A 72089-nucleotide genomic window follows, 5' to 3' on the forward strand; every position below is an offset into this window, starting at 1 on the left:
TGCTCTGAGCAGCGTCAAGCTTGGGCGCGGGGCGGGCTGGGAGCCTGTGCCTGCAGCAGCGACGGGAGAGGAGCGGCAGGGGAGCAAAGCAGGTAAGTGTTTAAAAAAAAAAAAAATGTTAATTAATTTTCTCCTGTGCCCCTTGGCAGCCCCCCTCTCCTGCACCCACCACTCCCCCCGCCCCGGTAAAGCCATGTGAGCTACTCCTGAGTTTGAGGCGCCTGTGGCCTATCCAAACCTACGACAGCACTCATAGTCTAATTAGGTCTTCTCTCCTGGCATCGCATAACAAATTTAATACCTCCCTCACTGCTAAAGCTTTATCCGCCATAACTCACTTTTTATTTTGAAACCTGACTACGCTGAATAAGTCAGCCTATTTAGGGCCAAAAAACTTTAGCACCTACTTCCCAGACCACGTTGGCTGACAGGGACAAGCTAGAGGGAAAGGGACACCAATGGCCAATAAGGCCCGAGCCTAACTAGCCAATGGGTTCTGGACTGCACCACCTGCCTGAAGAACCCCAGGGGTGGACCTCCTTTGGATGTCACACCCAGAACCCCCATTGAACAAACTTTTCTTTATTTGGCTTGTTAAAGCGCAAGCTGTACAGTTTGAGCCTGCTCTGCAGAAGCCAATTCAAGGACCTGTCTTCTGCTGGGGATGGGGAGGAAGAGGGTAATGGGGATGATGGACGAATGTTTCTTGGAGAGGCCCAGCTCATCTAAGTCCCCAACTGGCAGTGGTCCTGATCAGTGGGCCAGAACTGATAAACAGTGACCAGTACAGACTGTGTGCTTCCTGGTGGGTGTGCTCCAGTTGCCTGTCGAGCGTGAACTGCTGGGCACTTTGTTTACTTAACTTAGTTTCACTTTAAATTTAAGTCTCAAGAAGTCCATGTGATCATGTTATATTTTATTTGAAAGTGAAACCTAGGTAAAATATGAAAACCCGGTCCCAGCTTACCATCAAGTGATTATAGAAAAAGCTCTGCTGTTTGTACTTGCTAGTCGTGAACCTTTTGGCCACGATCTAGGCCAAAGAACGAATTCTGTCCTAGGCGTGTGCTGGGCCAAAAAGAACAGGACAGACAGGTACAGTGCAGTGGAAATTTATCTTTCTTTTGCCGAGACAGCGGCCGATGGGAAACTTGAAAAAAGCGCCGATGAGCAGAAATAAGTTCTGGTGTAGTCCACCGGCAACCACAGAAGCATCACTTTACCTGGGAGAACCGGCACATGGGGCCCATTGAAACAATATATATTTGTTGCAATGTGTGTTAGCTGTGCTTGTGCTCACTGCAATTACTAGAAAAGCAAGTCTGAGTCTGTCGGCGGCATATCATTTTATGAGAGGCGTCTTTATAGCTGCTTGTTGTTACATCAGCAGGGCTTGCTCCAACACACCTGATACCTCATTATACAAGCTCAACCCGAATGTCTATACAGACCTTGTAGTTTCCTGCCGAGGCCTACTCTTTCAGGCAAAACATGCTGACCTTCTTTCAGAGACAGAGGAGGTACGTTCATGTTGTGTCTATCGCAATTTTGAACTACTTCAAGGTGTACAATGGACAATTTAATTATGTGACGACAGCCCGTGCAAATTGGTAGAACTGTGTATTTGCTTTTACACATGACAAACAAACATCTAATTATGCAGGAATGAACAGATGTCTTTTTTATGTGATGTATTAAATAAATTGTTCATGATTGAGTCAGACAGATGTTACTTTTTTCTTTGGCTCCAGTTTATAAATGACTAGTGCTAATGTAGCTTTATAGAGTCTTTTTCAATATTCTATATTATTTGTTGTAAATTATTTTTATTTCAATTTCCAATCATGATGAATCCATAAAGTAGACACACATTATGGTAGGGTTTAAATATTTCCCTTTAGAGAACCCTGTTTTGCCGATAGCCCCTTGCAACTACTGGCACAAATCAACCACTGCTTGTAAGTATTTTTAAAGATACACATTTTATGTTTAATTTGTAAAGTTCATAGTCCACAACAAACAAATGACAGCATCCTCATACAAAGATAAAAGAACAGTCTGCTAGCCAGGACTACTAACCGCGATGTGCTTACTGTTGCAAGGCCTGTTTCTGCATCATCCTTCTCCTGTAAATCACTGTTCCGGGAGTACTGCATCATCAGTGCTTAATCCGAGCTGGTGGTTTCCAGTGGGCGGCACAGTCACTTATTTCTTAGGGGCAGCACTTATTTTTCTGCATCAGGCAGATACTGCGAGCAAAAGACACATATGGGAAAGACGGAGGAAGAGAGAAACGAGAACGCGCCACAAAGGGAGAAAGCAGAAAGCTGCAAGAGTGAGCTAAAGGGGCAGGGAGTGTTTGTAAATGTGATTATATAAACCCACACATTTATTTGCAGCAGCTGTGGGTTTTAAAGGGGTTGGGCACTGGCACGTTTTTATTTACAAATTAGGTACTGTACATCGTAGACCAGAACAAAATCATTGTAGCCTTTTGCTTGCTTTGTCATAGGCATTTCAGTAGACGCAAGTTAGGTTTCCACTTAGGGTCATTAGATCAAATTGCCCACATGAAGATGCACCATAAGACCTTTTAGGGTCATCAGGTCAAATTGCCCACAAGGGCTATTTAAATGGAGCAACAGGTACATGTTAACACCATCCCCTCCACCATCGCCAAGCAATGGCAGCTGGAGCCAAACAACCAAGCCTGAGCTCTTGGAGTGCCATATTCTTAATGACCGTAAGCACCATCTAGTATATCAGCTCAATGCCTTTAATGTGAGAATGATGCTTGAAGAGCTGTTGACATTTACATTTGCAGAGATTGGGGTAACGGGGGGGGAGAGAGGGGGAGTAAACATGTATTATTGCTTTCTGGGTGCTGCACTAGACCATGGCACATTACTCCTACTTTTCCATGACAGCAATGCCAGAAATTTACCAGCTAGTGATGAGTGAAGTTCATTCAGGACTGACCACAGTAGACCAAGATTTGGTACACTTGACCATCAACATGTGGAGAAGCCTGCAAAGCATTGACTGTATAGCTGTCACAGTGTACTGAGTGTCCTTTACTGTTAGTGTGTCCTCCTGCCACTGCATCGACCCAAGCTCTAACCAATACTTTGGTTTCAGAGATTTGATGGACTCATGTACAAGGCTACAGATGTAAAGGTTAAGTTGGAAGGTATGGTCTATGAGTGGCTGCAGCCATATTTCTTGGAGGTTGCCTTTGTGACAGCAGACAAGAGGAGTAAATGCATCACTGCTTTAAGCCAAGCAAAGATTCCCCACATTCCAAGTTTTGCTCATGTGCTTAATCTCATTATCACTCACTTCCTGAAAGAAGCAGCAACGTCAGAAATAGTCATTTGTGCTCGCTCAGTGTACCCACACTTCATCTGTTTGAGCAAATTGGGGGAATCCCTAAAACCTTACTGATAGAGGCACAATCAACCAGACCACTAATTGAAGATTGAGGTGTCCACCTTCTAGAGCCAACACTCCATATTCTAGAAGACTTCACAGAGTACCCCAAGTCACTATTACTTTTTGGGACAGTGTGCCAGAAACTCAATAGATGGTGATGTGTGATTTACATTCAGCACTAACTGATGTGGAGCAAGATTTGGTACACTTCACAAGCATGCAAACCATTGCTGTCACAGTGTATTGGGTGTCATTTGCTGGTGGGACATCTTCCTCCTACTGCATCGCCATCAAGAAACACTATGCACACAAGACTCCAGATATGAAAGTTGTACTAGAAGGTGTGATCTTTGAATGGCTGTAGACACATCGCTTTGGAGGTTGGTTTCATGGCAGCTTACAGCGAGAACAATGTTTCCAATCTTACCAAATATTTGCAACATGCTATGTTTTGCTCATGTGTAGAATATCATTGTCAAACACTTCCTGAAGTCAATTTCAGAAATATTGGCTTGTCCTTGGAAGGTATGCTAACACTTCAACCATGGCGATGCAAGTCCTCACACCCAACCAACAGGTTCACAATCTCCAATACCACTGAGGTGATCCCTCGCTGGAACTCAGCACTCTACAAGCTGAAAAACTCCTGGAGCAATGACTAACTCTCCTAAATTTATCAATAGCAGCACAGTGCTTAAGATCTCTGATAGTAGGCTTGACATTGGTGTCAGCATGATTCTGCCATTGCTTGTTGGAGGCAGACTTGGCAAGCTTGAACCTGGGAGAAACCGGACACACATCCAATTAGAGCAAGATCCTGGTGCAGAAAATGACTTTCTGTTTGCTGGCCAGTGCAGAGACTCACAACATCAGGGGTAGTGAGCACTACTTGCCGGCCACTTTTTGGACCCATCCTTCACGCACTGCATTGCTGCCCTGATCACTGGAGAGCAATGCACTGTTCAGGCTGTAGCACAGTGCAAGCAGATTTTATATGCATTTCATAGGAATCCGCACCTTGACTGTGATGCTGCTATGGCAAGTGCAGTTGAGCAAAAAATATTCTCATGGAGATGATGCTGTTTGTGTCAGAGGTATGTGGCCTCTGGTATTTTTGCAGGCTATCCAGTGCAGGACTTCTTTTACAGCAAGGGTCAAGCGGTGCCAAGCCTCACAAAGGGTTTACTGCCTCAGACATGGCAAAACCCTGCCTGAGTGACCGATGTGAAATGGATGCCATGAGGAGCCACTGCCATACTGGAAGAATACAAACGAGGCATTGAGCACATTAGTACAGTTGGCAGCCACCCACATTTCAGTCAGGTAGATTGTTCAGTGCTGTAGTGGTCATAGTGACCAAAGGATGAGTTTGCAGTAGACAGTGCTGAGTGACTGGCCTTCCTAAAGCTGAACTAGTATCTGGTACCAAACAATGTTGCACTTATTTCTCTTTCAGAGGATGACAAGTGATGCATTCACATTTCTGTGAGACGATTGACAGACTTAAGAATAATAAAAAAAATCCCCACTAGCATTCAGGAATGATTATTGTCACCACCTCATGTATGTTTTCCTGAGGCGGCGGAGGTGAACTGTTTCCACCCTCCTCTCCCAAATACCCCTGTCACTCCTGGAGGGGACTGCCCAACCGCACTTCCTCCAGTTAGCCCTAATGTAAGAAAGTACCATCTTTCTTGGCATGTTGCCCCCAATTTTACATGTATGTCAGTTGTTTTTGCCTGTCTCACTGGGATCCTGCTAGCCAGGATCCCAGTGCTCATAGTTTGTGGCCTAAATGTGTATGCCTGTGTAGTGCCTAACTGTGTCACTGAGGCTCTGCTAATTAGAACCTCAGTGCTCATGCGCTCTCTGACTTTAAATTTGTCACTATAGGCTAGTGACTACATTTGCCAATTCTAATTGGCATACTGAACCCCCCTTATAAGTCCCTAGTATATGGTACCTAGGTACCCAGGGCATTGAGGTTCCAGGAGATCCATATAGGCTGCAGCATTTCTTTTGCCACCCATAGGGAGCTCAGACAAACCCTTACACAGGACTGCCATTGCAGCCTGCATGAAATAACGCACGTTATTTCACAGCCATTTTCACTGCATTTAAGTAACTTATAAGTCACCTATATGTCTAACCTTCACTTGCTGAAGGTTAGGTGCAAAGTTATCAGGGCCATTTGCCCGGACTTTGTGAGTGCTGGGACACCATTACACACATGCACTACATATAGGTCAATACCTATATGTAGCTTCACAATGGAAACTCCGAATATGGCCATGTAACATGTCTAAGATCATGGAATTGTCCCCCATTCCAAATCTGGTATTGAGAAGCCAATTCCATGCATCCTGGGGGCTCCACTATGGACCCCCAGTACTGCCAAGCCAGCTCTCTGAGACTTGCACTGCAGCTACAGCTGCTGCCACCTCACAGCCAGGGTTCTGCCCTCTTGGGGTCTGGGCAGCCCAGTCCCAGTAAGGCACAACAAAGCATTTCCTCTGAGAGCAGGGTGTTACACCCTCTCCCTTTGGAAATAGGTGTTACAGGCTGGGGAGGAGTAGCCTCCTCCAGCCTCTGGAAATGCTTTGACGGGCACATATGGAGCCCTCCTTGCATAAGCCAGTCTACACCGGTTTAGGGAACCCCAGTCCCTGCTCTGGCGCGAAACTGGACAAAGGAAAGGGGAGTGCCCAGAGCTCCTCCAGTGTGTCTCAGACCTCTGCCATCTTGTTTTCAGAGGTGTGAGGACACTCTGGAGGCCTCTGAATGGTCAGTGCCAACAGGTGACGTCAGAGACCCCTCCAGATAGGTGCATACCTGGGTAGGTAGCCAATCCTCCTCTCAGACCTATTTAGGATCTCTCCTGTGGGCTTCTCTTCAGATTACGACTTGCAAGAATCCACCAGGACTCTTCTGCACTTCTCTCTTTGACTTCTGCCAAGGATCGACCGCTGACTGCTCCAGGACGCCTGCAAAACTGCACAAAGTAGCCAGAAGACTACTAGCAACATTGTAGCGCCTAATCCTGCCAGCTTTCTCAACTGTTTCCTGGTAGTGCATGCTCTGGGGGTTGCCTGTCTTCACCCTGCACTGGAAGCCATGAAGAAATCTCCCATGGGTTGACGGATTCTCCCCCCTACTCCAGCAGGCACTGAACTACAGCCTCACCGGTACTCTGGGTCCCCTCTCACCCTGACGAGCATGGCCCCTGGAACACAGGTGGTAGACCCAAGTGACCCCGATTGTCCAGTGGTCCAACTGTCTGAATTTGGAGGAGTTAAGTCCTAGCATCCCCTCCCCAGACAGTAATCCTGTGCACCGTGTGATCTGCAGCTACGAGGGCTTCTGTGAAGATTTCCAAGAAATACTGCATGCACAGCTGAGCCTAGGTCCCCAGCACTCCATCCTGTGATGCTCAGCTCCCTGAGTTGACCTACGGTGTCGTGGGACCTCTCTTTGCTGTGTTGAGATAACCACCATGTTCAGTCTTCTTGAACCCGTGTTCAAGGACTCCTGCGGGTGCATCCCTCCTTTCAGTGGGCTCTCTACATTGCTGAGGGCCCCTCTTTCTCCTCTCCTGAGTGGGGACATCCTGGTCTTTCCTGGGCCCGGGCAGCACCCTTTTTCTTTAACTGCGACTCTTGCAGGTAGCAAGGCTTGTTTGTGGTATTTTGCTGAGGAAACCACTCTGCATCCACCAGCATGCCGTGGGACATCTTCTGCACAAAGCAGAACCTCCTACCACCTTTCATTGGTGCAAAACCAGCATCTTCTTCCAACCAGAGGCAGCCATTTTGCACCCTCATCAGAGGTTTAGTGGGCTCCTGCCCCCCGGACACTTTAGAGACTCTTGGACTTGGTCCCCTTCCTTTACAGATCTTCAGGTCTAGGAATCTGTCTTCAGTGCTTTGCAGTGTGGTGTGGTCCTTGCAAAATCCTTTATCACAACTTTAGTGTGTTTTGGGGGAAATAGTAGTACTTTACTCTTACTTTCCTGGGGTGGGGTCTCCTTTACACCCTTGGTGTTTTCTTACACTCTCAATGACCCACAACACCCTACACTTGCCTTGGGGTGCATTTGTGGTTCGCATTCCACTTACTTAGTATATGGTTTGTGTTGCCGCCAGGTCTATTGCATTCTATTGTGTTTTACAGTGTTTGCACTACTTTCTGACTGTTTTACTTACCTGATTTGGTTATTTGAGTATATTTTGTGTATGTTACTTACCTCCTAAGGGAGTATATCTTCTGAGATATTGTTGGCACATTGCCACTAATATAAAGTAGCTTTATTTTTAGTAACTATGAGTATTGTCTTTCTTATGATATAGTACCTATATGATAGTAGTGGTATTGCATGAGCTTTGCATGTCTCCTAGTTCAGCCTTGGCTGCTCTGGTATAGCTACCTCTATCAGCCTAAGCTGCTAGAATACTACTACACTCTACTAATAAGGGATAACTGGACCTGGTATCCACTACAAACCAGGCCAGCCTCTTACGCCTAGTACCACAGGAGAAGGACACCCAACCATAGGTCACTAAATACCTCCAAGACCACTGAAGAGTGTGACCGAACCACGCTTCCCTCAAATAATCCTAGCACCCTTGGGGAGGGAGACCCAACCAAGCTCACCCAAATATCTCTAATACCTCTAGCACTCCTGGAGAGGGATCCCCAACCACACTTATTCCAAGTATCTCTAACACCTTTGAAGAAGTAAACCCATCAACACCCAACACCCCTGGAGAGGGGGACCCATCCTTGCCTCCCACAAATACCTGACATCCCTGGAGACCACCCCCGGAGAGAGAAAGTGAAAAAGAGGGAGAGAAATAGGGAGTCAGAAGAAAAAAAAGAGAGGGATAATGTAAACTGAGGGGGGGATGAGAGAAGGGGTCTGGCAGATAGAAAGTGAAAGATAAACAGAAATGGAAACAGAAAAATTGTTATGTTGCTCTTCGGTGACTCAAGTCATTCACCTAAATAGAGGTGGTCCTCCTGCTCTCATCTGTTGGGCCCCTGTCCTCTTGTCTTGAATGACTCCTGGCTGGGGACCTGTGCGGGAGGGAGAGAAACATACCAGAAGAAAAAGGGGCAAAGAGAACAACAAAAACAGTGGTTGGAAGAAAAGCTTGACTTGAAAAATACAGGGAACAGGCAGCAGAGGGCTCCACAGCCGCAACAGGGATGAATGTACTGAAAAACAACAAAAACGAAATAATGATAGTGTACAATGCAGGAGAAGTCAGACATCGCATTAAGAGTAGGAATGAGGTTAAAATAGAAACACAGCTCGATAATTGTGGCCGCACCATTCATGGCATACTGTAAACAGCATCATTTCCTCTTTCACTTGATTCTATGACCTTCTGTGTAAACTTCCTTCACCAGCATGCACGTTCCAAGTTCGTGGAGCGGCACGAACTGCTGAGGGTGGTGTTGCCCCATCTGCTTACACTGAGTATTTGAAAGGACCCAAGCTAGCATTTTCCCACACAAAAAATCAGCCCACAGACCTGTCCCTCTGGCATTAGGAAATACTGCAAGATCCATGACATTGCTGCTTTCTGTTGTGGTGATGATGTCTCTGATTTGGACAGTGATGGTATAATTTGTTCTGCTGATGTTGTGGTCACTGTGAGGGCTGTTAATGCTGGTGCCACCTCTGCTGCTGGTGTCGCTGTGATCAATGGTGCAACTGCCAATGTTGTTGCGGATACTGGTTCCCTTCACATATTTAGCATGTTGGTAGTCCTGGATCATTTGAGACTTTGTGTTTGTCTATGATCTTTCTGGTCAGGTTGCTACTGTTTTGGCATGAGGAACGCCCTGTTCAAATAACTATAAGGCATTGAAACATTAACTTGTCAGGCCTAGCCATTTTTAAATATGATGCTAGATGTTGGGAAATTCCGAAAGTCTGACTTTGCTATATTTGAAATTCGAATTTGTGTCCTGATGGTTAAGACGTGTATATCGTATGCGTGCTGTATTGACCTTGTTTTGTCAACTAATTCCTTTTACTCTTACGCTGTCCCAATCTCGTTCCCCCAGAAATGATCCATCGTACTGGCAAAACTGTGGGAGTGGGTGGAATAAGATCCACTTTTGCTTCCGTCTGTTGTGGGTAGAAAAACGCCACTGATCCCTAATTTGTTGATTGCTAAGCGAATGTTAAATATATAAATGTTTAGATAAATAATTACAGAGATAAATGGATGGGAATGTGATAACAGCTACATTACATTTTCGCTACAATCATTACTTTTGAAAGTCCAGCACTTTTTCTTTAATTGTATATGCTCACAAAAGCCCGAGCTTTATTTTATGTCCTGATTGATATTTTCTTCTCTTTACACACTTGCATCTAATTTTGGGACATCTAGCTCGACTTAATCCCAGATCTATATTTTTAACTATAGAATACGTTTTAAAGGTCCCTTTACAGTTTGATTTGATTTTTTGACGATTTATGTATTATCACTTTTCATTTGAGAGATCCGAACTTTTCTGTGTCTTTACAGATTTCATTTATGTTATTGTTTAATTGTTCCATATGACATTCGGAGAGGTGGTTCTGTCACTGGTCTCTTATTCAAAGGGAATCAACATTTCTCCTTTTTGTGCAGACTTTAAACTGAATTTCGATAGTGTGCGCACAATGGGCAACTCACCCACTCCTTTAACAAAAAAGATACCAGGCTGCTAAAAGTATGTGGGAAGCCCACCCGTATCCCTTTATTACAGTATTACGTTAATACATATTAAACATTATATTGCATTGAAAAAAAATCATGTTCCACATGTGAACCATCCACCCAAAGAACCCCCCCCCCAGGGTACAGGAGAATTGTCAATTGTCATACAAATAATTAGGAGACATCCAAGGCATGAAAATATAACTTCAAGCATTTCAAGGTTCATACAAGGACGGCAGCCAGCCGACTAGTTACAGCACTCGTGTTGAGGTACTGGGTTTTTCAGAACCGGTACTGATCCGGTAACCCAGCGGTGCCAGGGTACACCCAAAGACCTCGGGTACTTTCCTGATTCAGACTACAGAAACTCAGAGTCTTCTAGGTGAAGTCAAAGATCGAATTTATTGGCTGCAACCAAGTAACAAGCGTCCTAGAAGTACAACAGCACGGTTTGTATGTTCTCAGGAGACTGTGTGTCAATGCAAAATCAGGTTTCCTTATATACAGTTTTTTAAGCTTCAGGCAAACATTCTTGACATTTTGGTTGGTCATTCACATGTCTTCACTACAAAGGAAAAAACAGTGACATGATGAAACCTCATATTTCATGTCATCCAACCCATAATAAATTACCCGGCAAGGCCTAGTATTTCACATCAGATAAGTGTGGACCCCCAATAAAAACGGGCACCTCCCCCTCGTAAAGTAAGAAGAAGAAAAGAGCAGGTGCAAGTGTGAGCAAGATTAGGCAGGGTGTGTGAGCGATAATAAGGGTTTTATGGCATGGTGTGCCTTGATGCTATCTGATTCGGCCACTGGGAGAGGGACTGACCAAACAGGTTTGGCCTGAGGCAATGGTTCCAGCTTGCCCAGGTCAGAGAAAAGTCAATCAAGGTGTACGTGTCCTTGGAATCAAATCCGACTGTATTATAAGCCTATGTGAGGGCAACTTTTAAAATGGCTGCCGTGTATAAAATGGGAGCCACGAGTGCAGGACGAAAATGGCGATTTCGAGGTGAAAACGCTGCTGGAATTGGGCGAAAATGCTCATGCTTAGTGTACTAGTCATTATCGGTCTTTTGATACTAAAATCGTACTGCTGTGGCAAAGTAAACTACATGGGTCCAGAATTTTTAGAACCACAAACCCTCCTTTTGCCCTTACATAGGCAATATACTTATTCTCATGCTAATCTGAGTCCAGGTCTATGTTTCTAAAGTCGTTGAGATGTTGCTGTAACATCATCCTAGTATTTAGCTCGTCTCTTGGTGCAGGTTTCCTTATGCATGATGTAACACAGAAACCACATATCGCAGGAGCACACTGCACGCATAGACAGAACAGGAAAAGAATGGCCAAGATCATCCCAATGACCATCAGAATCTTCCATCCCCATGCTGATATCAGTTCCCAGAACCATCCCATTAATGACCAATCTCCTTTATCTAAATGAATAGATTCGGAAATTGTATGCAATTTGGAAATGGCCTGGTATACTGTTGGAGCGTTATCTGGGACAAAAACACAGCAACTCGACTGGATCAATGTACATACTCCACCCCGGTCTGCAAGTATGACATCTAATGCGACCCTGTTCTGAAGGGTCATAAGACGATCCGACTGGAGCTCAGCAGTCAAGTTACCAAGGGCACCAGCGGTTTCAGCCACAGTGGATTCAACCACTCTTATCAATTGCCTTATACTCCTGCTGTTACTTATTTGTCCCCAGAACGGCAGAAAACCCTTTACGAAGTCCCCGAATTCTTGTCCTGCAGTGTCTTCTTCACTGAAGACGCCTCTAACTATCCTTGTCTTGTGGTAATCTGCCGCTGCTGTGTAGGTAGGGGGCAACAGGAATGAAACGAAGCATGTGCCCGAAAAGTCAGGGGGCAACCATGTAAAGGCTCTATCATGGCAGATGAAATAGGTACCCTTAGCTGCCAAGAGCGGAGGGGAGGTCTGAGATGCGAAGACATATGTCTCAGTGCAGACGCTTTCCCCTAGCTGAGCTCTGGGATTCTTTCCAGTACCTTGCAGACACAGGTGACCCTGATGGGGTACAACCCAAATCAGGGAAGATATCTTAGCTTGCTGTTTCCCATTCATTGTGGCTTCATATCCGGTCATGTTCCATCCTATATATGCAATTGTCTCATCTCTGGGGATAGTCTCGTAGAGGATATTGTCCTTCATCATGTCTATGATACCTTTAACTAATGCATTTTTCTTAGGGTTGTCTTCCGCAAAACGTAGGGGGTAGTGTGCATAGATGAATATAGTTCTGAATGCCCACACGGAACCATTGTGGCTGAAAGGCAGGATCAGATAAGGGATACCTTTATCTGCTGTGTGAGGCATAAGGCCACACACCCAACATTTAGTTGTATTTATCACTAGCTGGTGTTGGTGCAAAAGCTGGATGAAGGAGTTATTAATGAACTCTAGTCTCCTAGCAGATTCATGTTTAGGGAGGAGTTGAAAAGAATGTGGGGAAACAGTGGAAGGAGGAGGTGCAGACGAGGTAGTGGGTGCCAATATCACATTAAAACAGAATAAAATATATCCTATAAAAAACATAAGTATACTAAATATTATAAAAATGCACAGCAGCAAAAACCGTTTCCTGGTTATCGTTTCACATATTCTCTTCTTGAAACTCAGTCTTTCAACATGTTCTCCATTTTGGAAAGATTCCATCCTCTAACCGTTGCTGCTCATGGCGGTTGGTTTACTTCACTTAGGAGTGTTCTGAATGTTCCAGGCCGCCCTAGAACAAACCAGACCTGTAGACCTTGTGTCCACAGGCTACCCCCCTAAGTCTTTTCAGCCACGATCCTACAGCCGAACCCGGATGGAGGTTCAAAAAATACAAAAAGCAAAAAGTCATTCAAAAATAATTTTCCATATTGGAGAACTTTGCTAAAGAGAAGAAAAGTAAACTATTTTATTTGTCCTTTATTCTTGGTCGTAGATTATAACGGTTAGTCCCAGGTATCGTGTGGTCCTGAAAAAGGAGTTCAGGTTCTGTAGCGTCTAATCGAACTGACGGTGATACTGCTGATTGTAAAATGTCATCACTTTCTTTCTCAGTGAGTGTTCCTTTTATTCGTGCATCGCTGAAAGGCAGAAAACGTGGCACGGTTTCAGTCTCTGAGTGGGCGACACCTTCCTGAACCCACCGGTCATATGGCAGAGGTAGGGGTACCCTTTTGCAATGGGTCCCATGGATCCAGTGTTTCTTCCCTTCTACTCGAACAGCTGATCTTGTGGAGAGAAGAACGAGGTGCGGTCCGGTCCACCTGGGCTGCTCGTTTTTGGTTCGCTGAAAGTTCTTTATTAAAACCCAGGATCCAGGCTCAATGGGATGACCTGGAGATTCAGAGACCGGAGGCAGGGTGTCGTGGACCTGTTGATGTAAGACACGCAATTTAGCTGTCAATTCATACAGATAGTCAAGCAAGACAGGATGCTCTATCTCGCTGAACTTCTTGGGCCTAGGCACTCCCCATATATTGGCCGGGCGGCCAAAGATTATTTCATAAGGGCTAAGTTTCACTCGTGAATGCACAGTCATTCTGGTTGATAGGAGTGCTAAGGGCAGAGCGTCAGGCCATTTGAGACCAGAGCTCGCTTGTATCTTGGCCAATTTTAGCTTTAGAGTGCCGTTATAGCACTCCACTAATCCAGCTGATTGGGGGTGATTTGCAGCATGAAACTTTTGGTTTATGCCTAGCCCTTCGCATACTTTCTTCATCACTTGACCCACAAATTCACTTCCATTGTCACTCCAGATCATTCTCGGCATTCCGAATCTAGGGAAGAACTCTTTCACAAGGGCTTTGGCTGTGGATAGCGCAGTATTGTCTTTTAGGGGATAGGCTTCCACCCATCTTGAAAAGGCACAAACAACAACGAGTACGTATTTTAAGTTGTTGCACCTCTCCATGTGGATGAAATCTAGCTGCAAAACCTCAAACGGATACGTAGGAGGTGCAAAATGACCAGCTGGAGTTGGGGTTCCTCTACCAGGGTTGTGTTTCAGGCATACCATGCAATTTCTAACCACATTTTCTGCGCACTTGGGAATTCCTGCATTTTGCCATACTGGGGCCAACAACTTACAAATCCCTTTCACACTGATGTGAGCCATTCCATGAGCCATTGTAACTACTGCAAGCACATACGCATCGGGTAGCAACCATCTCTGATGTTCTGACAACTCGACCCAACAACCATTCACATCCAATTTACCCGTACTTTCTCTCCACACACTCAATTCTCTCTTTGTGGCTTCACCTTGAATCGAATTCACGCTTTCTATCGTGTCTTCACACATTCCAACATCACCAATCCATCTTGCAGGGCTCGCGACATACATTCGGCTCATCAATTTCCTTGCCGTTTCTTTTGCGACCTCGTCAGCAAATGCATTCCCACGACCAACATCATCAGTCACCTTTTTATGTGCGCTACACTTCACAATCGCAACTTGCAACGGTAAAGTAAGTGAATCAAGAAGCTCGTTTACCAACTGACCATGCTGTATTTTAGTTCCATGCGAGGTCAGGAACCCACGTTCCTTCCACAAACGCCCAAAACTATGGGCCACACCAAACGCATATTGGCTATCGGTATAGATAGTCACTTTCATTCCTTTTGATACTGTACATGCTCTTGTTAGGGCTATTAACTCAGCTGCTTGGGCTGAATTATGTGGGATACATGCAGCTTCAACAATCGTACCCAAAGTTGTCACAGCATACGCCGTAGTCGTGTCACCATTCGGGAGCTTAAAGCATGAACCATCCACCCACAAAGTACCATCACTCTTTGCAATGGGAGTGTCCAGAAGGTTTATTCTCCCTTTCGTTTCTTCTTCTGTTCTATGGAGACAATCATGTTGTTCAGAAGTATCTAACTCCGTCACAATTGGCAATAACGTAGCTGGGTTAAGTGTAGTGCATCTTTTTATATGTGCATGGCTTGCTAACAATGTCAACTCGTAACCTGACAATCGAGCACTAGTTAAATGCTGTGTCTTGGTTCTGTTTACCAACGTGTCCACTGCATGTGGAACCATTACGATTAATGTGTTATTCATCACTAAACCAGCAGACTGTCGGATAGAAACAGCAGCTGCCGCTGCCGCTGCCGCTGCCGCTCTTATGCAGCTCGGTAGTGCCTTAGCTACTGGGTCTAAGGTTGAAGAGAAATAGGCGCATGGACGCTCCCTGTCTCCAAACTGTTTTGTCAAAACTGCTAACGCACAACCTTCTTTCTCATGGACATACAATGTAAAAGGCTTGCTGTAGTTGGGGGTACCCAACACAGGAGCTGAACATAATGCATCACGTAATTCGACAAAACTTTTCTGACAATCTTCAGACCATGGGACGGGATTTGGTATATCTTTACAAGTTAATGCCACCAAGGGTTTGGCTATTAACGAAAAATTAGGTATCCATTGTCTGCAATATGATGTAATACCCAAGAAAGCACGCACTTCTCTTTGTGTTTTTGTCACACTTATTGCTGCAACAGCCCTGATTCTCTCTGGGGTCAGTTGCCTTCCCTCCTTCGAAAAGAGATGACCTAAATAGGTCACTTCTTTTTGACAATACTGTAACTTTGAAAGGGACACTTTGTGGTGTAAATCAGACAAATGACGCAATAATGACAATGTTGCTTCTTTGCAGATCTCCTTAGTATCTGCAGCAACTAGCAAATCATCTACATATTGAATGAGAGTGGCGCCATCAGGTAACATAAGAGTGTCAAGTTGTGCTTTCAAAGCCTGACTATAGATAGATGGACTTTCACAATAGCCTTGAGGAGCTCTCTTAAATCTGAAGCTTCGTCCTCCCAAATTGAAGCCAAAAATGTCCCTGCTCTCTTCTGCAATAGGGATGCTGAAGAAAGCATTTTTCAGGTCTATTACTGAGAACCAAGTGGCTGAAGCTGGAATCATTGTCAACAATGCAGTGATATCGGGGACGACTGGAAACTGTGGCACAACTATTTTGTTCACCTCTCTAAGATCAATTACAAACCTATAAACAGGTGGCTGAGTAGGGTCAGTATGCTTCAAGACAGGCAAAACAGGACTATTGCAAACATTGCCTCTTGTCTCCTCAATTACATCCTTCTCAATCAGATCACGAATAATTGCCAACAACGCTTTTTCCCCTTCACTAGAGATCTTGTATTGGGGGATTCGTGGCATTTTAACATTGGCTTTTAATGTTATCACATATGGCTGAATTTCCAAAAGACCTACATCATTAGGTCCAGTAGCCCAAAGAGTATTAGGAAGAGACGAAAATTCTGGTGGAAATCTGTCCTTTGACAAATACATTGGTGAAACCACTTTCTTACCCAATGTGAGTTGCACTCCAGAAGGAGAGCAATACAATGTTGCATACAATCTCTTTAACAAATCTAATCCTAACAAGTTCTCGCCACAACCTGTCGTCAAAATAAGGGGTGTTTCAAATTTACAAGGTCCAACAGAAAGAGATATAGGGTTAGAAATCAGATTTCTAACTGGGGCGCCGGAAAACCCTACTGATACATTTGTTTCGCCAGACAAAGGTGCACCAGGGAGTTTTGAGTGCATAATAGAACTCTTGGTAGCACCAGTATCCAACAGAAAAGGTTCTGACACACCTGATGCAATCACCTTAACATAAGGCCCACTCTGATCTACTGGAACTGAAACAACTCCCTCTCTTTGTCTATGGCTGTCCTAGCAATCACTACTGTCCAAATGCTCATCCTCTGTATAGTAATCATCGGTATAGTACTGAGTCGTCCTACCAGATGCATTAACCTGTTGATCAAATCTGTTCATTGAGTTTTGAGGGAGGAATGGGCGCGCGCTCTGGGGAACATATCCACGTCCTCTTCCTCTAGGTGCTTGTGGAACACCTCGACCTCTTAAACCAGGAGTACCATTTGCGCGCTGTAGCAAAGCAGGGCAACTATACTTGAAATGACCCTCTTCCTTGCAATATGAACACTGATTGGGACCTACTGGGATACGTGGTTGAGCATACTCGGTTCTTTGCGAGTTTCTCTGAAACGGTTGGGGCTGATAGTTATTCTGATAATTGTTCTGTGCACCACTATTCTGACCACCACGTGGCGGGTACGCTTGTTGTAACAGAACCTTCGTTTTCAATTCTTTTGTTTTCTTCTCTACTCTATCTCTCTCATCTTTATCTCTATTTTCGTAGTACTGTGCAGTAGCCAATATCTGTGCTGAAGAGGAAACTGCCCAAGAACTTTCTGAGTCTTTTAACTTTTTACACAACTCAGGAAGCAGAGTATGCACAAATTTATCGACGAACAAACGTTGACCACCTTCCGTGCTCATATCTTGACCACTGTGGTCCACAAACGTTTCTTCAAACCTGGTGAAGAAATCTGATACTGTTTCTTCTTTCTTTTGCTTACATGCAGACAATTTATCCCAGTTTACACGCATCGCAGGCATTATAGTTTTCATGTAATCAACAATCCTACCAGGAAGCTCTGTCACTAAAGGCTCAGGTTTAGCACCACCAATTTGTCGGGCATCTGCAGCAGCAATATTAGCCCATGTGTCACCTAACTCTTGAGCATGGGCTGTATGGCGAATCTTTCCCCATAAAGGCTGTGGAACAACATTCCCAAACAACATGTCTATGTCAGCTAAATTCATAATGCAAGACCCCGCAGTCTGTGCCAATTCCTTGTAATACCCTGTAGGATTCTTACGGGGATCAGGCAATGTCTGCTTAAGGGCTAAAACTTCAGCTCGCTTCCATGGAACGTGTACCCATACACGCTGGAAATGAGGCAGGACAGGTGGATTAGCATTTGGGTCCCCTTCCCTCCACTGTGGGGGAACTTCTCTCATGGGGTACTGTTTCTCTTTCTTTCTAGCAGAAGAATCATATTTAAATAATAACCTGGAAACACCTTCAGTCCTAAATGACAATAACATCGCAACTGCTTTCTCGACATCTGAACCCACAATCAAACCTGTCGAAAAATCAAACCGTACACGACACAACTTAGGCGGATTGGGCTCCAAACCATTTTCCTCTAAATCCTCAGAAAGAAAAGTACACATTTTCTCAAAAACGTATCTCTGTTTCGGTTCTTCCCACTGATGGAAGACATCCATAACAGACTCTAGTTCATATCTCGCTGGTTCAGTAACCCATTTATGCGCCAAATAATTCAGTGTCTCTTTCTCCACACCATCAGGCAATTGGCTACGCAATTGCTTACGCTCTGAAACTGGGGTCGTAGCTAATGACCCAAAGAGAGGGGATAAAAGACTAGTCACAGTGTTTGTCATTCTCTGACGGATAGAGGGAGAGGTTGACAAATGAACAGGAGGAAAAACAGAATGAGACAAGGCAGAGACAGAAGCAGTATCAGAAACAATACCAGGAGCGGTAGTCGCTATAGTAGTCAAAGTTGTAGGAAGTAAAGGCAGAGCAGATGTCAAAGCCGGTGGCCCTTGAGAAGGCTGCACCGGAGAAATAGGAACCAACTGAGGAATAGCTGGTGGGTGCTGGGGAGGAGCAGGAGGCAATGCAACCACCGCTTGTGCAACTAGAGGTTGCGGAGGTGCCGTTGCATTCTGCGCATAGGGTGGTGGCGAACTTAGCAAATGCGACATTAGGGGATCTTTTTCAGAGTCTTTTGCTGCATCTTGCTGAAGAGGCGGCAAAACTGGATAGCATTTATCTATTGTCATTTTATGTCGCCTATGCAACTGCTCATTCAACTGTTCTACCTCGTTATCTTTAAACTGTATAGCAGCTTGCATAATCGAAATACCTTTTTCTCTCTTATTTTTCTTAGCTAATTTAATTTCCTTTTGCTTGGCTTCCTTACGCCATAAGCGGAAAGAATCAAACATTGCCGGCCGGGCTTTTTTCTTAAAAAGTCTAACTTCGAGGTTATCTAAGATTTCTGTGTCAAAGCTACCATTTTGGGGCCATTTTAAAACACCATCTTTTCTGGTGTAACGGATCCATACTTCATTATATGTGATGGGGCCTACTCCGTGCTTCACATATAGTTCATAAGTTGGAGTTCCAATCGGAGGAACCGGACATGAGTCCTCCAACCGGGAGTCCCTTTTACAACCAAGACAAAACAAATTTCCAAGTCTGCTAAGACCAGGCATCTTCGCTCACTAGTCTAGCTTCAAACTTCAAAGGATTATCGTTTACGATAGTCTCGTGAATACACGAGTCCTTCGGCTTTGGTACTTGCAAGTTCCAAATCAAAGTGATCCCAAAGGGATACCAAACCAAATGCCCAACTAAGGACCAAACCAAGTGTCCAACTAAGGACTGGGAGACGCTCCACTTATACTTAACTGAAAATATCGATGACGTCACCAGAAGACTCGTCTTATAGTTTCGCTCTACCAAACATCAAGGGTCCAAATCAGGGCGATAGCCAGGGCAGCAGTCCTTCGTAGCCGTCGGGAAGCGGGGAACCTCACAGCAAAGACTTTCGGACCACGTCGACATGCAGGGGTCGATGAAGTGGCGGCCTTCCTCCAGAATTTTCACACGAAGCTCCCCAAGGACCTCAGGCTTGGACCGGTACCGCTGGTATCGCCCCACGTTGGGCGCCAACTGAGGTACTGGGTTTTTCAGAACCGGTACTGATCCGGTAACCCAGCGGTGCCAGGGTACACCCAAAGACCTCGGGTACTTTCCTGATTCAGACTACAGAAACTCAGAGTCTTCTAGGTGAAGTCAAAGATCGAATTTATTGGCTGCAACCAAGTAACAAGCGTCCTAGAAGTACAACAGCACGGTTTGTATGTTCTCAGGAGACTGTGTGTCAATGCAAAATCAGGTTTCCTTATATACAGTTTTTTAAGCTTCAGGCAAACATTCTTGACATTTTGGTTGGTCATTCACATGTCTTCACTACAAAGGAAAAAACAGTGACATGATGAAACCTCATGTTTCATGTCATCCAACCCATAATAAATTACCCGGCAAGGCCTAGTATTTCACATCAGATAAGTGTGGACCCCCAATAAAAACGGGCACATCCCCCTCGTAAAGTAAGAAGAAGAAAAGAGCAGGTGCAAGTGTGAGCAAGATTAGGCAGGGTGTGTGAGCGATAATAAGGGTTTTATGGCATGGTGTGCCTTGATGCTATCTGATTCGGCCACTGGGAGAGGGACTGACCAAACAGGTTTGGCCTGAGGCAATGGTTCCAGCTTGCCCAGGTCAGAGAAAAGTCAATCAAGGTGTACGTGTCCTTGGAATCAAATCCGACTGTATTATAAGCCTATGTGAGGGCAACTTTTAAAATGGCTGCCGTGTATAAAATGGGAGCCACGAGTGCAGGACGAAAATGGCGATTTCGAGGTGAAAACGCTGCTGGAATTGGGCGAAAATGCTCATGCTTAGTGTACTAGTCATTATCGGTCTTTTGATACTAAAATCGTACTGCTGTGGCAAAGTAAACTACATGGATCCAGAATTTTTAGAACCACAGTGTGGACAGTCTTTTGGTCACTAGGGCAGCAGTGCGCTTTGTACCATCAGGTCCCAACTGCACTGCCAACCGGGCTTTTACATCAGTCAGCAGAGGACATCACCAAAACGTCTTTGGCACAACAACTTTGCATCCCTTCCCTCCAGAAGGGTGGTCTCATTAAATCCCAGGGCACCACATAGCGCATCGACCCCGCTGGGGTAATTGATCACAGGCGTAGCTCCCAAAAGTTCTAACCAGGCATCTAGGGCAGGGCAAGAGAGTGCAGGGCCACCAGCAGGTCAACACTCCTCTCTCGCCAGGCCAGTGCCGACACAAACCTGCCTTCTGGGGGTGACAGTGATTGTTCTTCCGGGATCGGAGGGGCAGGAGGGTGATGCGAGGGTTTCAACCATTTAAATACCCTCCTTGCTCCAGTCCCCTGTCCCCCTTGATGACGGGCTTCCGGGTAGCAACATTGAGTGTATGTTGCCAACGCCTCCACCGTGGTGGGAGGGTGGAGAAAGGTTTCTGACCGTGACACGACTTAGGGTGCCCCTCCCCAGGCTCTGAGGGGGCTCCTGCGTAGGTTCGCAGAAGGAAATAGCATTTGGTTGTCCTCTTATCCAGGATAGCAGTCCTGGGTGCCCCGATAAAGTTTCATAATGCAGAAAAGAGTAGTTATCTCTGCTTCCGTAGTTTAAGCTAATTCTGAGAGTGGTGCGCAAATCACTGCAAACGTAGGAGGAACTGGTACTGGCAATGGGGATCGGGCGCAAGGCTGCACAAACCACCAACACTCAAAAATGGGGTTAAAAGGCCGCTTTAATAGAACAGGTCTGGATAAAGAACCTTGGCAATTTGCCTTACAAAACTACCCAACCTCACTAATACATAAAATAACCTCAAACCTCCCGCCCCCACCCTCTAAAAACGTACCCATCTTCAATGCCCCCTTTCCATCCCCCCTTGCCCCTACCCACCCATTCCCCATCTGTCGTACTGTCCCCTTTTCAATCTCATCACCTTGCCTTTTGTCCCTTTTACTCCCTGTCAAACCCCGTCATCTCAACTTGCACCACCGTACCCTTCCCCCCCAAAGCGTATCTGCAAAGCCCCCGCCTACCAGACCTGTCTATCCGCGACAAAAGAAAAACAAGAAAATCAAAATAATACAGAAAAAACAACAAAAAAAAGACCTGTCCTACTAAAACTTACCCAAATAAACTTGTGACCCAAAAATTCATTATCAAACTATTTAAAATGCCACCCCCCCTAAAATTTAACTTATACATATACTGAAGGAAAAATATTTAACATCGGGCGGGTGGGAGGGCACAAGAAATTCACCTACAGCACAACTGCCTAGGGTGTGGCAAGACGACCAAAGAGGCCGCCCACTGCCAGCCCACTCTATATATAGCCCCAAACCTAAACCCACCCCTGCCCTAAAAACAGCCAATCAGTTTTCGTTCAGGTGGATCGTACCACCCATTCCCGATATGTCCGGGGGGAGACCGGGCAAGCCCTCGCTCCCCCCAAACCCCCATCGGGTGCAAGGCTGCACAAATCACCAACACTAAAAAATGGGGTTAAAAGGCCGCTTTAATAGAACAGGTCTGGATAAAGAACCTTGGCAATTTGCCTTACAAAATTACCCAACCTCACTAATGCATAACATAACCTCAAACCTCCCACCCCCACCCTCTAAAAACTTACCCACCTTCAATGCCCCCTTTCCATCCCCCCCTTGCCCCTACCCACCCATTACCCATCTGTCGTACTGTCCCCTTTTCAATCTCATCACCTTGCCTTTTGTCCCTTTTACTCCCTGTCAAAAACCCCCGTCATCTCAACTTGCACCACCGTACCCTTCCCCCCCAAAGCGTATCTACAAAGCCCCCCGCAACACAGGAAAACCCGGCAGGTGTTTTCCTGCCCCACCCTGAACTAAGCCCTCAATGATGATCCTATAACCGTTCGCCTAATAACACAGCAACCTTCAATCTTAACTCCAGCAAATAAAACTCATTGCCTAAGAACGACAAATGAACTCCATCCTGCCTAAAAAGATGCGAATCGTTATGCACTATATCACCATGATTCAAAATGGAAAAACCTTCCGCTAAACAAAAACCTCGCATCTCTCTATTAACCTTTCTCCTCTGCTTCTCAATACCCTTAAAAGAAAACGCTCCTCTCCAAACTCTTCTAGGCACCAATGCAGTCCACACAACGTGCGTCCCTGCTCACTTCCGCTTAGTAGTCAACAAATCCATCTTCATTACCTTCAAAAGTCCTATTCCAGACAATGCCACTAAATCGTTCTCTCCCAAATGTATAACTAATAAATCTGGACAAATCCCCTGCGACAAACGTTTGGACAAAATGAACAACAATTCCCCCCATCTCATACCACTTTTACCAAACCATGATACTCTAATTCTAGCCCCATCCAGACCCAACTGCCTTCCGAAACTCCTCTCCGCAGCTTGTCTCTCCGCCTACCGCACAAACAAATGCCCCACTATCCAAACTGAAGACATCGATCCGCAGGGGCCAGCAACACAACCTAAAATAAAACAAAATTAAACATATTACCGAAACAACAAATTATGCAACATCAAATTCCTCAAAAACACAGGGCCTAATATAACGCCTAAAGCATCGAGATCTTCAATGGCCCAGCTCCATAATAGCCATGTCTAATAGGCCTAGCTGCCTAGCCTCTGAGGCAGCCCCAATTCTAAAAGAATGAGTACCATACTGGCTGGTATCCAAACCCAAATGTTTTACACATATTTTCAAAACTGACAGCAACTGCAAAGAACGTAAACAAGACCCATCTTCATGTATAAATACCAGTCGTGCGTCCACCGGCAACCTACCTGCAAAACTCCTCCAACGCAAAACTGGCCCTTCCGGAAATTGTGTCCCTCGCAAAACCACCTCCCTACCCCTCCCTAACTGATCTGTCTTCGAAGCCCGTAACAATAAATATAGCAAATCTTGACGCTCTTGCACCTCAGAAAGCAAAATACCCTCCCTACCCTTCAAACCCAATAACTCCGAAACTCGAAAAGCACCATGGAAAAGCCATGACATGCATAAAGCCATCAATTGCACTTCCCATTGTGAAAAAAAAACTACCTTCAACATTCCAATAATATCTCTTAATATCCTTAACGTTATAGGGCGTCGTCTACAACGCCGAGCACCCCCCTCCCTAGCCCAACCAGCCAAAATCCTTCTACAAATTTCCCCTTCTACCGGGTCATAACCCCAAAAATACTTAATATAAAAAGCAATGCCCGCCAACTTACCTGAAATACTCACCGCAGACAAACCCAAGTCTATCTGTTGCATGATAAAACATACAACATCCTCCCTTCGCTGCTTGATGACTACGTCACTCTGAACTCTTCTAACCGCCCCAATGCTACAAATTCCATCCAAGTCTGCTCATAGCTTTTCCGCGTTGACGGAGCCAAAGAATACTGAATCAATTCCAACATCCTTAAATTCCCAACTCCCACAAAGTCCCTGGAACTGGTGTCTTCAAAGCATCCGCTCCCGGTGCAAGACCACGGAATCTCTGCCACTGGAAACGAGATAACGCATCAGCTATATCATTATGTACCCCAGGAACGTAACGAGCTTTAAACAAAATATTGAATTGCAAACACTTCAACAAGAATAACCGCAAAAGACGCAAAACATTTTCATCCTTGGCCTTTTGACCGTTAACCAAATTCACAACTGTCTGATTGTCTACATTGAAAACAACATTCCTGTTAGCCAAAGCGTGCCCCCAAATGGCCAGAGCGACCACCAGTGGGAAAAATTCCAAAAAAGCAATGCTATGACGAACTTCCTTCCATTCCAACGGCCATGCTTCTGCAGCCCAATGACCGTCCCAAAAAAGTCCAAAACCATAAGCACCTGCAGCATCAGAAAACATTTTAACCTGCCAAAACCATTCAACATCATCCACCAGCATAGTGACTCCATTAAAATCCTTCAAGAACACAATCCACATCTTCAAATCCTCACGAACACTTGCCCGTAGGCGAACATGATGGTGAGGTAAAACAGTGCCCTTTATCGAAAAACCCAACCTCCTACAAAAAGCCCTGCCTACTCTCACCACTTTACAAGCGAAATTCAAATGGCCTAGTAAACATTGAACCTCCCTCAATTCCAGTTTTGATTTACTGACCGCCTATTCCAACAAACCGAGCAACAAAAACACTTTATCTGACGGCAATCTAACTTCCATTATCTGTGAGTCCAATTCAATACCCAAGAAACTCAAACAAGTTGTTGGCTCCTCAGTCTTTTCTGGCGCCAAGGGCACGCCTAAGTCTGCAATGACTCTCTGAAAACTACCTAAAGCCTCCTCACAAACAGCAGATCCCGACGCACCTACAAGGAAAAAATCATCCAAGTAATGCGTAACCAACTTATGCCCCGTCCTGCACTGAAAATCCCACTGTAAAAAGGAACATCTCGAAAAGTGAACAAGAAACTGAAAAACCCATAGGCAACATCCTATCTGCGAATATAGCTCCCCCAAACTGAATACCCAACAAAGAAAAATCATCCGGATGTACAGGAAGAAGCCTAAAAGCTGACTGAATGTCTGACTTTGCCATCAATGCACCTTTTCCACATTGTTTCACCAAAGCAACAGCTGCATTCAATGATGCATAATGAACAACTGAATCCTCTGTGGAGATAAAATCATTGATCGAAGCCCCAGCAGGCCAAGATAAATGGTGAATCAATCTAAACTCTCCTGTTTGTTTTTTAGGAACAACTCCTAATGGAGAAATGGTCAAATTCTCAAAAGGCCAATTATAAAAAGGGCCAACAATCCTTCCAAGTAAAACTTCCTTTTCGAACTTTGTCTTCACCAATTCTGGGTGATCGAAGGCTGATTTAAAATTCTTGGCCCATCTCCGAACTCTTGGACCTTGATAACATAACCTAATGCCAACTCTAAACCCCCACTCTAATGTCTTAGCCTCTAACTCCCTTGGATAACCTTGCAACCAAAAACATAAAACCTCCAAATTAATAGGAGTAGGGCTCCTTTCCAACAACATGTTGTGCAAAACCTCTACCCCTGTCGGCACCTCACCTTTGCTGACCTTGTCCTCCCTAATGCAAGCCCCCAAAACATTGGAAAACCGGATGCCTGCCCCCGCAACCTGAGCAATCGTGCCTGAATCTACAATGCTGCCTCATGCACCCTCCGCTGTTAAACGCCCAGCAGGCTCCATTCTGTGGCAACGCACCTCGTGCACTATTCCCCACCCCAAATTGGGTGGGACGGCCCTGAAAGGGCTTATACTGCAACGGTAGACCACTAGCCGTATGTAAAACCGGCGCATTCCTACCTGACCTCAACCATTGCATCCATAGCTCATTATCAATCTCCCCGCATTCTTTATCAGGATAAATCGCCATGCGAGCTCTAAACTCCTCGTCATATCGAAACCACACAAATCCTCCATAATCCATCTGTGCTCTACGCCCTACATCCATATATTTTAACAATGCCACACTCCTCTCTGGAAAACACTCGCAATATACACTAGCGTAAATCAAAAATGCTGACGTCCAATTCTCAATGGTAGTTGGCACTTTAGGCCGCCTGGCCAATTCCCATTCCTCCTCCTTTGACCCTTCTTTAGCTTGTATCTCCCTGTGCAACAATTTGAACACATCAATAAACTCCCCTTTGCAAATCTTGTCCTTCAAAGACTGAGTGAGATGCGCCCCCAAAGACATTGACACTCCCATATAAGGCAGCTTTTTATTCTTCACACTCCCCCCAGATGTCTCAGTTTTACTGTCCTTACCTTGATCCCGAGTAACACTTACTGGTTTTCCTTTATCATTTCCTGACACACTTACCTCCGAAACATCAACTTTAGACTTCTCCACATTATCGTTAGCCGTCTGTATTCCCATATCCTGCACCCTCACCCTTGTCCCCATTGACCTCTCCCCACCAACCCCCACCCTTCCATGATCACATATAATACCTCTTTCCTCACCTCTAGGAAGATTCCCTGCTGAGCCAGATGTAATCCTTTCTGCATCTCAACGATCGCTCCGGACCGCCAATGTCTTCTGACCCTGTAAAACATTGTAACTCCGAGACTGGTTATTACCTTGCCCACTTACTTCCACTAAATCAGCCCCTCGGTGGCCACTATCCTCAACATCCTCAAAATCAAGGGTTTCATCAAAACCCACATCCAAATTGAAATGACTAGCGCCCTGGCTAGTAGAAGGCTCATCACTCGTATATCCTTTTCGCACCTGAGACGACACTGATTTTTCCCCCATTGTCAGGTGAGCCGCTCCAGGTCTCACCCTCTCTTCTTGCCGGTGTCTCGGGGTGTACTAACCCCCACCGTGTGTCCTGCGAGGAAAGCAGGCCGCCCTTAACCTGCCTTTACAAATTGCTCTTCTTGCCCGCTTGAAGCAAGCGACCCACCACACCCTGGCGCAATCAACTCACTGCCTGCCCTAAAAGCTCCACTAACCCTGCCCCTACCAATACCTTCAACAGCTTGCACCTCTTCAAATGCCCCTTCCTCTAATGTGCCTTGACCTTGAGCCCTAAGATCCATTAAACCAGTTTTTACAAGAGTCATATTATCCACCCCACTGCTGCACCTTGTGTAACATGGGGCTAACCAATCTCGGCACCCACTGTATGAACATGTTGGCCTCCCCCCCTTCCTCAAAATTCCTTATATTCAATAAATGTATTGTGTCCCCTTTGCCTATGGCGTCGCCCCCATCCGAATCTGAATCAATTATGATCGGCTCCTTCAGGGTACTTTCCTCTAATTCTTCCTTTCCTCGCTTGCCTCTCTTTCGCGAGGAGAGTGGAGCTTGCTGTTGCGCACGGCCCACTCCTTCAAAAACAGCGGGCTCATGCGCAAACAAACCGGCCTCCGTCCCCAAGTGCCGAAGTGATGCCACTGCACCCTTAACGGCAGCGCCTATCCCCCGAGAGGCAACCCGCTGCTGCAACGATGCTCCCGCCCGTCTGGCCAACCTCGAACCACCCCGCCTGACACTACTAACCATTGGTAAGTCCTGGCCTTGCCCAACTTCTACCTCCATATCCAAAACTGCTGCCTGCGCGTATTTACACCCAAATACACTTTTTTGTTTATACTTTTTCCCAGACACCGGTGGCGAGCAAGCAATAACCGCTGCTGCCACGCCCTTAAACGACGCCCTCCGAGGCTGTTTTATTCCTTCTCCCTCCACAGCTAAAGCGATTTCTTTTAATAAATCTTCCCTGCCCTCCTCCTGCAGCATTCTCAACACCTGCATCACTTTCTCTGACCTCGCCATATTGACAAACCAATATAATATAGCCAATACAAAACTACCAACAAACCAAACTCTAAGGCCTACCCACAAAAAATTCACCTACAGCACAACTGCCTAGGATGTGGCAAGACGACCAAAGAGGCCGCCCACCTCCAGCCCACCCTATATATAGCCCCAAACCTAAACCAACCCCTGCCCTAAAAACAGCCAATCAGTTTTCGTGCAGGTGGAACGTACCACCCACGCCCGATATGTCCGGGCGAAGACTGGGTAAGCCCTCGCTCCCCCCAACCCCCAATGGGTCAGAATGGAAGATTCCAGGAAGAAGACTTTAACTGATGCAGGGAAGGGGAATAGGTCACAACTACTTAAAGGGTCACAAGCAGAACAGAATAAGAAAGCAAGCGTGACGCAGGGTGACGATCTGGATGATGGGCATCAAGCACTCTAGGGGCAAGCAGGGGAGCAGAAAGGGGCACAAGGGAGTGTACCAAACTGGGAGAATGTAGACAGAATGAGATGCACCAAGCACTACTGGGCAACAGACGATGCAGGCAATGGTGCAGGCGAGAGGAGAGCGCTGGCAAGAGCCAGCCCTACCTGGCCTGTGTTGATGTTCCAAGCATGGATTGCAAAGCTGGTTACACTATGTCCAGTCACTCTATTCAAACCAATGAAAGGCTAGAAAAGTAACATCTGCGTTTCTGGTGTTAGACATTTGACGAAATGCAGTTCCAAGATAGCTGACATTTAATGGCATAAGTAGAAGCACTTTGTTGTTAAAGGAAATATATACGATGACAACAGCTATTTCCTGCCAAGTTATATGTTTCTTGACATACATGTGCGTGGTATTAATATAGCATGAACGTATCCAAAGGGTAATGGAATAAAGCACATGTTCCTTAGCAAAGACCCGGTTAACATGTGAGTGAAGGGGTAGCTGGTTTCTAAACAGTGGTAATGAACTCTTACTGCATCACGAGGTTGTCTTGTGTTTCATTTTTTTGTACTTGTTTTCTCCAGCCTGGTTGTTCCCTAGCTAAAAGTGTGCTGACAAACACCAAAGATTATAACAGTGCCATCCAAATAATTAGGTTCGCTTTGGTGCACCAACGGCGTGGCCGTGCTGTGGCCACCATTAAGAAGGGGAGGGAGGAGTTTTAATTTCACTGTGTCAGTTCTGCGTGGCTTATAATGTGGGAACGCATACCTTGCATACTTCATACCTGGTGCAGGTATAATGTGACAAAGGCCTCTACAAACTGACACATTGGTCCCAATGCGCCAGTTTGTACATATGGAGCAGTGTGGAGCACTGATTGCACTACCGCTGCATCAAAATAAATAACGCAACAGTGGCTCAAGCTCCTTGTAAAAGAGGCCCTCTGATCCAGCTCCATTCTTCCCCTTGTCCTACCAAACTTCCCATCATCTTTATGGCCACTGCCTCATCGCTTCCCAAATGGATCCAAACCCCCGGTCTCACCCATGAATATTCAGAAACTTTGTTCCGACTAATCATCGAAAATAACTTCTCTCCTTCAAGCTTTTAAGAACATTTGGCACCACAAAATAATATAGTGTCATGCTTCATCATTTGACCACCTAGACCCACCCAGGTAGGACAGTGCCACCTGGGCGGACTCAACCTCATGTAATTTACTTTGCCACAACAGTACGATTTTAGTATCAAAAGACCGATAATGACTAGTACACTAAGCATGAGCATTTTCGCTCAATTCCAGCAGCATTTTCACCTCGAAATCGCCATTTTCGTCCTGCACTCGTGGCTCCCATTTTTTACACGACAGCCATTTTAAAAGTTGCCCTCACATAGGCTTATAATACAGTCGGATTTGATTCCAAGGACACGTACACCTTGATTGACTTTTCTCTGACCTGGGCAAGCTGGAACCATTGCCTCAGGCCAAACCTGTTTGGTCAGTCTCTCTCCCAGTGGCCGAATCAGATAGCATCAAGGCACACCATGCCATAAAACCCTTATTATCGCTCACACACCCTGCCTAATCTTACTCCCACCTGCACCTGCTCTTTTCTTCTTCTTACTTTACGAGGGGGAGGTGCCCGTTTTTATTGGGGGTCCACACTTATCTGATGTGAAATTCTAGGCCTTGCCGGGTAATTTATTCTGTTTTAATGTGATATTGGCACCCACTACCTCGTCTGCACCTCCTCCTTCCACTGTTTCCCCACATTCTTTTCAACTCCTCCCTAAACATGAATCTGCTAGGAGACTAGAGTTCATTAATAACTCCTTCATCCAGCTTTTGCACCAACACCAACTAGTGATAAATACAACTAACTGTTGGGTGTGTGGCCTTATGCCTCACACAGCAGATAAAGGTATCCCTTATCTGATCCTGCCTTTTAGCCACAATGGTTCCGTGTGGGCATTCAGAACGATATTCATCTATGCACACTACCCCCTACGTTTTGCGGAAGACAACCCTAAGAAAAATGCTGTAGTTAAAGGTATCATAGACATGATGAAGGACAATATCTCCTACGAGACTATCCCCAGAGATGAGACAATGGCATATATAGGATGGAACATGACCGGATATGAAGCCACAATGAATGAGAAACAGCAAGCTAAGATATCTTCCCTGATTTGGGTTGTACCCCATCAGGGTCACCTGTGTCTGCAAGGTACTGGCAAGAATCCCAGAGCTCAGCTAGGGGAAAGCGTCTGCACTGAGACATATGTCTTCGCATCTCAGACCTCCCCTCCGCTTTTGGCAGCTAAGGGTACCTATTTCATCTGCCATGATAGAGCCTTTACATGGTTGCCCCCTGACTTTTCGGGCACATGCTTCGTTTCATTCCTGTTGCCCCCTACCTACACAGCAGCGGCAGATTACCACAAGACAAGGATAGTTAGAGGCGTCTTCAGTGAAGAAGACACTGCAGGACAAGAATTTGGGGACTTCGTAAAGGGTTTTCTGCCGTTCTGGGGACAAATAAGTAACAGCAGTAGTATAAGGCAATTGATAAGAGTGGTTGAATCCACCGTGGCTGAAACCGCTGGTGCCCTTGGTAACTTGACTGCTGAGCTCCAGTCGGATCGTCTTATGACCCTTCAGAACAGGGTCGCATTAGATGTCATCCTTGCAGACCGGGGTGGAGTATGTACATTGATCCAGTCGAGTTGCTGTGTTTTTGTCCCAGATAACGCTCCAACAGTATACCAGGCCATCTCCAAACTGCATAGAATTTCCGAATCTATTCATTTAGATAAAGGAGATTGGTCATTAATGGGATGGCTCTGGGAACTGATATCAGCATGGGGATGGAAGATTCTGATGGTCATTGGGATGATCTTGGCCATTCTTTTTCTGTTCTGTCTATGCGTGCAGTGTGCTCCTGCGATATGTGGCCTCTGTGTTACATCATGCATAAGGAAACCTGCACCAAGAGACGAGCTAAATACTAGGATGATGTTACAGCAACATCTCAACGACTTTAGAAACACAGACCTGGACTCAGATTAGCATGAGAATAGGTTTATTGCCTATGTAAGGGCAAAAGGAGGGTTTGTGGTTCTAAAAATTCTGGACCCATGTAATTTACTTTGCCACAACAGTACGATTTTAGTATCAAAAGACCGATAGTGACTAGTACACTAAGCATGAGCATTTTCGCTCAATTCCAGCAGCATTTTCACCTCGAAATCGCCATTTTCGTCCTGCACTCGTGGCTCCCATTTTTTACACAACAGCCATTTTAAAAGTTGCCCTCACATAGGCTTATAATACAGTCGGATTTGATTCCAAGGACACGTACACCTTGATTGACTTTTCTCTGACCTGGGCAAGCTGGAACCATTGCCTCAGGCCAAACCTGTTTGGTCAGTCTCTCTCCCAGTGGCCGAATCAGATAGCATCAAGGCACACCATGCCATAAAACCCTTATTATCGCTCACACACCCTGCCTAATCTTACTCCCACCTGCACCTGCTCTTTTCTTCTTCTTACTTTACGAGGGGGAGGTGCCCGTTTTTATTGGGGGTCCACACTTATCTGATGTGAAATTCTAGGCCTTGCCGGGTAATTTATTATGGGTTGGATGACATGAAATATGAGGTTTCATCATGACACTGTTTTTTTCCTTTGTAGTGAAAACATGTGAATGACCAACCAAAATGTCAAGAATGTTTGCCTGAAGCTTAAAAAAACTGTATATAAGGAAACCTGATTTTGCATTGACACACAGTCTCCTGAGAACATACAAGTCGTGCTGTTGTACTTCTAGGACGCTTGTCAATTGGTTGCAGCCAATAAATTCGATCTTTTACTTCACCTAGAAGACTCTGAGTTTCTGTGGTCTGAATCAGGATAGTACCCGAGGTCTTTGGGTGTACCCTGGCACCGCTGGGTTACCGGATCAGTACCGGTTCTGAAAAACCCAGTACCTCATAAATAAACTTGTTTCTGGAAAGATCGGGATCCAGCTAATCTAGTGAAAAAATTATAAACACCTAAGCAGACACCTGTAAGGAGTGACAAATTTAATGGTGGTGTCTGATTGGTGTAGTTAAAACAGGGGTTGGGACACCTCGGTGAGGATAAGGACTCATAGGGTCACCTAACTAATAGCCAACATGTTTCTGCCCTCAGAAGTGAGCCAATAGAGGTCTCGGGGCATTCGTCAGGGCCTAGGATCCCTACGTCTCACGTTGGAGGAAATTTACTCTATGTAAAGGTCAAAGAGTGTGAAGTAAAATGTCTACCTTACCCAAGGAGTTACCTTGAGGCGGCCCTTTCATAGAGGCTACTGGCCTCTGGTATCCAGGAGTGTCCCCTTATAATCAAACATACATCAAAGGGGGCGCTCGCCGTGCGCCTATACCGTCCTCTCCTTGGCGGTCCAAGGAGAGGACGGTATAGGCGCACGGCGAGCGCCCCCTTTGATGTATGTTCACCGTGCGCCTATACCGTCCTCTCCTTGGCGGTCCAAGGAGAGACGGTATAGGCGCACAGCGAGCGCCCCCTTTGATGTATGTTTGATTATAAGGGGACACTCCCCCTCCTGGATACCAGAGGCCAGTAGCCTCTATGAAAAGGGCCGCCTCAAGGTAACTCCTTGGGTAAGGTAGACCTTTTACTTAACACTCTTTGACCTTTACATAGAGTAAATTTCCTCCAACGTGAGACGTAGGGATCCTAGGCCCTGACGAATGCCCCGAGACCTCTATTGGCTCACTTCTGAGGGCAGAAACATGTTGGCTATTAGTTAGGTGACCTTGTGAGTCCTTATCCTCACAGAGGTGTCCCAACCCCTGTTTTAACTACACCAATCAGACACCACCATTAAATTTGTCACTCCTTACAGGTGTCTGCTTAGGTGTTTTTTATTTTTTCACTAGATTAGCTGGATCACGATCTTTCCAGAAACAAGTTTATTTACCCACTCCCTCCTGTTCCTTTAACAGTGAGGTTGAGTCCGCCCAGGTGGCACTGTCCTACCTGGGTGGGTCTAGGTGGTCAAATGATGAAGCATGACACTATATAGTGTGTGAGACCACCTAGTCCGTAAAAGGAACTCCCCCCAGTTTCTCTCCCCACGCATGCACTCTGCAGTTACTTACTGACATTTCACTGACATTACCTTTCCAAATAGGAACACGTACAACCTAGGGCTACGCTGGTACCCGCGACGCCCTCTTTAGAGAACCCTGTACTTTCTTGTGTACTTTGAGTTATAGAAATAGGGAGATAAGTACGGTGGGTTCCTCCATATTTGTCCCTCCTTCTCCCTCATCCTCTCTCCATGTGTATTGACCACAAAATAATAGACATAGCTTCCGTTAATAATACTCCACTGCTCCCCCAAGCAGTCAACTATTTAACCATGAAGACCAAATGATTTGTGTGTCGGAAACTTCCAAAGAAGGGGAGTTCTCTTATGACCGACTGAGTTCAAATCAAGAACTAGGACAGAAATAAAAAACATGGAGGGAGCACACACAATCATGTGGATCAACTGAATATAAGTCCCTCTAACCGTGTTGCACCATATCCATCAACCTAGCCAAAAAAAACACACTGACTCGAGAATTAACAGGATCTCTAACATTCATAGGGAATTCTATAAGGTAATTGTAGCATCTTCCCCAACTTGGGTGCCTGCAAATGATGAAGCCACAGACGAAGCTGTGTATTACACATTTTTATTCGCTTGAGTATAACCGCAGACTCAACATTCTAAACTTGCATTTCCTTCACCACGCTCTAACACTTATGTCACAGTTCTGTCATAACGAACTCACATGACAATACATCTCCCTCTCTGTTGAATACATTTTTTTTCAAATATATACATGATCATAGTTCTTTGGGGAGTCTTTGTGATGCTCTAATTACTCATCATGATTGTGTCTTCAGAATCTGGGAATGGGCAATAGGTGTGTCCATGATCTGGATTGGCAATGCAGGGGCCATAGCAGTCAGGGTTTTTTTACTTGTTCTTTCAGAACCAGTCTTGCGTTGACATTGACATCTGACGAGTGATGAGCTACATGTCCAAATGTGAGGAATCTCATAGAATGAACTTCCCAGGACTTTGTACAGTCACCATGTGTCCTTGGCTGGTTACGACATGGAATGGATCAGCATCGAATGGAGCATCAGATGCATGTTTTCTCGGCTGACAGACGAACACTCAATCTCCTCTAGTGAAGAAAATATCTTTTGCATGTCACGTGTTGTCGACATAGGCCTTCATTCTCCTTTTACAATCAAAGTCTTTGACACAGGTTTCTTTCCCAGTACTTGTCTTGTGTGGGCCCCATGAGGTAACTTTGTCGTCATTGCTCTCCTGAACATCAAAGATGCAGGGCTTTATCCTGAGTTTGAGTGAGGAAGCCTGCCCTTCCCCTCCCATCTGACTGGACACACCTCCTCCCTCCCCTTCTTAATGGTAGCCACAGCACGGCCATGCCGTTGGTGCACCAAAGGCAAGCCCATCTGCACCCATCGTGCCCGACCGCGCCCAGTGCCAGGAACCCTAGATCTCCGATAAGCCATTCCCTGGCCAACCTCCATTATGACGCCAAGACCATCCACCGCCTTAACACCGAACGTCTCAGCTCCTGCTACACCGCATTGCCTAAGGACATCCATGGACCTTTTTCCTGCCGGAACTGCAACCTCAAGTTCAGCCTCAACTAACAACCAGAACACCCAAACCTGAAACCACGACACCTGCCACAACCTCATCAACTGCCTCCTTCTAAATATACGGTCCCTCCATAAGCACACCACAGAACTTTGGGACCTGATCAACTCCACTCGTCTTGACATTGCATTGCTCACCGAGACCTGGACCAACCCTAACTCCGGACCCCACATCGCCATCTCAATCCCAGACATATACAACATCCTACGGAAGGATCGGCCCTCCTGTCCAGGTGGAGGACTGGCCATCATGCACAAGTCCTCACTTCGCATCACGGTCAACACGGAGGAACACCTCACCACAATGGAACACCTGCACTTCCTGATCCACACTACTCACAACTCTACCCTCCACGGCACCCTGGTCTACAGACCTCCCGGCCCCCTCCCAGCCTTCATCGGCGCCATTGTAGACATCGCTACCCCCATGCCCTGGTGTCCACTAACTACCTCCTCCTCAGCGACTTGAATTTCCACCTCGAGGACCGCAATGACCAAAACACCATTTCCCTACTCGACAGTCTCACCACCCTTGGACTCCAACAACTAATTACCACACCGACGGACACCACAAGACACACGCTCGACCCCATTTTCACGTCAAGCAACTGGATTATCTTCAAGATTATCTCCATCCCGGACTGGACCGACCATCATTGCCTACACTTTGCCGTCACCGCACCCAACAGCCGCCTCCATGTCTTCACAAAAAATGGAATGAAATTTCAGATGAGCAACTCACTACAAAACACTTGTCAAATCACCCCCCCAACACCGACGACACACACACCGCAGCACGCAACCTCAAAGCATGAATCACCGAATGCGCCAACTCCTTAGCCCCCCTCAGATCAAATTCGGTCAAGTGCATCTCAGAAAGAGACATCAGGTTCACCACTGAATTCCAAAAATACAAGCGCACTTGCAGGCGCCTAGAGAAGAAATGGAGAAACAGCAAAACCAAGACCTCGCTTCCTTCAGAGCTGCCACTGCCACCCATTGCCGACACATCAAGAATGCAAAAAAAGCCACACTCCGGGAACGCATCAACACCTCCCCGCACAACACAAGAGAACTCTTCAGGTAATCAACAAATTCACCAATCCTCCCTCCGAAGCTACAAACATCCCCCCCATCGCAAGACCTCTGCGACCAAATGGCCACCGCAAGATTTAGGACATCTATCACAGCTTCCTCCCATAGAACCCACTCAGCATCAGAACCTACGACTGACCTAACCACCCCGGAACCCACCCAAACTGTCAACTAGTGGACCACTCTCATCACAAAATGGGCTGAAATCATCATGAACAGCATTCACTGTGGTGCTCCCACAGACCCCTGTCCTCACCATATCTACAACAGAGCCAGTGCATTCATTGCCCCCTGAACTCCACAAGACACTGAAATGCTCTATCAAAACAGCCACCTTTCCCAATGATTAGAAACATGCCAAAGTCCGCCCTCTCCTGAAGAGACCCATAGCCGACCCATCAGAACTAGAGAATTTCCAGCCCATCCCGTTACTACCTACCCAGCCAATGCCCTGAAAAAAGCCATAAACTGACAGTTGCGTCAATTCATCGAAGACAACAACTCTGTGGATACCTCCCAGTCTGGCTTCCACAGCAACCACAGCATGGAGACAGCTCTTCTTGCAGCCACCGATGATATCCGCAGACTCCTTGACCGAGGCCACACCACAGCACTTATACTCCTCGACCTCTCAGCAACCTTCGTCACAGTCTCCCACAGCACCTTATGCACCAGACTCCACGACGTAGGAATCTGCTTAAAAGCCTTGCAATGGATTCACTCCTTCCTCATGGATAGAACACAGAGAGTCAGACTCCCACCCTTCATATCTAAACTAACAGAAGTCAGCTGCGGAGTCCCTCAGGGATCCTCCCTGAGCCCAACTCTCTTCAACATCTACACAGCCCACCTGAAACCATCGTCAGAGGTCACGGAATGAACATTGTGTCATACGCCGATGACACACAACTCATCATCTCCCTCACTGAAGACTTGGATAAAGCCAAGATGAACTTTCACACCAGAATGAAAGCCGTCGCCGCCTGGATGAGGGAGAGCTGCCTCAAGCTCAACTCAGACAGGACCGGGTCATCATCTTCGGAAACTCCACTTCAGCCAGGGATGAATCCTAGTGACCAACACCGCTCAGCGTCTCACCTACTCCGACTGACCACGCCTGCATTCTGGGAATCATCCTTGACTCCTCCCTAACAATGACCTGACAGGTAAATGCAGTCACCTATTCATGCTGGCACACCCTCCACCAACTCAGCAAAATCTTCAAATGGATCCCAGACGAATGCTGCAAGATAGTCACCCACACCCTAGTTACAAGCAAGCTCAACTACGGCAATGCACTCTACGCCGGCACCACACCAAAGAACATCAGGAAACTTAAGCTCATCCAAAATGCCGCTGCCAGACTCGTCCTGAACCTCCCCCGCCAGGAACACACCTCCCGACACCTGAGACTCCTCCATTGGCTTCAAACTACTCACCCACACCTACAAGGCCCTTGACAAAATCGGACTGGCCTACCTGAATCGTTGCATCTCTTTAAATAACCCCACCAGACCCCTCGGATCCACCCAGCAGGCACTAGCCACCATTCCACGCATCCAGAAAATCACCGCCGGAGGAAGATCTTTCACCTACCTCACAGCCAAGAGCTGGAACAACCTACCCACGCACCTCAGACAAAGCCCATCACTCACCAGCTTCAGGAAGAACCTCAAGACATGTCTCTTCGAATGAGGCCCAGACTCACCACCAGCACCTTGAGACCCTCACCAGTGAGTAGTTGCACTTTCCAAAAACGGATTGATTGATTGATTGACCAATAAACATTAAACATTCTTTTTCGTCAAGTTTCACAATGGAACACTCACAGTAGCAAAGTCTTGTATGGCCAAGGCACGAACATACCATGGAAACATCTTGTTGGGGACTGGCAGTTGACAATGTTTGCACTTTAGCAGGATCAGATGTCATACCCCAGTCAGAAAAGATAGGGCCAAAGAACTTTATTATTGTCTTATTGAATTCCCATTTCTCAGCATACAAAGTTAAACCAGCATCAAAAAGCAGGGGAGTGGAATTTAGTAAAATATCTACTTGTCCATGGGACAGGTTGCTTCATAAATCTACTTGTCCTGTAAAAAGATCTACATGTTCCTTTGGTGCCATGTAGTGTGGTGACAAATTATGGCAGCAGTGTCATATTAGAGCTCTGATAGTAGCCTCTCTGATTATGGCAGGGCTTGTACTATAGTATGGCTTTAATACTAGCACGGGTCAGAAGTAAAACTTCTTCCACGGTTGGGAAAAAAGTGATCAAAGGGAAAGTGAACTTATAAATGCTCAAAAGATTTTCGCATGAGCAATTCTACACCTGCATATTTGCACATGCTAAAATACAGTTTGCAAATATTTTCTAGGACTACGATTTACTGGTCTACTTCTGTAAATTCTTGTGAATTCATGAAATACGCAAATCTGCACTAATGCAAAGACATATACCATATGTGCCCGTTTGTGACATTCTTTAAGAATTTGGCCCCTAATTATGTCTGGTGTTAACCAAAACCTTTTTTGTAATTAAAATTATATCTCTATGCATTTGTTGGCTGGCTTCACTGTGACTGATCCTACTTGCAGAACCTGCTCCTATTCTGCACCTGGATACACTCACATGTGATAAGTTCTCTGCTCTACAAATTCATTTTACATTACATTACAATAATCACAATCTGCTCTTTCACAAGGAGCATACCAGCACACAAAGTAGTTTTGTTCAGTGCTAGGAACTACTGTGGCAATGTGTGGATTTTGCAACCAAAAATATTTTTGCTTTTTGCTAATATTTGTTACAATGGTGAGGACTTAGCAGCCCCCAAAATAATAACATTTTACAAAAGCTATGTAAAAACACACATGCATTGACAAAATCAAAAGACTGACCACCAATTTGGACCTCTTGGGTTTGCATGTGCCTATGTATATTCATGTTTCTCATAATCTTGTTGAAACTGGTTACACTGACTTTCCATTATGAATATTGTTTGCATGCATAAGCACATTTTACTAAGTGATGCTTTAAAGAAATGGTACCTACGTTTTATAGTAGTTTAGCTAAACATTTTTTTGCTAGTTGCATTTTTTGTGAACATTTTATTTTGAGACCAAAAAAATCATAAATTTTACATTCACGTTTCTGCAAAAATTTGCAGTCAAACAGGGAGCATTATATGTAGTCTCTTAGTTTAAACTTTGCAAACGTGTGTGCATGTTGTTTTTACTGGAACCACTATCGGTAGTGCAGTCCGAGCTTACAACATATATCTAGAATTCTTACTCTAATAATAAAGACTTTGCATTAATGAACCTTAAATACAATTTTGAACAGCATCAGCATATGGCCACTAATTATCTCAACTGCAGACACTTCCTTTCCCTGCTAATTATTGTGTTACCGTAAATTGGCATCTAAAGCGTTTGTGCTGCAGGCAGGCCTACTGGTCCCAAGGACAAAATAAAATTTGAAACTTGTTGTCCTTGAACCCAAACAATATGTCCTAGGCGTGGGGTTATAGGGAATCCAACCCCCTTAACAAGTAAACAACACACTTGCTTGAGAGGATTATCATGCTCCTTCTGTGTAGCGCCAAAAACTAATATGTCATCACTATAATGGAAAGCATTCATGTAAGGCTGTTTGATACATTGAATAGCATCTTGAAAAATCTCTGCAGCTGATGACACGCAGAAGCTTAGGCCCAGATTTATACTTTTTGACGCAAAAATGCGCAAACGCAGTTTTGCATCAAAAAGTATAGCGCCGGCTTGCGCCATTCCAGGACACAAGCCAGGCACCAAATTTATGGAATGGCGCAATCCGGCGTAAAGGGTGGGCTAACATCATGGAAAATGATGTTAGCCAGGTAGGGGTGGTGGTATGGGAGAATGGTGTTTTGCACCAAAAAATAACGTTAGGCTGGTTAGAGTAAAAAAGATTACTGTAACCAGCCTAGCGTCATTTCTTGATGCAAAACAATTCATACCACATGACTCCTGTTTTATAAAAGATAGGAGTCATGCCCTCCACCCCAATGGTCAGCACAGGGGACATGGGTCCCCTGGGCATGGCCACTACACACAGTGCCATGTAGGGGGGTCCATTTCAGGGCCCCAAAGGCACTTTCAAATGTTTTTTAATACTTACCTCTACTTACCTAAACTAACCTGGGATGGGGTCCCCATCCAGTGGTGTCCTTCTGGTGTGGGTGTTCCTGGGGCTTGGGGAGGGCACCTGTGGGCTCTTTGAATGGTGATTGACCATGAAAATGGATCCACAGGCCCCCCCTAATGCAGGCCCAGACCCAGGTGTTGAATAATGGCTCTAAGAGGGTTTAGCACCATTATTTAGGCCTGCCTCCCTCCAGTGCACCATTTTTGCACAGAAGGATAAATAAGGCGCTAGGGCAGGAACACCTCTTGCATCTCATTAATGCAAGGTAGGTTCATGCATCCAAAAAATGACTTTAACTCCAATATTTGGCACTGGACTTGCCTAGTGGCAAAATAGAAATATGGAGTTAAGTTTACGCTGAATTAGCATTATAAAAAATGATCCTAATTCAGCGCAAACAGAGTATAAACCTGGGCCTTAGTCTTTTATATTGAAGTAGACCAATATGTGTAGAAAAGGTTGTTGTGTACCTGAAATTTTCCTCGAGTTCCAACAGATGATATCCTTTATTTAAATCAAGGCGAGAGAAGAGTTTTACACCATTCAATTGGGTTATCATGTCAACAATGTGCAGCCATGGATTTTGTTCTCTTTCAATTGCCTTGTTTGCTTTGTGCATATCCACACAGAAGCTTACAGCTCTTTCACTGTTCTTTTTGGATGCTACCACTACGGGAGAAACCCATAGCATTGGACCAGTCGAATGCTCAATTATATCATGTTTAAGTAATGATTCAAGTTCTTTTTCAACAACTTTGTGCAAAAGAAAGGCAATTTGTCTATGTCTTTGAGCAACAGGATGGACATCCCCATTACATATGCAATTGTATTTTAATAGTTTTAAGTTTCGCGAACCCACAAAACAATGAAGGGAAATTACTTACTAATTCATGGTGAGCATTCATGTTGTAGTTCACTGAGATGAGACCCATATCAGCATCTGTGCTGAAACCAAGTAAAGAAGCACTTCATGCCGTACCTTGAAGCACATTAATGGGCACTTGTACTTTTTTCTTCTTGTGTTTCATTGTTGCTACGAATAAACCTTGGCTTTTCAATGGTGTCGATGCAGCCCATGTATATATTTTAGTTTTTGATGGCATCAGTCGTGGTAGTAGAGATGGCTCATTAAATTTCTCCTCAAGCATAATGTTTATCAACACACCACTTTGATAAATAAAGGCATTGAACAACCATATACTTTCAGTGTAATCTTCGCACAATGTTTGAATGACTTCAATGCTTTTCATGTCAACTTTTTAAAAAATATTTTTCTTCACATGCAGCCAGTCTAACATGCTTACATTTTTCTGAGGTAAACATCGACATTGCACAACAATGTTTTTCACTTTCACTTGTTATTGATACTGAAGTACGGTTTGATGATGATTTAGATGATTATCCACTTTGTTTGGTATTGATTTGTCTCAATTGGTGTTGTTGCTTGGCCTTGTGGGCATGCGTTGAACGTCACTTCTGGAACGTTCAGGCTGCCACTTTGCCTTCTCGCAGTGATGCATTTACTTTTTCCTTTGCCTTGCAAACCGTTACAAAATGGTTCTCTCTCCCACAGTCTTTGCATATCTGGCCAATGGCGGGAAATGTACCTTCATGTAGAAATGACAATCCACACCTTAAACACAAGTTCTTTTCCTTTGTAGACATCACTTTGAGACTTTCAGCCTTGTGCTCCTATTTGCTTTTCATGTTCATGATTGACTCACTTTGAGCACTTCCGGCCTCCATGTCAGCAGCCTGTTGATTGGCACACTCTTCAGCTCTGGTAGCCATGAGAACTCATTTCAGACTAGAGTTTCTCTCAGCATTCGTCATCTGAATGAATCTGACAGGCTTCCATCAATAACTCTGAGAAGTATTGCTTCCTCATCATTAAACTCATTGAACTTACAATGTTTGATGAGCATATCCAGTCTGCCAACAAATTTGTCTATGATTTCACCAACACTTTGTTGTTTTTGACAGAAAATGTACCTTTTGTAACCTACATATGTCATTGGATTGAACTTGAGAATCAAGACAGCATTTTCTTTATGACTTCTTTTACAACATCACCAGCAAGATTCTTAGGCCTATATTTATGAAAAATGATGCACAACTGTGCTAGCGCAGTTGTGCATCAAAAAAATTTATCGCAAGCTAACACCATTCTCTAGCACCATCCGTGTGCCATATTTAATATAAGATGCACAATGGCGCTAAGGAATGGTCAGTGTCTATAAAAAGGATGTTAGCCGGTGAGGTATGGCGTTAGGGAAAATGGCGCTAGTGGGCCAAAAATGATGCTATACTGATAAGAGGCAAAAATTCTGCTGCTAGTCAGCCTAGCTTCTTTTTTGATCACACAAGCAGCCACAAAATTTTGTCTGCTTAAGTATAGACCACAACCACAACCCCAAAGTCCATCATAGGGGACCATTGTCCCCAGGACAACCCTAACAGAACCCGTGCCAGCCAAGGGTCCCCATGTAAGTGCCCCCCTGTGGCACACAACAGACAAGTGTGTATACTTATCTGGAATGGGCTCCCTCCTCCTGTAGTGTCCCTATGGTGTGGGTGGTGGTGATGCTGGGGAATGGGGTGGACCTCTACATGCCCAAAACAGTGACACCATGGTGGACTCCATGGTATTTCCTTGAGGAAATGTGCCTGGTAGCACTTTAACGCCTGGTCTGACCAGGAGTTAAAATATTATACTAACCAGCCTTAGTGTCATTCAATAGGTCCGCCTCCTCAGTGTGAATCCTTTTAGTGTCGAGAGGTAAATATGGTGCTGGGGGGGCTAGTGTCATTTTTAGTAAGGTAACGCCTACCTTGCATATCATTGTCACAATTTGACAAAAGGTGGGTTGGCGCTTCCTAAAAATGACCCTAACTCAGATATTTTGATGTTAGAGGGGTCTAGCGTCAAAATATAAATATGGAGTTAAGTTAGCGCCGCTTTAGTAAAAAAATAATGACGCTAAGACTGCGTAAACTTTCCATAATTATGGGCCTTAAAGTATATGGTGATATTCTTGTTGTTCGTTTCTTCTAGTGCATCAATGAATTGATCATATTTCTCTATCCAAGCAGTCCACCTAGCACCAATATTCTGCTTTTTTTTCAAATGGTGGTGAATGTTTTAGGAAAGCAGCCGCGTTATAAGTGTTTGTGGGATTGGAGTTCTTTCCTCTTGGCGATCTTGGTGAACTTGTTCATGCACACTGTCTCTGAGTCCTTGCAAAGTGCTGGCCTCTGAGTCATCTTTAATAGCTGCAGGAAACATGGTCTTTTTTTTGGTCTCCATTGGAAGAACAGCCTTTCACTCTTCCGATGCACTCTTCAGGTATGGTGGTGAAGGTTTTAGGAAAGCAGCAGCATTATAACTGTTTTTGGGATTAGAGTTCTTTCCTCTTGGCGATCTTGGTGAACTTGTTCATGCACACTGTCTCTAAGTTCTTGAAAAGTGCTGGCCTCTGAGTCATCTTTGATAGCTGCAGGAAACATGGTCTCTTTCTTGGTCTCCATTGGAAGAACAGCCTTTCACTCTTTCGATGCACTCCATAAGCATGGCTCCATAAGCATAAACCTGAGCACTTTTCCTTGGGTCCCTTCCTTTGTTGCAGTATCCCTTTAATCGGTTCTAATAAGCAGAAGACCTTTTCTTGTATCTGAACTGCTATGTTTTCAGGCGTCCTTTTGTGCTTTTTGACACCCACTTGATCTCTGCCTCGCTGCATTTCTGATCCCAGCGTTATCTTGCAATTTGCTGTACGATCAGAACCTGGTTGTATCCGCCTTCAGTGTTATCACTCCGTATGATGTATAGCTTTATGTTGCAGAGTAGCACGGTACCTCTCCTTATGGCTTTACCAGCACGTTCTTGGCCAACAATGTGTAGACTTCTCAGTGAAGCTTTCTTCATCTTGAAATGCTTTAGAACTGCTGGAGTTGCACTTTGACTCCACATATGCCCAATTGTTGATTCTCCACTTTGATGGAGGCACATGTGGTACGCACAAGCAGTTTGTTGGACGAGGGCATCCCCTTTCTCATCACCAGTTGTAGTGGTTGTAGTGACTTCTCCAGCCTGGGTACCTGCCAAGGACTACTCTACACATAGAGCTGTCTTTATTCGTCTTCACGTAACTGCAAACTCAAGTCTCTAAACCTACATTCACTACATTCACTTCACCACACTTCAAAATGTATGTGACAGTATATATATATATATTCGCCACCAGTTGTCTTGCAGTTGCAGCTTGCGTCTTCAAAGCAATGCACACACTTCAACTGATGCATTTCAAAAGGATCAGACTTTTGTCTCATGGCAGTTTTGATGCCATAAAGTAGCACAGAAGGTTTATATGCCTACTGCAAACATCAAATCTGTATTTTATGTAAATAGCTGAGTGCATTAGTACAGTCAGCAATTACATGCGCTATTATACAAATTAAATGTATGTCCGGGGGGCTATGGAGAGATGAAGGGCACTTTTGCTGGGTGGTAGTGAGGGAATCAGAGGAGGAGGCCATGGGAGTGGGAGCACCAATAATGATTGTTGGACTGGGAGCTAGAGGTACTAAAGACTGTGACGAATGGTATCTGACAAGGTTAAGTAATAGTGTGTCTTTTTTTGAGTGTCTTGAAAGAACGTGCTGATTGAGGGAAGAAGCGACGGTAAGGTGACCTCTACTGTTGCACGTATCACACATACACACACAGACCAGCAATTTTGTGACTCTCTATGTAGGCTAGTGTTTTAGAGCAACAGTTTAGCCAGTAGCAGAGATGGCATCTCGTTGGATGACTGCTGCTCAAGCCCTCACTCAGGTAATAGAGAACAGCTATGACATAAGATCAGAGACTGGGACAGCAAATACTGAGACAGCATCTGAGGGATGGGACAATGGCGCAGACTCTGTGAGTGATTTTTCAGTTGCAAGAGTCCCATTCGATAACTTCTCTTCCAGTGATTATGAGGGAGGTGATGACGATAGTCCTGCTGTCCCTTCGGAAGCACAGTCTGTGCAACAGGACAATAGCGGGTTAGCCCAACCCAGAGAGCAGGTGCATGTGGCGGCAAGCACAGGGAGAGTGCTCTCTTGGGAGCTCCCCAATGTAGTTCAGCCCCAAATTCCACTGCCCAAATCATATTGTGGAGACATCAAAATTATCTATCACAAAACAAACTGGTTTTGTAAGGCAGGCCCCTGCGTTTTGGTCCTGAGCTCGACAGCCATATAGGAAAAGATACCAAACCCAGACATTTCTGGAAACTAGTCTTCCGGGGGAGGCCACAGAGGTGTGACCTGTGTGGATTACCCAAAGTTTTCTTACCCAGAATACCCTGCAAAGCTGAAATGTTGAATAAAAACTCTATTTTTTCCTACATTTCTGTCACACAAACTACAGGAATATGCTGGGATGCACAAAATTCCTACCACCCAGTGTTTCCTCACCTGTCCTGATAAAAACACTACCCCACTTGAGTGCCTGTACCTAGTGCCTGCGTCAGGAATGGATCACTCCAGGGTCAACAGTTGCCCTCATGTAAGAACCAACATTGACTGTTGTGTGATCTATTCCTGTCGCGGGCACTAGTCCTACCCACACAAGTGAGGTACCATTTTTATCGGGAGACTTGGGGGAATGCTGGGTGGAAGGAAATTTGTGGCTCCTCTTAGATTCCAGGACTTTCTATCACTGAAATATGAGGAAAAAGTGTTTTTTTGGCCAAATACTGAGGTTTGCAAAGGATTCTGGGTAAGAGAACCTGGTGAAAGTCAAACAAGTCACCCATCTTGGATTCCCCTAGATGTCTAGTTTTGAAAAATGCACAGGTTTGGTAGGTTTCCCTAGGTGCCAGCTGAGCTAGAGGAAAAAATCCACAGCTAGGCACTGTGCAAAAAACAGCTCTGTTTTCTTTGGGAAAATGTGATGTGTCCATGTTGGGTTTTGGGGCATTTCCTGTAGCGGGCATTAGGCCTATCCATACAAGTGAGGTACCATTTTTATTGGAGACTTGGGGGAATACTGGGTGGAAGGAAATTTTAGGCTTCTCTCAGATTCCAGAACTTTCTATCATTGAAATATGAGGAAAAAGTGTTTTTTTGGCCAAATATTGAAGTTTGCAAAGGATTCTGGGTGACAGAACCTGGTGAGAGTCAAACAAGTCACCCCATCTTGGATTCCTCTAGGTGTCTAGTTTTAAAAAATGCACAGGTTTGGTAGGTTTCCTTAGGTGCCGGCTGAGCTAGAGGCAAAAATCCACAGCTAGGCACTTTGTAAAAAACAGCTCTGTTTTTTTGGGGAAAATTTGATGTGTCCACGTTGGGTTTTGGGGCATTTCCTGTAGCGGGCATTAGGCCTATCCACACAACTGAGGTACCATTTCTATTGGGAGACTTGGGGGAATACTGTGTGGAAGGAAATTTGTGGCACCTCTCAGATTCCAGAACTTTCTGTCACTGACATGTAAGGAAAAAGTGTTTTTTTGGCCAAATTCTGAGGTTTGTAAAGGATTCTGGGTAACAGAACCTGATGAGAGCCCCACAAGTCATCCCATCTTGGATTCCTCTAGGTGTCTAGTTTAAAAAAATGCACAGGTTTGGTAGGATTCCTTAGGTGCCAGCTGAGCTAGAGGCCAAAATCCACAGCTAGGCACTTTACAAAAAACAGCTCTGTTTTTTTGGGGAAAATGTGATGTGTCCACGTTGGGTTTTGGGGGATTGCCTGTAGCGGGCATTAGGCCTATACACACAAGTGAGGTAACATTTTTATCTGGAGACTTGGGGGACTACTGGCTGGAAGGACATTTGTGGCTCCTCTCAGATTCCAGAACTTGCTGTCACCGAAATGTAAGGAAAACATGTTTTTTGGCCAAATTTTGAGGTTTGCAAAGGATTCTGGGTAACAGAACCTGGTGAGAGCCCCACAAGTCACCGCATCTTGAATTTCTCTTGGCGTCAAGTTTTCAAAAATGCACAGGTTTTGTAGGTTTCCTTAGGTGCCGGCTGAGCTAGAGGCCAAAACCCACACACTTTGCAAAAAACAGCTCTGTTTTCTTTGGGAAAATTTGATGTGTCCATGTTGTGTTTTGGGGCATTTCCTGTCACGGGCACTAGGCCTACCCACACAAGTGAGGTACAATTTTTATCGGGAGACTTGGGGGAATGCTGGGTGGAAGGAAATTTGTGGCTCCTCTCAGATTACAGAACTTTCTGCCACAGAAATATGAGGAAAAAGTGTTTTTTTGCCAAAGGTTTGCAAAGGATTCTGGGTAACAGAACCTGGTGAGAGCCCCACAAGTGACCCCATCTTGGATTCCCCAAGGTGTCTAGTATTAAAAATGCACAGGTTGGGTAGGTTTCCTTAGGTGCCGGCTGAGCTAGATGCCAAAATCCACAGCTAGGTACTTTCCAAAAACCACGTCAGTTTTCAAAGTAAAAATGTGATGTGTCCATGTTGCATTTCCTGTCGCAGGCATCAGGCCTACCCATGCAAGTGAGGTACCATTTTCAACTGGAGACTTGGGGAACACAGAATAGCAGAACAAGTGTTATTGCCCCTTGTTTTTTTCTACATTTTATCCTTCCAAATGGAAGCCAGTGTGTAAAAAAGACATCTATTTGAAAAATGCCCTGTAATTACATGCTAGCATGGCCCCCCCGGAATTCAGAGATGTGTAAATAGCCACTGCTTCTCAACACCTTATCTTGTGCCCATTTTGGAAATACAAAGATTTTCTTAATAACTATTTTTCACTCTTTATATTTCAGCAAATTAATTGCTGAATACCCGGTATGGAATGAAAACCCATTGCAAGGTGCAGTTCATTTATTAGCTCTGGGTACCTAGGGATCTTGATGAACCTACAAGACCTATATATCCCTGGAACCATTAGAGTTCAGCAGATGTAACGGTATATTGCTTTAAAAAATCGGACATTGCAGGAAAAAGTTACAGAGTGAAACATTGAACAAAATGGCTGTTTTTTTCAGCTCAATTTTAATATTTTTTATTTCAGCTGTTATTTTCTTTAGAAAAACTTTGTAGGATCTACACAAATGACCCCTTGCTGAATTCAGAATTTTGTCTACTTTTCAGAACTATTTAGTTGTTCGGGATCCCGCATTGGTTTCCCACTCATTCCTGTCACTAACTGGAAGGAGGCTGAAAGCACAAAAAATAGTAAAAACGGGGTATGTTCCAGTCAAATGCCAAAATTGTGTTGAAAAATGTGGTTTTCTGATTCAAGTATGCCTGTTCCTAAAAGCTATGAAGATGGTGATTTTAGCACCATAAACCCTTTGTTGATGCTTTTTTAAGAGAAAAAAACACAAGCCTTCTTTGGCAGCCCTTTTTCCCATTTGTTGAAAAAAACGAAATTTTCGCTGTACCGCTGGGTACCTTTAGAATCCCTAGGGTGTTGAAAAAAAGGGCACAAATTTGGCGTGGATAGCTTATGTGGACAAAAGTTATAAAGGTCTAAGTGCAAACTACCAGAGGTATAGAAACATCCCTCTCTTTCATGGTAATATACACACAAACCAATGAATTAACAAAATAATACTATCAAAACATAAATATTATTTATTTATACTAAACAAAATGATACAACACTTTTAATCAAAAGGAAAAATAACAGTACATTCAAAGTACACAAAATCCCCCCTAAATGATAAGTAAAACAATCATAATAGACTGGAAGGAGAACACACCATACTAGAGGACAACATAGATAAAAAAGTCTCAAGACAGGACAGAAAGATCCAGAAAACAAATAAACAACTTCTCAATAAACATCTTTTACAAAAACCTAAATATTTACAAATGATATCAAAGTGAATACATAGGAAAAATAACATAGGAGTTATAACTATATTTACACAGTTATTTTAATAACTCATAGGTGAGAGGGCAAACTGCTCACTAGCTTAAATGTCCATATGTTCAACAATATGATTCCTTGTTTGTCAAAACATACAATAATCATATTCAAGAAAGAGATAGCCAAAAAGGTCATTCTATGTTCTTCCTAGTCCAGAATTATTTCATCCAGTCTGGTATGTAAAAAAAGGTCGCTGACGCGCGTTTCGGTGGACATACACTGACAATGTGTTTAATTAGATTAACTCTACCTTCCTCAGGGCGTTTGGAATTCGTACAAAGTAAATCTAATCTAAAAAATATATATATGTAGGTATATGAATAACAACGATCAAAGAGTATAATCTCAAATAATACAAGTTCAAATATTTTTCCACTCTCAGCCCACATAGTACACGTGTGAGGAAAGTATAACCCAAAAGACCTTAAATGAACTATTACCACGTGAAGACACAGAAAAATTATAAGAATAAATAATTTGTAGCTACCAGCAACGCACATGTCAGCCAAAGCTTCACTTAATGGCTCAACTATGCCCCGATGGCTAAAATGGCTCCCTGCTCCTCTGTCATGGCTTTGATGCCCAAGCTCTAAAAACATAACCAACATTAACCACACCTACGTACACGAACATATCAGATTTGCGAAGGTTTATACTGGGCACCGAAGTAATGTACTTAACAAAATACAGAAATTCTCCTAGAATACTGCCAGGCCAACAGGAATGCGGTCTCACGATAACACGCGCTACCCGCGTTTGTTAGAAATACACAGCTGATAGAAAAACGCGATCAGCTTCAGAAATAGTGAACATGGAAAAAGGACCAGAAATAAACCTGATACTTTTAAATCTGAAAGCGGCGGCCATCTTGAGATGGTCAAAATTGAACGCGTTCATCGCGTTAGTAATTTATTAAATCCTGCCATGAGGATTCGGAGAACTCGATAATAAAGGGAAAGAAAAAGAAGACCAGAGATGTTTGCAAAAACAACGACGGCCATCTTAGGTGGTCAAAACAAAACACGATAATCGCCAAGTAGATTCGGAGAGCTCAATAGTTAATGGAAAGAGGAAGAGGACCAGAGATATTATCAAAATCAGTGGCGGCCATCTTGGAATAGTAAATAAAAGGTTAAAAGATGAAGGATCAAAGACACTGCAAGAAGCACATAGTCTACACAGACATTAACCAAAAACTATCAAAGAATATAACAAAAAACTAAAAATAACAATAAAAATCCTAACAAACAAGAATAATGTAGAAAGAATAATAAAATCCAAAAGACTATGAAACAAATAACAAGAAACAAAAAAGCAGAAAAGAAATACACAGGAAGGTCCTACTAAAAATATCTGCTATCTCATATGGCATTATACCACTGAATTTCCTCGTTGAGTCCCTTTTTATATGTGTCAAGCAAGAAAATCCAGAAGACTTCTTTTTTTTTCTCAATTTTTCAGAATCCTGCATGTTCTTGGTATTAATTCTTTCCAGAATCACCCATCTCATTTCATTCACCCGGTGATTCTCAAGTGCCCAATGTTTTATTAGAGGTGCATTCGGTTTACGGGTTCTAATGGATGATTTATGTTCTGAAAGGCGAATTCTGAGCTCTCTGGCAGTTTCTCCTACATAGCCTAGTCCACATGGACACAAGATCAGATAGATTGAATTCTTAGATCTACAATTGGTCATTCCAGTGAGTAGCACGTTCTTTCCATTGTGGGTAATCTCTTTGGTCACCAGTACAGTCTCACACGCATGGCAACTACCACATTTAAAGTTGCCTTTGATCTTGTCTGCTCCAAAAAGGGAGCTTTGGACCTGAGAAGGGGGCGACCCAATCGACGCTCTCACTAATATATTTCGTAAATTTCTGTTCCTTTTAAAGGCAAATAGAGGTCTGTCTAAACGTGTATCCTCAAGACCAGCATTGAGAATATGCCACTCATTATTGATAATTCTTCTCACTCTATCAATGAAAGATGAGTGTTGAACCACAAAGGCAAGCTTATCCATATTTTTACATTCTTTTGCTTGGAAAAGAGCGTCACGGTTGTAGTATCTCGCTCTTTTAAGTGCGTCCTTAATGACTTTTTTGGATAGTCCCTCTGACTGAATTTTTTCTGAGAGCACATCTGCATGTTTAAGAAACTCACCTGTTTCTGTACAATTTCTTCTCAGTCTCAGAAATTGTGAAAAAGGAATAGCCTTTTTCTGGCTACTAGGATGGAAGCTATTAAAGTGTAGAAGGGTGTTTCTTGCCGTCGGTTTCGTAAAAAGAGTCATCGGCAGATACCCATTGAGATGTTTCACATATACATCTAGAAACTCCACCATTTTGTTGTTGTATTTGATAGTGAATGTTAAATTACTATCACACAGATTTAGCCAAGCAAAGAACTCATTAAGTTCTACCTCATTCCCTTTCCAAATGAAAAAGACATCATCGATATACCCACACCAAAGGTGTACATTCTCGAAAAATGGTGCAATCTCATTATATATATGAGTTTCTTCAAAGGTTCCAGCATATAAGTTGGTTACACTGGGAGCACATGCCTCTCCCATACTTACACCTTCAATCTGTTGGTAAATTTTACCATCAAACTCAAAAAAGTTATTCAACATGATCAACTCTAGATAATCCATGATTAAGCTGTGGAGAGGGTCATCACCCATTCTCTGTAACAATCTCTCAACACAACTTAAAGCCTCTAGCTGTGTGATATTGGTATAGAGTGACTCAATATCCATTGTTACTAAAAATTCAAAGTGCAAACTACCCCAAATAGCCAAAAAACGGTCTCAGCACTGGGTGGGGGGAGGCCTAGCAGCTAAGGGGTTACTACTTGGAAAACCAAAGAATCAACAAAAACAGCAGGTCTCAAAATGACAGCAGCATGACTTTCAAGATACTGATACCTAAGCAAAAATGGTGTCAGAGCTCGCAAATTCACTAACTCATCCACTCACCGCAGTGACTGAAGCACTCACTCCAGATTTCTGTGGGTAACCTATATTATATCTCGTGCCTTAACTGTAGTATATGTTCTGTGCATAAGGAATGGTAGTACTAGTCCTCCCTGCTCTAAGGGAAATGGAAGGTGGCATTTATTGCCTTCTGTGAGAGGGGGAAGATGCCTTGCAATTGCCATATTGTTCTGATTCCGTGAGAAAGTAAAGCTTGCACTGTTTCTGCACTATGTGTACTTGTCTTGTGATAGTAAAGGTTTGTGCTGTTGCTACCATATTTGTATGTGTCCTCTGAAGTTGCACAGCTTGCACAGTTTCTGCTGAAGTTGCATCTGTTCTATGAAAAGGAGTGTTTCCAAGGGGATTACGTTATCCTATAAAAATACAAAAGACATTTTGAATGTATTTGCATAATATGTCCACACCAACCAGAATTTTTTGCTGGACCAAGGCCAAAAACTAGTTGAGGGGCCCTGGTTTCCATCAAAACTTCCAAGCTTTACCAAACTATGGCCCTCATTACACCCGTGGCGGATGGCGGTAAAATGGAGAGAAGTACTGCCAAAAGGCTGGTGGTACTTTTCCCCATATTACGACATTGGCAGTTTGGCTCAAGCCAAACCGCCAATGTACCACTCCTTCCACCACGGCGGTAACAGCTTCTGGGCTGGAGACTTCAGTCTACAGCCAGGCGGCCTTCACTAGCCCGCCAGTGGGATTATGATCCCACAAACCGCCATGGTTTTGTGGCTTCCATACTGCCATGAAAAGCATGGCAGTAGGCACTATCAGGGACAGGGAATCCCCTCCCTGTCACTGATAGGAGTCTTTCCCACACCCCGCCCCCTCCCCAGGTTTCCACCCCACTCCCTCCCTCTCCAGACCCCTCACGACATACACCCACCTTCACGCACCATCGTACACACGCATATACACACTCATACCCGCATTCATCCATGCATGCATACATCCATTCACACACAAATCCACACACACTTATATACATACAAACACCCATGCATTCACACAACACAACATACACGCACCCACACGTCCATGCATGCACACTCGCATCCATGCACACACAAACATACACCCACACATATACAACACCCCCCTCCTCTGTTGGAGCACCCGACTTACCTGATTTCAGGGGGTCCTCCGGCAGGAGACGGGTCGCTGCTGCTAGCAGCAGCGTCCGCCAGCAGAACACCGCCAGGCCGTATCATGTGTCATGATAGGGTCTGCGGTGGTCTACTGCCGTGGCGCTGCTGCTGGCAGCAGTGCCACCTTACCGCCATCCACCGCCATGGCCGCAGCCAGAATTCTGCCATCCTTCTGGTGGAATTCCGGCTACAGTCATAATTTGGCAGATGGATGGTAGCCGCGGTGACGGTTTTTACCGCGAGTGTTATAATGAGGGCCTATGTGATGCTGCACAACCACTTTTTTCCCACGACCTCTTTTTCCAATAGCATTACTTTAGAGAGCACCTTGAAATAATTAAGTTCAGGATGTGCTCTGTTCCAAAAAGGCTCTCATATATGGTTTAATGGACAATAGTGTTGCTTCATCTATAACAGCAATAAAGGCCTTGTATAGGTGGCACAAGACAGCTGACTAGCGTCTTGGGTCACCAATAAAATAGTCATCAAGGCAGAAGGAAGAAAGGATGTGATAAAAATTCTGTATCTTAATTGCACAGTGTCTGTTCAGGAAACCTGGTTTCAACCCTGGCTTACAAGCTTAACCAAACAGTGTAACTCTATGCAATTACTTCCATAGCACACTTTGCAAAGTGGATGTTTGGGTTCTTTAGTGTCCTACATTATAGGCCCACCCATACATATGGGCTACTATTGTGTATCTCAAAATGGAAGTGAGAGAATGCTGAATGACAGGACATTGGCCATTGGTCTCAAATTCTGTTTTTTCCTGCCTCAAAGTGAAGTAAATGTGGCATCTGCGTGGTTTCTGTTTGTTAGGCAGCCTGAGTTCAAAAGTGATTGGATTCATGCAGTTCACGCCTCCAGGGATTTCTCTGAGTCTGTACTTGTCTGAAGTGCCTGTAGTTGGAACAGTTCCCTGGGTGCTGGTACACCTATTTGATGAAATATTGCAGCCGTCTTACATGTGTTTTTGAGACTATTTCTATTCCTGTAAATAATGCAAGGCATGAGACTAGGTTTGGCCCTTTTCTAATTGGAAATTTCAAGAAGCTTGCCTCTAGGGTGCTATTTTAGCAGGATAGGTATTGAAGTACAGAATGACAGAATGCTTGCTTTTGGTGACTGTTAGGAAATACAGTTTGTTATATGGTGTGGGTCTGCATCCTCACTGTGTGATAAACTCACAAACCTGTCTTCGGTCCAGTCAGGCTCATTTGTAAAATCTTAGCTCACCCCTTGGTAGCTGTCTTCAACCCTGTGTAGCTGTGGCTCTGAACAGTTCTTCCTGGGGCCACCTCTCGATCCACAAACACAGTGGGGCAACTTTGACCGAGGAGGTCGATGACCCTCGAAGCCGAAGTGGAGTCCAGCCAGAAAATCCTAGAGGTGTGGCTACCTGATGCTACATGGAAAAACTGGTTTTACAACTGTTTCCCTCTCTCTGTTCCCAACACCAATCTGTCTACCAGAACAGAAGGCTGTCTTGTGGCCAGCATCTGAAAATGGGCACTGGAAAACTTTGGCAACAGAGTGGACTAAAGTTTCTAAAGTTGCTTTTTAATCAAAAGTTACTTAAATTCAACTTCAGCATCAAGTCGTGTTTAATGTAATGATTCTTTCGATACCTTGTAGTACCAATTTTATTAGTCCCATTCAGGAGTTAGCACAGCTGAGCTGTCAACGTGTAACCCTGTAATTGGCAATTGGGATACTAGACTTCACCAGTAAAAATGACAATTTGTTTTTTTACTGTTATGCCACATAAAAACGCATGTCCTGCATTTTATTATAAAGAGTTCCGCCTTAGAGCTCAACAGAACTATCTTAGGGGTGACGTATATATTAAAAGGGAGGTCTGGACTTTGTCATTAGTTTAAATGGAAAAGTCGAGTCAGTAGTTTTAAAACTGCTGTAGCAGTTTGCAGTGGCAGGCTGGGAGACACATTTTACCTTGTCACACTCAATGGCACAATCAGTGCTGCAGCCCATAAGGGACACTCTACCTTACAGGCTGTGGGTGCCCCTGGTACCATATACTAGGGACATATAAATAAGATAAGGGTGTGTTTCTGCTGCTTCCCATGCTTGAAGTTTGCTGCTGTTCGCTCTGTCTGGGGAGGGACCACGTCACCCAGTCTTCTATGTGGAGAGACGGCCTGGTGATCAAGCGCTGATAAGCACCAGAGGAGTCCCGCAACATGGAATACACGCAAGGCAAAGCCAGGAGCATGGCTGGGCCACGACCGGCCTAAGACTGGACCTGGCATCGGCCGGAAGAGGCTGGGCTGGGCCATGTCTCTTGGTTTGTTGTATATGAAGGTACAAGTTTTATGGCAGTTCCCCCTTGCTTAGCAGAAAGTTTCCTGATAAGTCTCTGTGTTACTGATGTCTATTGTGTGAAATTGCTTAGCCAATCACCAGCCTTCAGTCATGATGGGGAAAAAGAAGAACACTGGTAGTGTGCCTGCTACCCGCATGCTAAAATTACTTCCATCTATCTCATGTTGGAGAGTGCCATACACGTCATCAGCACAGAAATCGTGCTCACAGAGAAGAGGCTCTCCTGCAGGCAGCAGTCAGTGCAGCTGCATGGGACATTTTGTCAATCGCCTCCCCAGCAAATTGCTTACCTGCCCCCTAGTAGATATGCATGGTAGCCCACTTAGTCCCCACTCCATGCATTCTATTTTCCTGAAGTCGTCAAGCTCTTTACACTCAGGGAGTAAAAGTCAACTGTTGCACCCCAAAAAGTATCCAAACAAGGTGTCTACCATAAACAGCCTAGCAACAATGTTGAAAATGTTGACAATGTTGATGTTAGCTAAGAGTCTCCCCGACCGTTTCTTTCACAGACCGCCGATTCAGGGGTTAGACATGTCTCCCATCTTTATTTTTTATATTAATGACCTTTGCCTTTATTTGACCTCTAGTCCAGTAGACACCCCCGGAGTTGCCGACATCCAGGTACTCGCATTGTTATACGTGGATGACGCTGTCTTATTAATCAGACCCCCAATGCTCTGCAGGTGTTGGTGGTGCATTTTGTCCACTTTATGGGTAGTCTTTAACCTGCCACAAGTTATGGTAAATCACAAATCATGGCTTGTGGGCCAGGAAGAATCTACACTCTAAGGCTTATTATTCAGGTCCAGCTCTTATGTTGTGTAAAAGACTTTAGTTACCTAAGTATAATGTTTAACGCCTCAGGCTCTTGGCAGTCGCAGCTGACCAGCTCATGCCGTAAGCTTAGTAGGTCAGCTTGAGCAATTTTTAATCGCCCCAAAGCTGGGGGGAAAGGGACGATAGCACCCTTGGTAAAAGTGTACAATGCACAATGTGTCCCGGCCGCCTTTATGAGACTGGGATTTGGAGACACCATAATAGTTCCCCCCTTCAGCTTGATGAAAACCATATATGCCGGAGGATTTTACAACTATCACCGACTGCATCCAGCTATATCATTCATACAGAGTTAAACCAGCAATATATCGAAGATAGGGTTCATATGGCCCCTCTTTTACTGTGGATTAGCATTTGGAGTAGTCCCCAAGGAGAGCTCTGTAGAAATGTCATCTTAAACTGTCTTAGTGTGGAGAGAGGGTGTGCCATCCCCTGGCTGAGTTACATTTTTAGAACATTTCAGGCATTGTAGCTGGTCACCCTATTGACGCATCCAGAGAGTACCAAGAAAGATGACAAACCCAGGCTAAAGCGCCTCTTCTGGGAGTTTCACACAGAAAGAAGGTTGCAATCTGAGATGGCGAAAAGTACTGTGCTGGTTTTCTCTTGGTCCTTCACTCATGTGGAGCCTGCACTGTACCTTTCATGGAAACTTACACATTGGGGGAGGTCTCTCCTTTTCCGTCTTAAAGCTGGTACAGTCTGGCGGCTCCTGGGTTCTGGGTGTCAATTTGGCTTTTTTGAAGGAACAGCTTTTCCTTGTGATGGGGCCTCTACACGGTCGTTTTTACACTATACACTTTTTTTTATTATTATAGTCATCCCCTTACACCTTTTCTTAAACCCCTCTTAAACTCACTGTGATATCGTAGATGTAGAGATGCCCTGTATCACTTGCAATTGTTGAATACACCTGATGTCTGTTTCAAAGTGTGCTCCTTTCTCAAAGATGCAGTACCAGCAAGCAGAACCATGGGGGGTAATCATCTAGTCTGTTTTGTAACTCTGTAATACCAATTCAACTTGTATTTTAACCTTTGGGTATTTTAGTTCATTTTAATTATTCTGTCTTAACTATGAACTTTTTATATTTCTCATCATGCACCTCACACTTTATATGAGCGCCGCCAATTGTTTATAATCATACCTGGTGTTACACTGTTGGGTGAATCAGTAGCACTGAGGCATTTCACACTAATCTCCCTCTGGAACAGTTGTGATGTTGAAGTCTTCGCACTTTTAAATTTTTGTGTAATTTTATTCTTTTTTAACATGATTTTATCCTATTGAATTGTGTCTTTTGTGGCCATATTTGTCCGAATAAAGATTTATTGAATTGAACTGAAGTTATCTTATGCCACTTGGGTCTAACCAATCAAACATACCCTTTTAAGGGTCAGGGCACTTGCACTGAGATCTGAATAGCAGACCTCTATGCCCTCTGTGTCGAAAATCCAGCTGCACCAGTCCAAAACCCTGGGGGTAATCATGCAAAAAACAGGCCGTTCCTACCAGCCACATATTCCAGTGTTTCTGGGGGCGAGATATGTGAGTATTGTTTTTTAGACATGGTTGAACACTTGTAGGTCATTCCTGGGAATCCAATATGGTGAAGTCCATACAACAGTGCCTGGGGTTTGTTGGGCTTTCTGTGTGTTGATTCAATCCTCACTGAAATATTGCTGAAAACCCCAGGGATTTTCGGACATTTCTTTGCAATGGGATTCTTCTCAGATGTCTGCTTTATGAAATTCACTTAGCATGGTAAAAGATTCAGGTATTCTCTTTTGTCTAGTACTAGATTAAAGAGTCACCAGGTAAAGCAGTGACAGAATCCGATGCTGTTGAATGCTGTAGCCATATTAGTTGCTTCTATGGTAATAAACAGGGTGAGCATGCGTCAAGCTCTATGAATAAATGTTTCAGCATGAATGCAGCCCTGAAAACGCTTGGGACCTTCTCAATAAATCCCTCTCTGCCCCCGTGTTGCGAAGGCCCTTGACCAAAGAGCAAGACTAATTATTTGAGTTCCTAGAAACATTTTGCGCTCTACTTGGGAGTACTCGCAAAAAAGAAACTCCCTCACAAGTGCATGGCATTAAGGGCATTGCAACATTTTAAGTTGCACCAATGATACCCAGACCTGCATTCTGATTTGTTGGTCAAAATAAAAAAATGTATAGCTTTCCTTGAAACTTAATATGGATTCGTGTTATTTTGCAATTGGAAATAATGCTTGGTGGTATACAATAAAACAATATTGTAAGCCACTGCTCAGTTGTTACATCTGGCTCCATCAGGTGTTTGGACAAACGTGAAACGGTTGATATCTGGGGAAAATACTGTTATATTAATTTCGAAAAGCACTCTTTATTTTAAAAAGGTACAGATGCAAAACTTGTCAAATTTTTTTTTTCTACCAATTACATTCATAATTTGGGAATTCAGTTATTTCTTTGATAAACGAATTTGTATTCTATACACATAACCTCACTCTGATTTGAGAATATCTAGTTTATCAAATATATATTTGTCTGGGATTTACCCCTATTTTACTTACAGAGCAGGTAGAAAACACAAAATAGGAAATATTAGTTTCCACGTAAAAATGTGATGGAAAAGCATGATTTATTTTTATCTCCACCAGTTTCAGACAGCTGAGAAGCGGGCAATCTTACCATACCAAACGTTTTGTTTAAGTCATTCAAGAAACAAAAACATACTCTCTTTCTCACACAGAACTTTTTCAGGTTTTTTTATTGCGCTACACTCTGGCATTTTTTCTTTGACACTCATATCAATCTAATTTCACTAATCTCAAAGCCCTGGATTAGGTCAAACTGTCCCAAATACAAAATGAATGGCCCTCATAATAAAAGGTGGTTAAGAATCAACGAAATATCAAAACAGCAAAACATTGAACAGAAACAGATAGAGGTGCAATTGGAAACTGGGCAACCCTTATGGGGACTCCTAGAGTGCATGAGTAGTGTGTACATTGATTATCTGTCCTTGTGAAGGATTTCGCCAGTGAGAAAAAGAAAGTCAAACAGGATCTTCCTAAAGATTGCATCTGTACAAGGCCTCAGAAAGCTAAAAGCCCCCCCCCCCCCATTAAAATTCAGACATCTGGTTGATAACGCTCAAAACAGTGTCAATGGAAAAAAATGAAGCTGACTAGCTTGTCATGTGCATGGCCTTAGCTCTGTTTTGTGTATCCATCCTTTCTGCCTCAGAACATAAAATGTGTTTTTTAAAGTCGATCGAATCCAAGCTATAGACATGCCCCTAATGAGCATTCTTTGAGGCTCGATATCCTTAAATTGACATTCGGCTGGGCACACTTTGCAAATTTATGTTAAATAGATTTATTGATTTTAAAACTGATCAAACAAATAAATATTATCAGTACATTAGTGGCATTTCAATTGGGGAGCGTGGCTATATGGGCTAACATTGTGGTCACCTAAAGTTAGGGCTCCGCTGCCTCGCTATGTAATCCGATGACTTTCACTGATCAATGCATCTATCGACCCCTGATCTCCCCAGAGCTTATCTCTCCGATTGCTGTGGCACCCGTGAATAAAGCTGTTTCATCACCTGAGCATCCCTGTTGCTTGGGCCGTGCATTTGCGGCCTGCCTAGGACTATAAAGAGCAGCTTTCTTGGGTGTTGCATCATTCTATGGGGACCAACGCCACCACCAATGATCTCCTTTGTTTGTATCAGGAAGCACATCACAAAGTTAGAGACCTCGTTGAGGGTTGCCCCTGTGTGGCTGGGGCATAGTGAACACTGCGGGGTACCCATCTCACCGTGGAGGTGCTCTGTCAAATGAGCCATGTCCTCAAGGTCTTCGAGAGACTATGCTGCATAGTTTGCCTGGGTGCCACGTTCCTCTAGAAGGACCTGAGGCACTGCCAGTAGCCTTCCATGTCCGCAACCAAAGGGCCCTTTGCGATAGCAGAGGGCCTCATTGGAGATCATCCCTACCTGCCCTGAAGTCCAGAGACAATGAGCGGGATGCCGAGGTGAGAGACATGTGATGCTTACATAGCCGCTTTTCACCTGACTGGGGCCTAAAATGTATTTGCAGACATATTGCCAGCAGCCCCCTTCACCCTGCGAGGGACACTATACATCATCCTCTGCCTTGCAGAGGGCAGCACTGGAATTATAGTGGTGCACGCTACCCAGTGAACTACTTCTCCTTTGTGGAGGGCCTTAGTTGTCGGAGGTGACATCACTGAATGGGTCTAGTGTTCTGCCACTGACTACCTCTGTTGGCAGTGCCTACCTGACTTGGCCCCCCCTCCCTCTGTCCCCAGCAGATCAAGAATCTGGGCACTGCTGCTAGAATTGAGCTCCAGACCCTTAACCCAGTCATTATCTGTCTTTCTGAGAATCAACTAGGGATCTCTGCCCCATAAGAGACCCTCACTCAGTCTAAACTAGTGAGCAAGCTCTTAGGCCCTCCCCATGCAGTCCAGATGGCTCTCCTGGGGGAGACTATCTTTCCTTTCTTTTCCTCATGCGTGAGAGGGACCTACCTTCTTCACAGGCATGTGTGGGTTGCACATGCTGTGGAAGTGCTCAATCTGGTCTTGCATCAACAATTTGCAACTGCTATATCTCTGCAAGTGAGCCCACACCCAATACTGCCTGCTTACAACCTTGCTGCTCCCTCTCAAGTGAGTCACACCTCTTCTTCTTCTCCATAGGACATAAGTGCACTCCATTGCAGACTCAACCCACCAAGGGCTTGACCCACTCTCCATCATCTGGCCGGACTACATTTCCACCCTTGATACACCAGAGGAGCTAGAGTCAATACTAAAGGCAATAGAAAACGTGTGCATCTGTCTAAAGAACAAAAGTGATGCTATGGCCACTGAGATGAGTCTCCTGCCCGATGACCATAAAACACTCTCTGGAAGTGTCCCCATAACCGAACAATTGCTCCAGGAACTCATACCACAAGAAAAGGATGCACGGACCCAACTGCTCACCCTATCTGACCCATTGCATTACCTGGACTACGCAACTTCAGGGCGGTATGCCTTCTGGAATGAGCAGAGAGCCATTACCCAGTGGCATATATGGCCGCTTGGCTCAAAGGCTTTATTCCTCCACAGACATTGACCCCTTCTTCTCCATAGAGAGAGCTCACAGGGTCACAGACCATCAGCTCCCACAGGGCTCTGCTCCGAGGCCACTGTTGATGAAACTGCTCTACTTTCAAGATTGCAATGCCATACGCCAGCACATGAGATCGTCTAGCTCAACTGCGGTGGACAACCACCAAATAGTGTTTTTTTCTGACCACACTGCAGCAGTGCAACACCAGCATGTAACATTTGCTTGAATTAAAAGAAAAGTATATGACTTGGGCCTCCAATACTCCCTACAAAACTCAGAATTACTGTCTTGAACAAATTTCATTTCTTTAAGGATCCATCTGCTGCATGGGATTGGGCAGAATAGTTTTCTTCATCAGCCCTAACTGACACTCATGGGTGCCCCCCGGTGCATTGCTTCATAGGCAAAGGGCCCACTCAGCATCCACCAATGACTATTTCACTGCGCAGCATGACTGACTGGGAGCCACGTGGAGAAAAGCCAGCGTTCAGCATTAGCTGCAGCTGCAATCTTTTCCGGTAGTACCCTGATACCAGATACTGTGGCCCAGATTTATACTTTGTGACACAAAACTGTGCTAACGCAGTTTTGCGTCAAAAAGTTTAGCACTGACTAGTGCAATTTTTTACCGCCACCTGGGTGTCATATTTATACTATAACGCTCGGTGGCGCTAAAAATAGGTTATGGTAATTTTTTTTTACGTTAACCATTGCCTCTTGTTGTAAGTCAAAATGACTTTAACACCGGAAAAATGACTGTAACCCGTTTTACGACACGTAAACATGTCGCAAAACGGAAAGGCACCATTTTTACCAGCATTAGAGTCAAATTCAGACTCTAATGGAGAAAACAGTGCAAAGGAGAGGCAAAATGGTCCCAGAAAGCCAGGAGAGACCACAGGGGGACCCTAACCAACCAGGAACAAGACAGGAGGGCACAGACAAGACCCAGGGGAGGGAGAAGAAAAAGAGAAAGTTCTGTTTCAGAGGAGCATGAGATACTGGTGAGAGAGGTAACGGAGAATCAACATCAACTCTTTGTCACCTCCAAATTGCCAATTGGAAGGACAGAGGCAATTTGGCAGCAGATAGTAGACATGATTAACAACGTGGCAGAGGTCAGGAGAACCGTAACAGAGTGCAAGAAACACTAGCATGATTGTCAAATCAAATCAAATCATTAACATTTATAAAGCGCCCTACTCACCCGTGCGGGTCTCAAGGCGCTAGGGGAAAAAGGGGGGTTATCGCTGTTCGAACAGCCAGGTCTTTAGGAGTCTCCGGAAAGCGGAGTGGTCCTGGGTGGTCCTGAGGCTGGTGGGGAGGGAGTTCCAGGTCTTGGCCGCCAGGAAGGAGAAAGATCTCCCACCCGCCGTGGAGCGGCGGATGCGAGGGACAGCAGCGAGTGCGAGGCCAGAGGAGCGGAGGAGGCGGGTGGGGACGTAGAAGCTGAGGCGTCTGTTGAGGTATTCCGGTCCCTTGTCGTAGAGGGCTTTGTGTGCGTGGGTGAGAAGTCGGAAGGTGATCCTTTTGCTGACAGGGAGCCAATGCGGGTGTCTCAGGTGTGCGGAGATGTGGCTGCTGCGGGGTATGTCGAGGATGAGGCGGGCCGAGGCATTTTGAATGCGTTGCAGGCGATTTTGGAGTTTGGCTGTGGTCCCGGCGTAGAGGGTGTTGCCGTAGTCCAGGCGGCTCGTGACGAGGGCGTGGGTCACGGTTTTTCTGGTGTCGGCGGGGATCCAGCGGAAGATCTTGCGGAGCATGCGGAGGGTGAGGAAGCAGGCGGAGGACACGGCGTTGACTTGCTTGGTCATGGTGAGAAGAGGGTCCAAGATGAAGCCGAGGTTGCGGGCGTGGTCTGTGGGGGTCGGTGCGGTGCCGAGGGCCGTGGGCCACCAGGAGTCGTCCCAGGCGGACGGGGTGTTGCCGAGGATGAGGACTTCCGTTTTTTCAGAGTTCAGCTTTAGGCGGCTGAGCCTCATCCAATCTGCGACGTCCTTCATACCCTCTTGTAGGTTGGTCTTGGCGCTGGCGGGGTCCTTGGTGAGGGAGAGTATAAGTTGGGTGTCGTCGGCGTAGGAGGTGATGATGATGTCGTGCTTGCGTACGATGTTGGCGAGGGGGCTCATGTAGACATTGAAGAGTGTCGGGCTGAGTGATGAGCCTTGGGGTACGCCGCAGATGATCTCAGTGGGTTCTGAGCGAAACGGAGGGAGGTAAACTCTTTGGGAACGGTTTGAGAGGAAGGAGGCAATCCAGTCCAGGGCCTGGCCTTGGATCCCGGTGGAGCGGAGGCGGGTGATTAGGGTGCGGTGACAGACGGTGTCAAAGGCAGCCGAGAGGTCGAGCAGAATGAGGGCGACTGTTTCACCGTTGTCCATCAGGGTTCTGATGTCGTCAGTGACTGAGATGAGGGCGGTTTCAGTGCTGTGGTTGGTTCGGAATCCGGTTTGTGAGGGGTCGAGCAGGTTGTTGTCTTCCAGGAAGGTGGTCAGCTGTTTGTTGACGGTCTTCTCTATTACTTTGGCTGGGAAAGGCAGAAGAGAGATGGGGCGGAAGTTTTTTAGGTCGCTCAGGTCAGCCGTAGGTTTCTTTAGTAGGGCGTTGACTTCGGCGTGTTTCCAGCATTCGGGGAAGGTAGCAGAAGAAAAAGAAGAGTTGATGATGGTCTGGAGGTGCGGGGCGATGATGTCGTCGGCTTTGTTAAAGATGAAGTGCGGGCAGGGGTTCCGAAGGGGCGCCGGAGTGGATAGAGTTCATGATGGATTTGGTTTCTTCCGTGTTGATGTGGGACCAGTTGTTGAGGGTGATGGCCGTGGATGCCGGTTCGGTGGTGTATGGTTGGGTCTGGTGTCTGAAGCTGTCGTGGAGGTCGCTAATCTTGCGATAGAAGAAAGTGGCGAGGGATTCGCACAGATCCTGTGAGGGTGTGACGGCGTTGGCGTTGGCGCTGGGGTTGGAGAACTCCTTGACGATGCTGAAGAGTTCTCTGCTGTTGTGTCTGTTTTTGTCCAGTCTGTCGGTGAAAAAGTTGCTTTTGGCAGCGCGGATCAGGTGGTGGTGTTCGCGGGTAGCGTTCTTGAGGGCGGTCATGTTGTCAGCGGTGCGGTCCTTGCGCCAGGCTTTCTCAAGGGCGCGACAAGTTTTCTTTGATTCTTTGAGGGTGTCAGAGAACCAGAGAGGTTTTTTGGTGTTGGTCTGTCGATGCGTGCGTTTGAGGGGAGCAAGGATGTCTGTGCAGTTGGAGATCCAGTTTGTGAGGTTGAGGGCTGCGTCGTTGGGGTCGGTGGTGAGGGTGGGTTGGTTGGCGGCGAGTGCGGAGAAGAGTTGCTCTTCGGGGATCTTGTTCCACTGTCGACGAGGGATGGGTTGGGTGCGGAGGTGGCGGGTCTCGCGTCGGAATGTGAAGTGGACGCAGCTGTGGTCGGTCCAGTGTAGGGCGGAGGCGTGGCTGAAGAAGACGTGTTTGCTGGCGGAGAAGATGAGGTCAAGCGTGTGTCCGCAGATGTGGGTGGCGGTGTTCACCAGTTGTTTGAGGCCGAGGTTGGCGAGGTTGGCAAGCAGGGTGGTGGTGTTGGGGTCGTTGTTTTGTTCCAGATGGAAGTTGAGGTCACCTAGGAGGATGTAGTCCGGCGAGGCGAGGGCGTGCGGGGAGATGAAGTCGGCGATGGCGTCGCTGAAAGGGGCGCGTGGGCCGGGAGGACGGTAGACGAGGGATCCTCTGAGGGTGGTCCTCGGATCGGTGCGAATCTTAAAATGCAGGTGTTCAGCGGCGAGAGGGGTGTCTTCGGTGGAGGTGGTGACGCTGATGGAGTCTTTGAAGACGATGGCGATACCTCCTCCTACCTGGTTGGTGCGGTCTTTTCTGGAGATCTTGTAGCCTTCGGGGATGGCAGTGGCGATGTCAGGGGCCGAGGAGGCGTTCATCCAGGTCTCCGTGATGAAGGCGACGTCCGGTGCTATGGAGCCCAGGAGGTCCCAGAGTTCAATGGCGTGTTTGTGGACGGAGCGAGCGCTGACTAGGATGCACTTGAGGTGGTTGATGGCGCGTGGGCTTGTGGTCGTGGTTGTTGCGTGGTGGAAGGTGCGTTTGCAGGAGTTGCAGGCGAAGGGTCCATGGGTGCGTTTGGGGTGAGCTTGGAAGCAGGTGTTGGAGCGTCCTGGGTTGAGGGCGTGGAGGGTGGTGGGGTCGTAGCGGGTCAGCGGGGCTTGGGAGAGCTGGGGACCAGGGGTCGTGGCACTGGGCGCGGGACAGGCGCAGACGGGCGCAGACGGGCTTGCCTCTGGCGCGCCAGTGGCGCGGACGCGCAGCGGCCGCCATATGAGGTAGGATGGGGGGGGAGGGGTCAGGTGGGGGCGAATGGGAGCTGGGGGGCGGGGGCGTGCAGGAGGTCGCGGCGGGAAAGCGCGAGGGAGGGGGGACAGGTAGAGTGAGAAGAGCTGGGGGAGGGGGGTTTAAGGGTGGAGGAGGGTGAGTGTTAGGAGGTTTAGGAGATAAGGGAGAAAGATAGGAGTAGGGTTGAGAAGATAGGGGAGGGGGGTTGTAGAGGTGGGTGAGGGTGAGAGGTAGAGTGAGAGGATAGGAAGATAGGTAATAGAGGGAGTGAGGGAGGGGGGGAGAGATAGAGAAATAGATAGAGAAAATAGATAGGGAAATCGATAGATAGGGAAATAGATAGAGAGATAGGAAGATAGGAGGAGGTGGAGAGTGAGGGAGTTAGATAGTGGGATAGAGAGATAGAGAGATAGGTAGATAGGAGGAGTGAGGGAGGTAGATAGTGAACAGGTTAGATAGGAGAGATAGAGAGGGGGATGCGAGTGGGGGAGGGGGATGAGGCAGGAGCAGGAGGGCAGGTGCGGGGAGAAGAGGACGGAGGAGGCAGAAGAGCCGAAGACAAGAAGAACAGAAGACAAGAAGACAAGAAGAACAGAAGAACAGAAGACCGGAAGGAGAGAAGAAAGGAAGATCAGAAGCCCGGAAGGAGAGAAGAAAGGAAGACCGGAAGAACACAGAAGAACATAGAAGAACACAGAAGAACACAGAAGAAGATACAGAAAAACGAAGAACAGAGGGCAGAAGACCACAGAAGAAGATGAGGAAGAAGAGAAGAAGAGTGAAGACGGGGGAAAGAAGAGTACAGAAGAAGATTACAGACAAGGAGCGAGGAGGAAGAACAGAAGAACAGAGAAGAAGAAAAGAAGAAAAGAAGCAGGAGCAGGAGAGAGGGTGAGTAGCGCGGGGCAGAGCGAGGGGCTGGGAGGGGTGGTACTTACTGTGAGGTGGGTCTCAGGAACTCAGGAACTCAAGAACCTGGAGGAGCTGCAGCGGCAGGGGGAGCGACCTACCCTTGGGTCAAGGGTCGCTACCACTGTCGCGCAGCGGCCGCCATATGAGGTAGGAGGGGGGGAGGGGTCAGGTGGGGGCGAATGGGAGCTGGGGGGCGGGGGCGTGCAGGAGGTCGCGGCGGGGAAAGCGCGAGGGAGGGGGGGACAGGTAGAGTGAGAAGAGCTGGGGAGGGGGGTTTAAGGGTGGAGGGGGGTGAGTGTTAGGAGGTTTAGGAGATAAGGGAGAAAGATAGGAGTAGGGTTGAGAAGATAGGGGAGGGGGGGTTGTAGAGGTGGGTGAGGGTGAGAGGTAGAGTGAGAGGATAGGAAGATAGGTAATAGAGGGGGTGAGGGGGGGAGAGATAGAGAAATAGATAGAGAAAATAGATAGGGAAATCGATAGATAGGGAAACAGATAGAGAGATAGGAAGATAGGAGGAGGTGGAGAGTGAGGGAGTTAGATAGTGGGATAGAGAGATAGAGAGATAGGTAGATAGGAGGAGTGAGGGAGGTAGATAGTGAACGGGTTAGATAGGAGAGATAGAGAGGGGGATGCGAGTGGGGGAGGGGGATGAGGCAGGAGCAGGAGGGCAGGCGCGGGGAGAAGAGGACGGAGGAGGCAGAAGAGCCGAAGACAAGAAGAACAGAAGACAAGAAGAACAGAAGAACAGAAGAACAGAAGAACAGAAGACCGGAAGGAGAGAAGAAAGGAAGATCAGAAGCCCGGAAGGAGAGAAGAAAGGAAGACCGGAAGAACACAGAAGAACATAGAAGAACACAGAAGAACACAGAAGAAGATACAGAAAAACGAAGAACAAAGGGCAGAAGACCACAGAAGAAGATGAGGAAGAAGAGAAGAAGAGTGAAGACGGGGGAAAGAAGAGTACAGAAGAAGATTACAGACGAGGAGCGAGGAGGAAGAACAGAAGAACAGAGAAGAAGAAAAGAAGAAAAGAAGCAGGAGCAGGAGAGAGGGTGAGTAGCGCGGGGCAGAGCGAGGGGCTGGGAGGGGGGGGTACTTACTGTGAGGTGGGTCTCAGGAACTCAGGAACCTGGAGGAGCTGCAGCGGCAGGGGGAGCAACCTACCCTTGGGTAAGTGAAGTGAAGGACAAATGAAAAAATGGCAAGGAAGAGGAAGGCAGCACTGCAAACTGGAGGGGGGAGTCCAGAACCACAAGAGGACTTGGATGAGATGGAGGAGGTGGTTGCAGCGGTCATCCCGGAGGAACTGGTCACTGGAATCGCAGGACAGCACAGACTACCAGGAAACACCCCAAATTCAGGGGAAGTTGCATGGGGGAAATTAATGTCAAATGGTCAAAGTGCTAGACGGGGAGGCACATAGGACTCACACAATGTATGTATGAGCGCGGAGGGACACATTGCACATTTAGCAAGTTGCACCATGCTGATATAAAATACACATGTACCTACGCCTTGATAGTGCCATGCACCACAATACATACACCAGGCCGAAATACCTTCACGTACAAATGCAGCACATGGGATGATGGCATGTATAATGATTGTGCCTCTGGTTGTGTCAACACAACATCCCTTGCATATAGTCATATTAATTCTACCAATGTGACCAAGACTTCAGAGACTAGGTAGTCAGTCAATGCCATACCTGGGGTCACGTCGTAGTGGTGTCCCATGAGTAACACCTTGCAACTGCTTTGCCTTCTTGCCCAAACCCATGTGTGCTGCGTCTCACACCACACAATTGATTGCAACTGTCCCAGACATGTTCCGGTAACACCACCACCCCCCACATTGACAAAACATCCACATAAGGCAGCCACCACTCCATCATGCAGTGAGGATGCCCCCTGGGTGCAGGGAACAATAATCTGAGCAGATTTTGGGGGAATAGCAGGGTGGTCCTGTATCACTAGAAACATGCCACCACCTAGACCAACTAAACTGGTGTAGTGTGGAACCACACATCTTGATGCTGAACAAAAATGTGCCACTACAGAAAATGTGTACCACAGATAGCAAACTGTAGGTCACAGCAGTTACAGGCGGAGCCCACAACTGCTCTGACAAAACCATGTGAGACCATAGGAATGGGGAAATAAACACACACATACAACACATGGGTTATGACTGTGTACATAATGGTGTATAATTCCACATTGACGGGTGAGGTATGGTGCATAGCAAAGTCTTGTGTTGGTAAGACTGGCAGTGCAGTGTCCTTTGCGGTTGGCATGATTAGTCATACGTTGGTATGGGGGGTGCAAATCTGTCTGCCCATGGTAGCTCTGTGGGGCACCTAGCGCAACATTATTGATGGATCAAATTGAGTCAGCGCCAGTTTTGGGGTGCTCTGCAAATCAGGCAGTGGAAAGGGCAAAAGGGGCAGGGCATTGGACCCCCTGCACTGCCCATGCCAGGTGCATGGGCTGTGCAGGAGCACCCAGGGGCACAACACACCACATCACCACAAACCTTTGCATGGGGGTTTACTGCCATGCAAAGGCTGGTGGAAATGCGGGAACAGACCTGGAGTGTAGCATTGAATGTAATACTGGTCTGGTGTCACAAGACAGGTGCCATTGCCAGTCTGTGAAATGCTGGAAACCTGCCAGTGATAGGCCATTGACCCATGGGGCATTCCCCATTGACAGTTGCCACTATGACCTGCACTGTTGGGGGTGGTCATATAGACAATGGCAGTCAGGTGGTCATAGGACTGCCGCACTTGAAATGAGGGACCAGTATGACTACCTGCAGAATCACCATCAAACTAGCTTGAGGCCGTGACCTAAGTTCAACTCCAGTTAACTGGCCATGTCCATAAACTCATTTACCATCAGGCACTGTAACATACATAATGATGTACACAGCTAAAATATTATACCCATGCTGGCCATCCCTGGATCCACCCCTGTGCCTGTGTCAAATTAGCTGCACTGCCACCATGCTGCATCTCACGGAGCATGGTGCAAGGGTGACTGCATTGAGGGGGAGATAATATGTGTGTAGGACGGCGCACCTACCTGCAAAGACAGAGGATGAAACTGAGCTCAGCTAAGTTCATGTGTGTTCTGCAATGTAGCACACATACACATGTATCAACATGAGGAGCTATCAATGGTAGCAAGAGCATAGTCCTGGCAATGCCAACTCTGGTGTGGTGCAAGGTTACAGTACTGCATGGGTGTAAGTGAAACATGTAAGACTGGGACAGCGACAGATTGACACGTGTGGTGCTGCGACTTGAGCACACCACACCTATTGCAAGGCCTCACCATGCCAATGAATGTATAGGGAGGGTTGAGAATGATAAGATGGTGTCAAGCCATAGAAAGGATATAGATCACACCTAGTAGATATGACGCAGCAAATTGCACCACCTGAGCTTCCCCTCATGTGACCCTCAGGTGCGGCAAAGGGCTGATAGACTGCAACCATGAAGTACAGGAACAATGTTTGGGAACTAAGACAACAATGAGCCACCAATAGCAAGTCAGTTATGTGACATATCAACTGCCACAACACAGAAAGATTGATTTTGAACAATCTCATTGCAGACGATGATGGCTGACCTGCTGATCTGCCTGTCCTGGAGTATCCCGACGACCTGGATGACCAGCTGACAACCACAAGCCTAAAGACCCTCCAAGAAGTCCTCGTAACCCTCCAGGCACCGCAGTCACAAGGAGGAGTAATGATGTAGCAGCCGTCCCAGATGCCCCACCCAACACCCCAATAGCACGACCTGACACAGCTGAGGACTCCGAAGACCCAGGGACCAGCTTTGAGAGGACAGTGGGAAGAGTCCAGCAGGAGCTGGCCAAGAAGGTGCGGGTGGGGATGCAGAATATGGCAGCCAGCCTAGAGGGTATGTGCATGCGCATCGTTGCGGCCACTGAACAGACTGCAGCCAAACAAGGCACACACTCCCCAATGTATGGAGTTCAGCACTGTCTGAGGGACTTAGCTGCTGCCATGAGGAAGAGGCCACAACAACTGCCCTCTTGAACTGACAGCAGCATGCATGAAAACAAGATGGACTCCATGCACGGGGAAATGGCCTCCCTCAGAGCAGACATGGCTGCCTACCATGGGGATGTTACTGCTATTCTCAAAAATCGGCAGTTTCTCCTTGCTGTAGTGATGCCCTATGTTGTTCCACAGACGGCAGCTGCCGGGAATTGGGAGTCCAGATCTACAACCACTGAAGTGTGTGTGGCCCCCTCTACCTCCCTACCACCACCATCAAGGGCAGAGGAGACACCACACACATCGGGGATGAAGATGAGGAAGAGTTCCCGGTAGCACCAGCCCATGCCACATGGTCAGTATTTTCCTTTGTCCTGTGCTTGAGATCATGCCAGTGCAGTTGGATATGTGCACTCTTCAAAGACATACTGTTGACCTGTCTGCTATGGACTGTCATCTTCTCTCACCTACAAATTGTGAAATCATGTTCCTCCACACTCAAATACACTTCACCCAAGCTTGTCCCATGACATGTTCCTCAACCCTGGATTTGTGTTGTGTCACAATTGTATGGATATCACTAATGGGATCACAGACCTGAACATTGTAAATATTGCACTACGACACTTGTAAATAAACACCACCTACACAACCAGCATGTCTTTGTGTACTGTGAAACATCTACTATGCTTAGGAATTGAGATGTGTGTAACATGTCTTTAGTCACAGAGTGTCAATACAAGAGTGTAGGAATATGGGGGCACATATCTACACTCAAGGTTCCTACATGATGAACAACAATGCTGGTCTCATCCTCTACAGGCAATGCAATGAGTATGTCAAAAATGTTGAACACATGTATACTTCACCCACTACATACGGCAGGAAAGGCTGTGAGACAGTTCTCAGGCAATATCATCTGCTGGAAGTACCAGTAGAACACATTGG

The sequence above is a fragment of the Pleurodeles waltl genome, chromosome 12 (assembly GCF_031143425.1).
Source record: "Pleurodeles waltl isolate 20211129_DDA chromosome 12, aPleWal1.hap1.20221129, whole genome shotgun sequence".
Classification (NCBI taxonomy): Eukaryota; Metazoa; Chordata; class Amphibia; order Caudata; family Salamandridae; genus Pleurodeles; species Pleurodeles waltl.